Raw genomic sequence first — 72,089 nt, forward strand, 5'->3', positions numbered from 1 at the left:
ACCGGCAACATTGTGTCTACCAGGTCCTTATATAAGCGCTTTCGTGGTACCCTACTTAAGTATTCCATGGAAAACCGAACCTTTAGCAGCTGAAAAGCCAAGACTACGTCTTTTAGGAAACCACGCGCTCTGCCTTGACTGCACCGATGTGACGATACAATAAGCTCAGGTATAGCTTCGCTCAGCCTTGTTTGAAACATAGTTACTAAAAATGGGTCATTTTGGTCCCGCAAGAAAACAAACCTCGACACAATCTGCCTAATGAACAAATGTGCCAGACCTAATCCTCCATTTTTAACCGAACGAAAGAGATTAGTGCGACTGGTGCGCTCCCAGCTTGAACCCCACACAAACACTGCGAGCACTCGGTGTAAACGTTGTATGTTAGCCCTTGACATGCACAACGCTTGGAGCACGTAAGAAATTTTAGCGACGGCAAACAGGTTGCACACTGTCGCACGAGCAAACATAGAGAAATTGCGGCCTCCCCATTTAAGTGTACCTTCACGAACCCTTTCAGTTTCGGCATTCCAGTAATCAACGGCGTCACGGCAGTGCTCAAGCGGCACCCCTAGGTACTTTGCCGGCGTGACTTTCCAGTGGATATTTGCAAACGTACTCGGATGGTCTTCCCAGTTTCCGATCCATACCCCTAGGGATTTATCAAAGTTGATAGCACTGCCTGTCATTCTGCAGTATGATAAAGCCTCTGCGACCGCGATTTCGATGCTTTCTTTATCCCGACAAAACAACGCGATGTCATCCGCGTATGCCAGCACTTTCACTTCCGCGGACTGCACTCTGGAACCCGATATTCTATTGTCATTCTTGATTTTCCTACAAAGCGGCTCTAGGTAAATTGCGAATAAAAGAGGCGACAAACCACACCCCTGGCGCACAGATGACCGGATACTAAAGGTTTTGGTAACCTCCTTGTTTATAATGAGGCTGGCGGTACAGTCTTGGTAGCACATCTTTACCCCATCTAAGATCAAATCCCCCACCTTTATGTGTTCTAGTATACTGAAAAGAATTTTATGGGCCACACGGTCGAAAGCCTTCTGCATATCTAACTGTAACATGGCGCAGCGTTCACCTAGGTCGTTACAGTATTCTAAAATGCTTCTGGCAATATGAATGTTTGTGTAGATAGACCTTCCTTTAATGCCGCATGTTTGATGCGACCCTACTATTCTGGTCACCACTCCCTGTAATCGCTTTCCGAGCACTTTTGTAAATATCTTATAGTCTACATTCATTAGTGATATCGGCCGGTAAGCGTCGGCAGCTAACAATTTTTCTGGGTCCTCTGATTTCGGTATCAGAACTACGTGCGATGTCCGAAAAGAAGGAGGAACCTGTTTTTGCGCATAGGCCTCCTTAAACAACCGTAGCAGGATCTCACTGACATCACTTTTGAAGGCTTTATAAAAGGCAGCTCCGAGTCCATCAGGTCCCGGAGACTTGCCTACAACTAAATCATCTATGGCTCCTTCCACTTCGGTGATGCTCAGAGGCCACTCCAGACGTTTTTGAATATCTTCCTCTAATTGCGGCATGTTTGACAAAAAGTCCGCCTTGAATTCTTCTGTGACGTCGTTAACAGTCCCGAATAATTTGCTATAATGATCAAGAAACGCCTCTTCAATTTTTTGAGGTTGGCTCGTGATCTCGTTCTCGTATTGAATCACTCTGATTTCATTTCGCCTCGCGTATTCCTTTTCGTCAGATAAGGCTGGTTTAGTCGGTGTCTCACCTAGCCAAACCCTTTCAGCTCGTGCCCTTATAACTGCTCCTTTGAACTTCTCTTCTTCGATAAGCTCAAGCTGGCTTTTCATTTCTTTTATTTCTTTTGTTCGGCTCCCGGGTCTCTCGCTTTCCACGGTGTACAAAAAATCAAGCTGACGTTGCGGTTCATTTTCTTTTTTCTTTTAAGAAATTTCACTTTAGTGGCTTCTTCTTTAGCACTGATCTTGACTCCTTGTTTAAAGTTCTCCCATAATTCTAGTACGTTGCCATCTTCGGCTTCGATCAAATTATCTAACTTTTGCTTCACGCTTTCACAAAAGGATTCGTTCATTAACAGCCCATCGTTGAACTTCCACAACTTCCAGTTAAACTTCGATTTTCTTTCTTTGGAACCTAGGCTAAAAGTTACAAGGCTGTGATTGCTGAACGAGACGTGTTTCACACTATAGCTGCCACACATCGGAACAAGCTCTAGTGCGACATACCCTCTATCTAGCCTTGCGTGACTTTGTCCTTGAAAATGTGTGAATGCAGGCGTGCCGGTAGTACACAGGAAATTACCGACGTCATCCAGATTAGATTCTTGCACTAGTGTGTTTAAAAGTAAAGCACTTTTGTCACGCACTGGAAGGTTTTTCACTCGATCGGCCGCGTAACATGCACAATTAAAATCTCCTAGCAATACGACTTTCCTGTCACACTGTAAATGCTGATTTACTCTCTCAAAGAAAGGCACACGCTCACTTTCAGTGTTTGGGGCGTAGACACATATCACGCGCCAACCTACACCCAAAAAGGAAAAATCCACAAAAACCACTCTTCCACTTCCACAAGAAAGGACCCCTTCTTCTCTAATTCCCAGGTTGTTTCTAATGAAGATAGCGCACCCCGCGGAAGTGCCAACAGCATGTGATACACAAACATTGTATCTATTGCGAAACTGCAGCACCATGCGATCCGTTTGTTCCTCACTTTCTATCTTTGTCTCCTGCACCGCTGCTATATCAACATCTGTTTCTAAGAAAAGTTGTCGCGCCGAACGCTGCGTTGCTCGACGCTCACCGCGTCCGATGCGGGGCGCGTAGTCGCTGCGCCGTAGCCCATTGTCTTACACGCCTTGGCGGGTCGACGGGAAAGCTGTCGCGTTCCACTCTTGAAGGCGAAGCTTAAGCGTCCTCCAATTTTTTCTATATCGGTGGCCAGCTAATGCTGGCTTGTTTTTAGAGCGCAGCTCTTTGGCGTCCGTTCCTGGGTTTCGCGTCGTCGTCGGCCTCGTAACCAGCTCCGCCCCCTTTCATCCCCCCAGCGCTAGCAGCGACCGACTGATACCGCTGGATGCCGCTGACGCCGCTAGAGAGTCAAGATAACGTGACTGCATAGAACACCGTCGCCGCCATGCAGAAAGAGGAGGAAAGGGTCCCCCCCCCTGTATCGGCGTCAGCGGCATCAGTCAGTCGCTGCTATCTCTTCCCTCCTCCCTTTATCGTGTTGTCCGCTTGCTGCGCGCGCTTCTGCCCCCATCGTTTGCCGCTGGGTGTACACGCCGCCCCCCTCCCCCCTCTTCCTGCGAGTCTCCGGTTGTCAAAGCGCCGGCTCGAACTTAATTCCTTTCTTCGCTCCTCCTCCAATGCAACCCCTGTGCGGTGGCAATCAGAGAGCCAGATCGGTGGCGGCGGATCTGTATATGTGCACCGCCCGAGCCGAAATTGCCGCTGCCGTTCGCCCTGTGCGGTGGCAATCAGAGAGCCAGATCGGTGGCGGCGGATCTGTATATGTGCACCGCCCGAGCCGAAATTGCCGCTGCCGTTCGCCACTGCGAAATTATCTGCCAGTTCTTTCTGAGCCATGAGCGAGACGACCGATGGAAGTCCTCCGTCTGCTGCTGCTGCTGCTGCTGCTAAACGAGCTACCAGAGCAGAGGCCCAGCGCCGTCGCCGTCAGAATCCAGAGGTGCGTGCCGCCGAAGCAGAAGCTTACCGTCGCCGCCGTCGAGATGATCCAGGAGTACGGGAAATATAAAAAAAAAATTCTGTGATAGCGCATACATGTGTTGCTCGATTTCTTTGCCTCAATCTATCGAAAAGGTGAAACAGCTTATTTGCTGCGCTCAAATTTCGCATTAGGAAGTAATGTAATCGTCGGTAATTTTTTTCATCTTGTGAACGATAAAGTTGTTTTAATTCAATATTTGGTGATCATCTAAGGCTGGCCTGCTTGCTGATCTTGTGTATTATAAGATTCTTCCAATTCTTTTTGGGTGATAGTCAACTTCTGGCTTCGTTTCTCAGCTTCTGATGATAGGGTTCTAATTGTTTTGGGTAGCGAGTAAAAAGTGGTTTGTTTTCAACGCTTGTGAACGATGGGTTTGTCAAATTTTTTGGTTGTTGACATTCAATGGTGGCTTCGTTCCTCAGCTTGTGAATGACGGAGCTGTCGTAGTATATATCTTTTTTGGTGAGCAGCTCAAACTTATTTGTTCTCTCATCTTGTGAATGTCGAGGTTCTTCTATTTTTTATTTCGGTGAGCATCTAACGCTGGCTTGATTTGTCAGCTTGTGGGTAACGTAGTTCTTCTAGTTCTTTTGTGTGAGCATATAACGGTGGCTTGCTTTCCCAGCTTGTGAATGACGAGGTTCTTCTAATCTTTTTCGGTGGCCATCTAATGCACCTTCTTTTCTCAGCTTCTGAACGATGAGGTTGTCGAAAATGTTTGAGGGCAAGCAATTAAAGTTTGCTTGGTTTCAGAGCTCGTGAACGACGAGGTTGCTTTCTTGTAGTTCTTTGGTGTGAGCAAGTAATGCTGTCTTGCTTTCTCAGTTGGTGAATGACGGGGCTCAGTGGCTCATTTTTCGTTGAGAACCTGTTGGCGACTTGTTTGGTCTCCTTATGAAAGATTCGGTTCTATTCATTTTTGCGTGAGGATCTGGCACTGGCCTATTTTTTGAGATTATGAATGGTGAGGTTGTTCTAATTCTTTTCTGAAGAGTATCTAACAATCTTTTGTTTTAACAGCTTGTGAATGAATGGCTTGTTCTAATTCTGTGTGGGTGACTATCAATGCTATCTTTTGTTCAGCTTCTGACCGATGAGCTTCTATTTCTTTTTAGTTGACCATTTCATGCTGGCACGTTCTCTCAGCTTGTGAATAAGGCATTCTTTGAATTCTCCTTTTTAATTAATTAATTTAATAATGGGGTTTTACGTGCCAAAACAACTTTCTGATTATGATGCATGCCGTAGTGGAGGACTCCAGAAATTTTGACCACCTGGGGTTCTTTAACGTGCACCTAAATCTAAGTACACGGGTGTTTTCGCATTTCGCCCCCATCGAAATGCGGCCGCCGTGGCCGGGATTTGATCCCACGACCTCGTGCTCAGCAGCCTAACACCATAGCCACTGAGCAACCACGGCTGGTCGAATTCTTTTTTTTGTGACCTTCTATTGGTGGCTTGATTCCTGAGCTTGTGAATGATGGGGTTCTTCGAATACGTTTTGAGTGACCACTTAATGGTGGCTGCTTTTCTGTGATTGTGAATGATGAGGTTCCAATTTTTTGGGGTGGAGCAGGTAATGCTGGCTTGCTTTAGCTGCCTGTGAATGACGGGATCTCCTCATTCATTTTGTGGAACCATCTAACGGTGGGTTGTTTTCACTGATTCTGAATGACGGGGTTGTAATTATTCATGGGTTAACATTTAACGCTTTCTTGTTTCCCAGCTTGCAAATGACGGGGTTCTTATTCTTTTTCGGCGACCATGTAATGAAGACATTTTCTCTCAGCTTGTGAATATCGGGTTCATCGAATGCATTTGTGGTGCCCATTGAATGCTGGCTTGCTTTCTAAGCTTGTGAATGATGGGGTTCTTGAAACTGTCTTTAGGTGACCATCCAATCCTTGCTCCTTTTCTGCGATTGTGAACGATTAGGGTGCTAATTATTTTGGGTGCAGCATGAAACACTTGCTTGCTTACTCAGCTTGTGAATGATGGGGGTTTTCTGAATTTTCTGGGGGGTTATCTCATGGTAAATTTTTTTCTTCTGAATTATTGGAGGTGTTCAAATTAAAGTGGGAAAGACATATACCACTGGCTTGTTTTGAGATTCGAAATTACGGGGTTCTTCTATTTCTTGCGGGACCATACTTCTTTGGCTTGCTTTCTCAGTTTCTGAATTATAGGTTCTTCTAATTTGGGGGGGGGGGGCGACCACCTAATTCTCTCATGGTTCCTGATCGTGTGAGCGATGAGCTTGTAATTCTTTTAAGTTTAGCCCAGCGTTGCTCTTCTTTCTCAGCTTGTGAATGATGGCAATCTAAATTTTTTAGCTGACAATTTCTAAAGGCTTTTTTCTCAGGTTGTGAACGATGGGTGGGTTTTAATTTTTTGTTGTTAGCATCTAACGATCGCGTGATTTAACAGCTTGTGAATGAAGGGTTTCCTTTAATTCCTTATCGTAGATTGTGTAATGCTCGCTTTTTTCTCAGCCTCAGGATGACAGATTCTTTTAAATCCTTGTCGCGGACCATATAATAACGATGGCTTGTATTGTCAGCTTGCGAACGATAATGTTGTTCTAGTTCTTTTCCGGTGAGAATGTAAACCTGGCTAGCCTTCTCAGCTTGTTAACAAAGGGATTCTCATATTGGTGGGTTATTATCTAACGCTGCCTTCCTTTATCCACTCGTAAATGACGTGGATTTTGTGATTCTTCTTGTCTAACCTTCCAACGGTAGTTTGCTTCCCAGCTCTTTAAACAGGGGGGGGGTCTTCAAGGTCTTTTTGGCTGACTATCCAATGCTAGCTTCCTTTCTCAGCTTCTGAAAGAACGGGATAATCTAGTCCGCTGCAGTGAGCACCTAACGCGGGCTTGCTTTCGCAGGTTGTGAACAACGGCGGGGTTTGGCGAGAGTGTCAAGTCTACTCGTCTTTTCACCTTGTGAAGCACGGGGTGTTTCAATTTTTTGGCGACCATTGTGAGGCTTGGGCTGAACGCAGGAAGACTCACATATTAGGGTAACGGTTTAATGCGGGTTAAGGTTACATTTAACACACCGACTGATCACTCCAGCGGCAATGGTTTGACTGACTCGCCCGTCGCGGGCAAACAGCAAAAACAAGCGAGGCTCCAGGAAACGGAAGCTGGACAAGGTAGGTGACGATGTCGGTGCGGCTACTTGCTGCACAGGTCACGTTGCGCCAACTGTAGCCGCCCACACCAACTGGGCCAAGCACCATCACGTCACTCACATTCCACCCCTGTACGGATGACCAAGCCCCTTGGTATAGCTTGGCGTCCATATAGTCGCTCAAGCACGAAGTCTCGCAAGTGACAGGGAAGGTGGAGCACACGCTGTTCGCGCTGAGGCTGTGTTTGGTGGATGGCAGTTTTATCATCAGAGACTGCAGTGGCGGATGTTTCCCCTTCAAGGGTATACGAAAGGTGTGGCTCAGGAGATGACGGAGGCACATACAACTTAATTTGCGAAACATGCACAGTTATTGGCTGGTTAAGCAGGCGAGCTGTCACTCCTGACACACGCAAAGTCTTGAATGTGGATGCAGTCAACTGCTCAGTGAGACGGTAGAGCCCTCTGAAGCTCGGTGCCATTTTCTCGTGGGGCGCTGGCGCTTGATCCATACTAGGTCACCTACTGTGAAGCTATCAGAGTGATGGGTACTATCATAGTGGCGTTTGCGGGAGGCTTGAGTTGCTTTTGTATTGGCAGATGCCTCTGAACGTTGCGCTGTTACGTCAAGGACGCGCTCAACAAGGCGGGTTTGTTGGAGCGACCGTTGTTTGTGGAGAGGAACCTTAGGCACGTAGCTGAAGAGTAACTGGAATGGCGAAAAGCTGGTGCTCGAATTCACCGAAGTGTTGACCGCAAAGGCTGCCTCGTGGAGCTTTGCAGGCCATGATAAAGCATGCAAAGCACATATTTTCCGTAATATTATAAGTAATGTCTCATTGCTACGTTCAACGAGGCCATTCCCTTCAGGTCGGTAGGCTGTTGAAAAGTGCAGCTCAACGTTATGTAAATGCGTGAAACGCTTGAACTCTGTTGACTCAAAGGCCGACCCATGGTCTGAGAGGCAGTGGTCAGCTGCACCATAGCAATAAAATAGTTTATGCAAAGTCTGAAAAACTTCGCGTGCCGAGGTTGACGGAACGGCTCCTGGAGCAATAAAGCGAGTCGCAAAATCAATCACGCTCAGTGCGTGCCGTGATGAGTTGCTGGGATGCATAGTTATGTGGTCGATAGCAATGCTTGATAATGGAACATCTGAAGTGGGCATTTTGCCGAGAAAGCCAACACTTCTTGAGGTTGGACGATTATACTGCTGGCAGCACTGGCAGGATGACACGTTGCTCTTGACTGCCTTTTCCATATTTGGCCACCAGTAACGGTCTTGCACTTTGTGTAAAGTCCGCTTAACGTCGACGTGACCTGCACCATCATGTAGTGCCTGGAGAATGGCGGGACGCAATGACGATGGCGCTACAACAACATAGGTTCCTGAAGGTGTCCGATGATATAGAACGTTGACAATTAGGTTGAACTCGGCCGGGGCATCTCCATTAGCAAGGCTTTGAAGAATTGCACTGCATTCAGGCTCTTTTTCTTGAGTGGTAGCCAGCGCTTGGGCGGAGTGTGTGACTGCACACGAAAGTCAAGACAAATGGTCAGCTACAACATTCTGCCATCCAGGCAAATGTCTGACAGAGAAGTCAAATTCAACCAAGTCCATGAGCATGGAAGTGAGTCTGCGAGTTGGTCTCGCACACTTGGTCAAGGAAGCAACAGTCCAGTTATCTGTAACTAGGACGAACTTGATTCTGATTAGAAACTGACGAAATTTCACTGTTATTGCCCAATGTACTGCGATGCCTTCCCACACGTTACTGTGAAGCTTGCGTTCATCTAGTGTCAGGGATCGGCTAGCATAGGCAATAACACGTTCTTTGCCATCCTGAAATTGTGACAACACTGCTCCTATGGCTTCACCAGAAGCATCAGTGGTTACTGCTGTTGCTACACATTGATTGAGATGAGCATGTAGCGGTGGCTCTGTAAGGGCTGAGTGAATAGTCTGGAAGGCACTTTCGCATTCTGGGGACCACAGAAATGTGGACGACTTCACAAGGGTTTGAAGAGAGGTTACCACTTTAGCGAAGCCCTTGATGAATCGACAGTAAAAGCTGGCTGTCTGTATCCAGGAAAGGACTTCCTTTTGGTTGCGGGGAGTGGCGATACGGTACATGGCAGCTGCTCTCTCTGGATCCGGGCGATGGCCTTCGCTTGAAATGATGAACCCAAGCAATTTGATGCAAGTGAGACCGAAGGAACATTTTTTAAGTGAGGCCTTAAGTCCACTCGTATGCAGCAACTGGAGGGCCTCTCCCATCAAGTCTGCGAATGTGTCGAATGACTCTGCATAGATAAGGTTGTCATCGAGATATACTCGTATGCCGCATTTATCCGGGCGAGGCTGAAGGTCTTGGGATACCGGTTGCATGGATCGGTGAAATGTGGACGGCGCATTCTTTGATCTGAATGGCATTCGGGTCCACATGTAAGTTTCGTGGTGGGTGATGAATGCGGCGTTCTCATAGTGCTGGGGACTCCGGCTTATTTGCCAGTAGGCGCACTTAATGTCATCCACCAGTGGTAGGGGGTGCACAACCTTGATCGTACATTCATTAAGTGGAATGTACTTCATACACAAGCGTTTCTTCCACTGCGAGACACCACTACGACTGGGAAGGCCCACGGACCAGATGCAGGGGGGATGATATTTTGAGCAAGAAGCTTTTTAATTTCCCTTTCGAGGAATTGCCTGTCTTCTAGCGTATATTTGTAAGGGCTGCGGCTGTACGGCACAGTATTGGGCAGCAAATCAATGCGATGTTGAGTGTCGGTAAAATGACTAATGTCATCTTCTTGGCGAGAAAAGACTTGGCCCGTATGCCATCAAGGGCAGACTAACAGAATGACAGGGTAACGGTTTAATGCGGGTTAAGGTTGCATTTAACACACCCACTGATCACTCCAGCGGCAATGGCTTGACTGACTAGCCCATCGCGGGCTAATAGCAAAAACAAGCGACGCTCCCGGAAACAGAAGCAGGACAATGTAGATGATGTCGGTGCGGCTACTTGCTGCGCAGGTCACGTTGCGCCATCTGTAGCAGCCCACACCGACTGAGCCAAGCACCATCACGTCCCTCACACCATCTAATGCTGGCTTGTTTTCTGAGCGTGTGAATGACATGGCTCATCTCATTCTTTTTGGATCACCATTTGTTGCTGGCTTGGTGTGGTAATGCTGCCAGCGTTTCTCCGGTTGAGAGCTATGGGCCTGATCTAATTCTTCTTGTGTGAGCATCTTACCCTGGGCAGCTTTCTCAGCTTATGACTGACGGGATTGTACTAATCCTTCTTCGGTAAGCACATAACGCTGGATTATTTTCTCTGCTTGTATACAAGTCAACTAACCCAAGTAGTGCATGACCTTGCGCTCAACCTAAACAACCGAAGCCAGACACACATGATCCCCCTCGACTTCAGTAAAGCATTTGATTATGTAAGCCATGTAAAATTAGTTGCAAAACTAGAGGCTGCGATCGGGGACGGTCAGATTACTGCATGGATAAAGAACTTCTTATGGCATCGAACACAGCACGTTATTGTAGATAGCACCCCTTACAGGTCTGTAGCTGTCACCTCCGGTGTTCCCCAAGGGTGAGTACTGGGCCCATTGCTATTTTTTATCTCTATTAACGACATTGGTGCTTACAGTGAATGCGGCATTAAGCTCTTCGCGGATGATTGTATTATTTATAAAGAAATTATCAGTTACGCAGACCACTTATTATTAAACAGAGCACTCGATTTGGTGTCCAATCGGTGTAAAGAATGGCAAATGTCAATTAACACCAGTAAATCTGTATGCATGTCCTTGACAACAAAAAGGAAGCCTTCGGAATTTACTTACACCCTCGGTGGCATTTGCCTGAATAAAGTAAATAACCACAAATACCTAGGTTTGACATTCCCTTCTGACCTTTTATGGAACTTACATATTGATAATATTACCTCAGTCGCATTACGCAAGCTTTTTTTTTTTCTTAGGTGATGTTTACGCCTTGCGCCGAAGCACACCATACTACTAGCCTATACAACTTTTGTTAGCCCTATCTTAGAATACCCTAACATTGTCTGGGTCCCGTACACATCAACTAACATATCAAAACTAGAAAAGGTGCAAAGAAAAGCTGTGAGGTTCATTTTTAACAAATGCAGGCCCTATGACTTCCCAACTAACGCAGGTCTTAATACACTATCTGTTAGGGCCAGAGAAGCCCGCTTAAAGTTCATCTACCAACTAATGCACAGCAGTTATAAGATAGACCGAGCTAAGTACATTAATTTGTCTACATCACGTCTATCGCGAAAAAATAATCAATTTACACTAAACCAGTACAGTGTTCGCAATGACACGTTCAAGTTTTCACTTTTCCCACGTGCGATCAAAGAATGGAATCTCCTCCACTGAGACATAGTTTCCTCTCCGTCGCTTTCATCATTTATCAACCTACTAGACACATCCAACAGAGAAGACGCCGCTTAACGCATCCACATATATTAAACTGTAATATTTACTTCTGCGCGTGGAACGTCTGCATTTCAACCCCCAAATTGGCCACTTCTGCGCGGTTATCTATTAGCTTTATAGCTTCTCTAATCTTACATGGGTCATTTATTCGCTAATTTTTATATAAATCCTAGTAATACTATAATATTGTATTGGTATACCAACTATATTGTTATATTGTTACGATCGTATTTTTGTACCAACCAAAAGCATTGTACTTCACATCGTCATTGGTGATTTCTGCAGTTGTCAAGGAAGCTTTTTCTATTTTCTTTCTTTCTTTTACTGTACCATGTATAATGACCTGTCTGTCTCTTTTTGTAAAAGTGTGCCTCCCTGCTTTGGGCTCACTGAGACTAGCAGTATTGCAAATAAAATAAATAAAGTTCGTTGTTGTAATTCCTTGAGCTGAGCAACTAACGCAGATGTTTGTCTAAGTTTATAAATGAAAGGTCACTGGTAATGTTTATTTGTGACAATCTAATTCATCGTAATTGTTTGACTGCGTGAAGAAGACAGGACTTGAACAGAAACGCTGACGCATACATCTGTCTGTGCACGTCCTGTCTTCCTCGCGCAGTTTAGAAATTTTGCGGGACCTATGTATTCACAAGCCCAAAAACATGCTTTACTGATCACAATCTAACGCTGACTGCTTTTCTCAGCTTGTGCACGAAGGGGATGTCTTAATCTTGGGGCGGGGTGGCGGGACGAGCAGCTAATTCTGGCGGCTTTTCTCTGATTATGATAAATCAGGCGGTTTGAGTTATATTGAGGTGAACATATACCACTGCCTTGCTTTATGAGCTTGTGAATGACGGGGTTCTTCCATTTCCTTTTGGCAGACCATCTAATGCTGGCTTGTCTTCTTAGGTTGAAGGATGAGGTTATTCGAATTCTTTTCGGTTGAGCAGCTAACGCTGGCCTGCTTTAGCAGCCTGTGTGTGACAAGGTTCTTTTAATCCTTTTGGGTGATCATCAAAGGCTGGTTTGTTTTCTCAGCTTATCAAAAACGGGGTTTTTTATTGTTTTGGGCAACGATCAGGGCTTGGCTTGTTTTCTCCTTTTATGAACGATTAGGTTGTTCTAATTTTTATTTGTTGACATTCAACGGTGGATTGCTTCGTCAGCTTGTCAGTGACGGGGTTGGGGTAATTCTGTTTTGGTGAGCAGCTCAAGCTCACTTGTTTTCTCATCTTGTGAAAGACGACGTTCTTCCATTTATTATTGGGTGAGCGTATAACGTTGCCTTGGTTTCTCAGTTTGTGGTTTCCATGGTTCTTCTAATTTGTCCATGTGGGCTTTTAACGGTGGCTTGCTTTCTCAGCTTGTAGGCTGACGGAGATTTTCTCATTCCTTTTTTGTGACCACCTAATGGTGGTTTGTGTTGTCCGCTTGTGAACGATGGGTTTATTCTAATTTTTGGTGGCTTAGGATTTAACTCAGGCTCGTTTCGCAGCTTCTGACTGATAGAATCGTTCTATTTCTTTTTCGGTTACCATCTAAGGCTGGCTGTCTTTCTCAGCATGTGAATTACAGGGTTCTTGTAATGATTTTGTGTGACAATTAAATGGCGGCTTATTTTCCCAGCTTGAGTGCGATGGGGTTGTTCTAATTTTTGCTTGTTAACATCAACCTGTGGCTTGCTTTGCGAGCTTGTGAATGACGGCATATTTAATGTTTTTGGGTGAGCATCTTGAGCTGACGTATGTTCACACCAGAGGCTCTTCTATTTCTTTTTGGTTAACACCTAACGCTGGCTTGCTTTCTCACTTTGTGAATGATAGGGTTAATCCAGTTCTTTTTGATTGACCATCTCATCCTGGCATCCTCTCGCTGCTTGTGTATTACGTGGTTCTTATAATTCCTTGTTTTTAGCTGCTAACGATCTCTCCGTCTTTCAGCTCGGGAATGCCGGGATTCTTGTACTCCCTTCTTTTTTGAGCAAGCATCTGACGCTGGCCTGTTTTTCAGCTCATGAATATAAGGTTCATTTAATTATTTTCTGGTGAGCATCTAACATTGTCTTCCTTTAACAGCTTGTGAATGAAGGACTTGTTCTAATGTTTTGTGGGGGGCCATCTAATGCTGGTTTGTTTTCCCAGCTTCTAAAAGACGGCGTTCTTCTATTTCTTTTACGTTGACCATGTAATGCTGGCACGTTTCCTCATCTGCTGAACAAGTTGTTCTTCTATTCCTTCTTCTGTTGACCTTTTAATGCTGCCTTGCTTTCTGAACTTCAGGATGATGGAGTTCTTCGAATTCTTTATGGGTGCCCATCTAATATTGGTTCTTTTTCTGTGATTGTGAACGGTGTGGTTGTTGTATTTTTTTTGTTCAGCATTTAACAGCGACGTGCTTTAACACCCTGTAAATATAGGGAATCTTCTCTTTCCTTTTTGCGACTATCTAATGATAATTCACATAGAAAGTTGTGCTAGATGGTGCTGATGCACTTGCTCTGACATAATTGCTAGTGCTAACAAAACTAACGGGAAGAAAGGTGGGACAGGACAGTGCGCAGGAATTCAACTGACAAGCTTTATTCAGAGAAAAAAAAACACGCAAGAAACCAACGTATGCTCAAACAAACGCGCAGACAGATGCATAAACGAATGTGCAACGCAGGAGAAAACAAACTGCGCAACGAAGTCGATTAGGCGCCTACAGAAAGCCATTACAAGACATACTTCAGGTTCTTCTGAAGGAACAACATTTATTTATCAGTGAATGGCAGTGGATGGAGCGCTTGCACATTCATAGCAGCTTTTGGAATGCAATACGCGCCAAATATTTTCGTGTCTGGAAAGTGCATGGAAAGTGCGATATTGGACAAACAGCCAGGTGCCTGAATGACTGGATTAAAGATCACTGGAATGGAGTAAACGCTCTGACAGGCGCTAGCCACTTAGCTCACCACTGTCGTAGATGTACACGTAAATGCTCCCCATGTTTTCATAACGTGCAAGTTCTCAGACGCTTCGCCACAGCAAAGTTCGTATGGCCAGGTATCAGTCCGGACTTTCGTAGCTGGGCAAGAGGAAGCACGTCTTGTCAGCTCGCCAAAATCCATCGCCATACTGTGACACCTTTCACAAAGTTCGCACTTCCCGATGCGCGTGTCGACCATGCCCGCCTTGATATTGTCGGAGTGCTACCGCCTTGCCAAGGACATATGGGTTTGCTGACACGCATCCACAGATTCACGCGCTGGGTGGAGACCGTACCTATGGTGGACATCACTGCTGGCACCATCGCCCACGCCTATTTTGAACCACTAAATTCCTCGTTTATGGGCAACTTCAATAAAAAGGACGAGCCATGGAAGGCAGTTCTAACTTCCCCTTTTTCCAAGCATGATGCGTTTCATCAGTCCTTCATGCATTAGAACAATTGCCTACGACCCGATTAGCAAGGCATCGTAGAGCGTTTTCATTGCCAGCTGAAGACTGCGTTCACTGCAGCAGACGGGCGCCGCTGATTGTAAGCGCTGCCACTGATTCTCGCTTAAGTCTGGACAGCCGTCAAGACAGACATCGGCTACAGTACGGCTGAATTCGTCTACGGACGACACTCCGCCTTCCAGGAGAATTCTTCATGACCACTGCAAAAGGCCTTACAGGGAAGGTTCGGACTACGCACTTAGGACGCGAGAAATAATGATGAATCTTTGTGGTACACCTCAATGACAGCCAGGGCAACGTGCAGTGCACGTACCATCAGAGCTCGCTTCGTGCACAGAGTTGTTCGTACGCCAGGACGCAATTCAGCAGCATCTGGAGCCATGTACGGCGCTAAATTCCATGAGCTACGACGACGAAGTGGGTAGTATTGCACGATGGACGTGCGCGGTTGTCACGAAGTAGTATTCGATCGGCTAAGGCCAGTGCATGTCGAGGGCGTAGGCGCACATTCAACCGCTCCAAGATCTATGCACCATTCACCAAGACCAAAGTACTGCAAACACGTGAAATTAGCAGGACACGCAGTGGAGGGCTTTCCCGTCCACCCCACCGTGTGAACGTTTGATGCCTCGGCTTAAAGGCCTTTGAACGTTATGAATTCTGTAAATGTTAGCTAAGTCACTATGTCGGTCTCATGGCAGCCTGATGGCTCCACCGCAGCAGCCGAGACACCGTCTCCTATCTTTCACCATCGATCGAATGCTAACTTGTTAACTGCGGGGAAAGGAGGATGGTGCCAGGGTGCGATATCGAGCTCTCGAAGTTGGACGATGCCAAAAGTAGTCGGTTGTTGCGTTGTTCTCCGGGGACGCATTACTCGCCTCTCTCTGCCTTATCCAGCCGCACTCGCGTCCTTCGCGACACTGGCTTGTTATCCCAGTTTGTGGATCTTGAGGCTGTGAAAATTCTTTTCGTACAATCATACAACATTTGACCGCTTTACCAACTTGTCAATGAACGGCTTCTCAATTTTTATGGGTGTTCATCTTATGCTGGCTTGTTTTTTCAACTTGCAAACTACGCGGTTGTTCTAATTCTTTTGGTGTGATAATCTAATGCTAGTTTGCTTCCTCAGCCTACGTATGACAAGAATATTTTCATTCTTTTTGTGTGATCATCTAATCCTCGCTTATATTCTCATATTGCGAACGACGACCTTGTTTTAATTCTTTGGCTGTTAGCATCTAAGGTTGACATGTTTTCTGAGCTTCTGAATGACGGGGTTCCTATAATTTTTAGTGACCGTTTAACGCTCTCTCTCTCTGCTTTAGAATAAGTGGTTCTAATTTTTTGTGTGACCATGTATGCCTGATTGTGTTCTCATCTTGCCAACAATTAGGTTGTATGGAATCTTCGGGGGTGAATACCAAACGCTAACTTTCTTTCTCAGCGTGTGAATAACGTGATTCTTCTAGTCCTTTATGGTGGCCATATACTATTGGCTTGCAATAATAATAATATTTGGGGTTTTACGTGCCAAAACCACTTTCTGATTATGAGGCACGCCGTAGTGGAGGACTCCGGAAATTTCGACCACCTGGGGTTCCTTAACGTGCACCTAAATCTAAGCACACGGGTGTTTTCGCATTTCACCCCCATCGAAATGCGGCCGCCGTGGCCGGGATTCGATCCCGCGACCTCGTGCCCAGCAGCCCAACACCATAGCCACTGAGCAACCACGGCGGGTACTATTGGCTTGCAGTCTGAGATTGTGAGTCAAGGCGCTCTTCTAATTCTTTGTTGGTGGCCATTTAATGGCGGCTTGTTTGTCCAACTTGTGAACGATGAAGTTGTTCTACTCTTCGGGGGTGAGCATATAGCGATGGCTTGCTTTCTCATTTTGTGAATGACGCTCTTCTTGCATATATTCTTGCCTGACCATCTAAGGCTGGCTTGCTTTCTTATCATGTGAAAGACGGGCTTCTAATTATGCTTTGCTGACCATCGGATGCTGCCTTGTTTTTACAGGTTTTGAATGGCGGTATACTTCAAATTTTTATCAGGCGGGCATCAAAATTCGCCTTCCTTTCTCAGCTTGTTACTGAAGGGGTCCTTTTCGATTTTTTTAGCAGACTATATAATGCTGGCTTTAACGATGATGTAGTTCGATTATCTTTGGGGTGATGAGGTGCTTCAGCAGCGTAGCTTTTTGGGTTTGTTGGTGCATGATTTGAGGAGCGAGCATATAAGCAGGCTTACTTTCTTAGCTTTTGAATGTCGGGGTTGTCGTAATTCTTTTTCGGTGAGCATATAACGCTCACTTCTATTCTCACCTTGTGAATGTGAGGCGAGCACTTAATGATGGCTTGCTTTCTCAGTTTGCTGATGACGAGGCTCTTCCACTTCTTTTGGGGTGACTATTTATTGCTAGATAGCTTTCTGATGCTATCAAAGACGGGGTTCTTCAAATTTTTTTTTGCTATTTTGTCTTGCATTCTCAACTTATGCACGAAGAAGTTCTTCTAATTAAATTGGCGTCTGTATGTAACGCTATGTTTTTTGCTAGGCTTGTGTATGATGGGATTCTTGTAATTCTTTTTCCGTGGTCATCTATTGCTGGCTTGGTTTTTCAGCTTCTGAACGGCGTTCTTCTATATTTCTTTTGGTTGAGCATTAACGCTAGCCCGTTTTCTCAGCTTGTGAACGACCAGGTTGTTCTAATTCTTTTGGCACGAGCATCTAACGCTGGCTTCCTTTCTCAGCCTTTGAATCAGGGGATTCTTTTATTCTTTTCGCCTGACCATCTGACGCTGGCCTGTTTTCTCAGCTTTTGAATGATGAGGTTGGCCTAATGCTTTCCGCGCTAGTATCTAAGTTTGGCCTGCTTTAGCAAATTATGAATGAAGGCCTTCTTATTAATATTTATGAGTAACCATCTTACGCTGCATTCTTTTTTCATCGTGTTAATGACGGGCTTCTAATTCCTGACGGTGTCCTCCTAATGCTGGCCTGATTTCTCAGCTTGCGAACGATGAGATTGTCCTATTTTGGGGGGTGAGCATCTAACGCTGGCTTGCTTTCTCATTTATTTATTTATTTATTTATTTATTTATTATTACCCTCAGGGCTTACAAAAAGCATCATAGAGGGGAGGGGCTTTAGTATATCAGTACATATAACATAAATTCAAGGAGAAGTGAAGAACACTTATACCGCAAATAAAATACAGCAACAACAGGTAAATGATCGCAAAAGTAACAAAACAAAAATAAACACTTAGAAATCAATAAAAAGAATACAAAAACGAAAACACGGAATAGTAGCAATGAAAGAAAACGATAGCAATAGGTGACAACGCGGTAGTGACGCAGTTTTGAAGTAGGCTTATAATTCGTTTGATTGTGCTCCGCGAAAGCGGTCTGTATCTGTGATAGCGACTAGTGACGCAGGCAGGTGGTTCCACTCAAGACATGCTCTCGGCAAGAGTGAGTATGAGTAGGTGACTGTGCGCTGCGCAGGTACATGAACTTTGACGCGAGGAGCGACACGTGCGGAGACATAAGATGCTGGTGTAATGGACCGGGACTTGAGCTCGTGGTTATGATAGTAGATTTTGTGTAAGAGGCAGAGACGAGATAATTTTCTTCGGAAAGAGAGAAGGGGAATGCCAAGAGCAAGTTTCATGTTAATAACGCTAGAAGTACGGTGATAATTGTTAAGAATGAAACGGACCGATCGATTTTGCACACTTTCAAGGATATTTATTGGAGTAGCATGCCCAGGGTCCCATATCGAGCATGCGTATTCGAGGTTAGGTCTGACATAAGTGACGTAGAGTTGTTGTTTTAGTTTCGGCGGAGCTAAAGAACAGTTACGTCTGAGATAGCCAAGCATGCGGTTAGCTTTCCAGGTGATGTATTCGATGTGTCTTTTCCATTAAAGATTGTTAGCAATATGCACACCGAGATATTTGTAAAAAAGTACTGGGTCAAGGGGAGTATCATTAAGTATGTAGGGGGGCAAGCTGACTGGTTACGGGAAATTCTCATTGTTTTGCATTTAGAAGTGTTTAGTTCCATTAGCCAAAGCTTGCACCATGCTGCAGTGTTATTGAGATCATCCTGGAGTGTTAAAGTATCGTTAGTGCTTTCAATCTTGCGGTATATAACACAGTCGTCAGCAAATAGACAAATGGAACTTGCAATTTGGTTAGAAAGATCATTGATATAAATTAAGAAAATCTTGTGAAATCTTGTGAATGCCAGGGATATACTTCCTTTCGGGAAGCATTTAAAGCTGAGTTGTTTACTCAGCTTCTGAACGACGGAGTTCTACTTATTTTTGGGCTTTCATCCAATGCTTGCTTGCTTCTTCTGCTTGTGAATGATGTCGTTTTACTCATTCGTTTTCGCTCACGCTCTAACGGTGGCTTGCATCATATACTTGTGAAAGACGGGGTTCTTCAAATCCTTTCTACTGACCATCTAATGCTGGCTTTCTTTTTGAGCTTATAAATTACGACATTCTGTTAATTCGTTTTGTGTGACCATGTTATGCTGATTTGCTTTATCAGCTTATGAGCCAAAGCGTTCCTGTCTTCATTGGCGTAGCAACGGGGGGGGGGGGGGGGGAGGGGGCATGGGCCCCGGGTGCAAGGAGTCAGTGGGGGGGGGGGGGGCTTGTCCAATACATCTGAAGACAGCCGGAAATTGTCGATATGCTCGTCTTCCTCGACTACACCCGGAGTGGGGGGGTGGTGACAGAACACCTATGGGCCCCGGGTGCCAGACGATCTAGCTACGCCACTGCTTGTCTTTTCTTTCGTTTTGGGTGACCGTCCAGCGCTGCCGTGCTTCTTCTTCTTATTGGGTTCTTCTTATTGTTGGTGAGTGGCGTTCTAATCTTATGCCGGATTGCTTTCCCTACTTGTGAACGAAGGGGTTCTTCTCATTCTGTTTGGGTGACAATCTAACGCTCTATTGTTATCTGAGTTTGCGACTGACACGGCTCTAAATCTTTTTGGGCGAGCATCATACGCTGGCCTGCTTTCTCAGCTTGAGAATGGTGGGATCCTTGTAAGCCTTTTGGGTGACTATCTAGCGTTAGCTTGCTTTCTCAGCTTTTGAAAGAAGCTGTTCTAAATTTTTGCGAGTGACGATATAATGCTTGAAAAGAATGAGTCTCCAACTAAAAGGATCAGTTCTAATTGGCGGAACTGTCGAAACTGATCAACAAGGAGAATATAAGGCATATACGAAATTTTAAGGTCAGAAAGGCTCAGGAAGGAGTAAAAAATGGACGCAGCATGAAATCATTGAAAACAAAATTTCGCATTGGACAAATCAAGATGCATGCACTGAATGATAAGCAGGGTATTGCAGCAGGGTCAGATATAGTAAAACCAGGCACAGAAGTCTATAGTGACCTGTAGAATACCCAGAGCAGCCGTGATACCTTCTTCCGAAGTATTAAAAACAGGTTACAGATGCTCCTTCTTAACTTGCGATGAAGTTACAAGCCCCTTGCAAAACAAAAAACGGAGAAAAGCGCCTGGAGAAGTTGGAATAACAGTCCATTTAATCAAAGATTGAGGAGACTTAACGCTTAAAAAACTGGCAGCCCTTTATACGAACTGTCTATCGACTTGCAGGGTCCCACAGAACTGGTAGAATGCCAACATACTAACCCACAGAAGGGCAGACGCTAAAGAATGGAAAAATTATAGGCCATTTAACTTGTTTCAAGTATTACGTAACATATTCACCGAGATCATTTCCAATAGCATAAGGGGAACACTGGACATGAGTCAACAAAGGGAACAAGCTGGCTTGAGGAAGGGATACTCTACAATAGATCACATCCATGTCATCAGTGAGGCAATCGAGGAATCCGCAGAGTACGATCAGCCTGTCTATATGGATTTCATGGACTACGAAAAGGTTTTTGATTCCGTAGAGGTACCAGCAGTTATACAGGCATTGGGTAGTCAAGGAGTACAGAACGCTTGCAAAATTTCTTGGAAAATATCTACAGAAATTTTCCAGCTACCTTAAATCTCTACAATAAAAGCAGGCCTACAAATACAGGGGTCAGAAATGGAGACAACGTCTATAATAATGTTCACTGTTTGCTTGGAAGGCGTATTCAAGCTATTAATCTGGGAAGGCTTAGGAGTGAGGATCAACGCTGAATATCTCAGTAACCTTCGGTGTGCAGATGATATTGTTGCGGTACAACGCGGACACATGACAGAGAGACGTTCTTGAAGAACAACAGGACAACCTGTTAGAAAACAAACAGAACAAAAGGCACGTCTTCTTCGTCCTCACCCAATCTCACTGACCCACTAGACGGGGTCCGTTAATGCTCCCATCGTCGTTATCGTTCGCATAAAATACACACATGGTTTGCCCCTCCCTAAGAGAGCATCGCCCCGATGCTAAACCAGAAATGTCGCACGCGGAAGTAAAGGCCTCTGGCATAGTTATTCGCTCACATATGGCTTCATGCGGACAACGTGCACAAGTTCAAGACGGTGTGTATGGCGCCACGTAGAATTGGGACTATCGAGAATGACCTCGTACATGACATCACTGAGTCGCCGCAATACTCGATATGATCCGAATTATCGCCTTAACAGTTTTTCGGAGAGGCCTTGTTTTCGTGTGGGCGTCGAAACCCACACTTAGTCGCCGACTTCAAAGGTTGCTATTCTACGGTGAAGATCATAGAGACCCGCGTCGTAGTCTTGCTGCTGGAAGATCCGCAAACGGGCGAACTGCCGAGCCTCTTTTGCGCAATGCGTAAGCACATTGGCGTCAGTGTCAGTGTCGTCAAAGTCGTGTGGACGCATCGCATCCAACACCGTTCGTACATCCCGTCCGTGAACAAGGGTGAACGGAGTCATGCGCGTCGTCCCTTGTTTCGTCGTGTTATACGCAATGGTGATTTAAGGTAGTATGTAATCCAAATTTTTATGTTCAACACCCACGTACATTGAGAGCATGTCTTCAATTTCTTTTGTTTAGGAACTCTGTTAATCGATTGGTTTGTGGATGGTAGGCTGTTGACTTCCGATAGGCCATTCCACTTAGCAACAAGACTTGATGTAAAAGTGCAGCCGTGAAAAGGGTTCCTCGGTCTATTACTACAGCGGTTCCTGCGCCATTTCGCGACAGAACATGCTCAATGAAAAAGCGCGCCACTTCAGCTGCTGTCCTTCTCTGGATTGCCTCTGTTTCAGCGTAACGTGTGGGATTCCCTGCAGTAGAAGTAGGAAGTGGGCCCAAAATATCCATTCCTGTTTGATCAAATGGTCTTCGAGGATCCTGGACTGGTTGTAGGAAGGCGGCTGGTTTCGTCGGAGGCGACTTGCGCCACTGGCAATCGAGACAAATGCGAACGTGAAGGTAAATCACGGAGGTGGTAAGCCTCGGCCAGTAGTACCTTTGCTGCACTCTGGCCAATGTTCGCGTGTAGCCTGAGTTACCCCAAGTCACTTCGTTGGGACAGGCTCGAAGTACTTCCGTACGAAGAACTTCAGGAATGACGAGCAGATAGCGGGACCCAGTCAAAGAACAGTTTCTTTTGTAAAGGACTTTTGCCCGTAAACAAAACGGTAACAGTCGTCTTGCTAAACTCTAAGCGGTTTCGCAGATCTTCCGTCTGTAAGTAATTCATGAGTTCAAGCAAATCAAGGTCGTCCCGTTGTTGTTGCGCGATGGCAGATCTATACAGAACACAATGAAATGCTGAGTTCCAAGTACCAAGAAATTGGAGTTCCGCAATGCCAAACTGGCACTTGTACGGAGCAGGTGAATCTATCGGTGATTGAGACGGGCAGTCGCCATCCGTATGTTATTTCCCCGACTTGTGCATGACAGTCGTGCCAAACTCTTGGAGCCTTAGGCTCCAACATGCCCGTCGTGCAGAAGGAACTTCAAAGTTTGTCAACTAGCAAAGTGAATGGTGGTCGCTGATAACCGTGAAGTGGTGGACACACAAATATGGACTAAATTCCATAACCACGCATACCACGGCGAGGCATTCTTTCTCAGTTGTAGACTATTTAGCCTCTGTGCATGATAGAGTTTTACTTGCATTTACAGCTCCCAAGCCAACATTGCTGGCATCAGTGTAGAGCAATGTAGGAGCGGTCTCACCAAAGCAAGCAAGCTCTGGAGGAGTCTGAAGACGTTGCCTCAAGTCGTTGAATGCAGCTTGCTCTTCGTCTCCCCATAAAAAGCAATGTCGTCTCTCTTGAGGCGAGTTAACGGCGACGCAATGAGAGAAAAGTCTGCAATAAACCGCCAGTAATAGGCACAGGGGCCCAGGAGGCACCTGAGAGCCTTTTTATCGGATGTTACGAGAAGCTGTGCGACGGCGGAATCTTTTTCCTGGATCCGTGTGGACACCAGCGTGGCTGACGACATGACCAAGCAATTGGAGTTCCGCAAAGCCAAAGTGGCACTTGTACGGTTTCAAGGTGAGGCCAGCGGACCGGATGGATTGCAGAACCGCTTCAAGGCGTTCTAGGTGTTCTTCAAACGTTGCGCAGAAAACGGTGACGTCGTCGAGGCACACTAAGATGGTTTTCCACTTTAAGCCTGACAGCACAGTGTCCATGCGGCGTTGTAACATAGCAGGGGCAGAGCAGAAGGCGAAAGGCAAGACCTTCAATCCGTGTAGGCCGTCTGGCGTCACAAAAGCAGTTTTTTTAAGGGGACCTCTTGTCTACCTAGATTCACCAGTATGCGCTTTTATGTATGCCTCTACCATCCAAGGAAATTTAGTGTCGTTGGCGTGGTAAGGAAAGACTTCACATACGTGGACCAATCCCGGAGATAGTGCAATGTCGGGCCAACCAGCGGCGGAGGTGAAGCAGGCGCTAGGCACTCCCTATATGTGGGCCGATCCCGAATATAGCGCAATACCGGCCCGTCTGGCGGCGGCGGTAAGTACTCCACATACGTGGGCCGATCCCGAATATAATGCAATATCGGCTCGACTCGCGGTGGAGGTGAAGCAGGCATAAAGCACTCCCCATACGTGGACCGATCGCGAAGATAGTGTCACGCCGGGCCGACCCGCAGCGGAGGTGCAGTTGGCCATTAAGGGGCCCACAAACACAGCTTCACCGGTCATTCTTCTTCACAGAGTGGAAGGGTAGTGAGGTTTTTTTTAAGTTCATTGAAGAGAAGTAACGTGCGTGTCGAAGCCTGTGCAGTGAATCGTCTGTACAGGGAAGCGAGTACACATCTGTCCTTGTCACCTGTGTGGTGAAGAGGAAGACGAAGAAGGCGCTTTTGTGTCGGCTGTGCGCGCGATCAGCGTTCGCCTACTGACAGTGTGACTAGACTGTGTCTAGTGCCTTATAATAAATCATCTTATCACATTTGGTGGAAGGTGCTGCACTCCCCGACCTCGCCCTGGAGCTTCGCAGCCGACCTTTAACATCTGCTCCAGCCGCTACTATGAACGCCGCTCCCAACAATCCGCTTGGCGCATCTGCCGCTCCTGTCATGTGCGGCACCGTGCAACGGCAGCGGGACCCTCCTATTTTTTGCGGATCAGGTGAGACTGACGTAGAAGATTGGCTCTCTACTTACCAGTGCGTCAGTGAACACAACAAGTGGGATGACCCGACGAAGCTCTGTAGCGTCATCTTCTATCTTGCTGATTTTGCAAACATCTGGTTCCACAATCACGAACGGGAACTGCAAACCTGGTCCGCTTTCAAAACTGCATTCGCGGAAGTCTTCGGTCGCCCAGCCTTGCGAAAACTCCGTGCTGAACAGCGCCTCCGCCAGCGCGCTCAACAGCCGGGCGAGACTTATACTAGTTACATAGAGGATGTCGTTGATATTTGCGCCCGTGTCGATTCCACCATGACTGAAGAGGACAAGGTGAAGCACATCTTCAAGGGCATCGAGGACGACGCATTTCAAATGCTCCTGGCGCGGAACCCTACTTCTGTCGCAGCTGTCGTCTGTTTGCCAGAGCTTCGATGAGCTGCGTCGACAAAGGGTCCTTGCGCGCAGCGCTCTGGCACCTGGCGACTCTCTCGCGGGCCTCACACTTCGCTCAAACACCACGCCAGCAGCATCGCTCTCTGTTGAGATTAAGGATTTCATTCGTGAGGAGGTGGCGCGCCAATTGTCTGTGCTGCCTCTCAACGATGGACCTCCCCAGCCTGACACATCTCTGGCTGCTCCCATTAGGCGGGCCATTCGCGAGGAACTTGCTTCCCGACCACGAGTTTTCGCCGCCTCCTCGACGCCCTGTCGGCACCCATCGTTCGCCATCACCACGTCGTCGCTCACTTTCCCCCTTACGTCGCCGCCAGTCACCTAGCGAGGGAAACTAGTTGCGGCAGTTCCGCAGGCACGAACTGCAAGCTTCGCGACTTCCACAAGGCCTGCACAGTCGCCACGCAATTTATTGTACGTTTTGGTCGAAGGAACCGCCGCAATTGCGCTTATTGATACTGGGGCTGCAGTTTCTGTTATCGACGAAAAGCTTTGTCGCAGCCTCCATAAGGTAACAACGCCGTTAGCTGGTATGCTTCTAAGCACCGCGACTGCGCAGCATATAGCCCCGCTTGCGCAATGTACTGCAAAGGTGGTCATCGACGGCATTGTCTATGTTGTTGAATTCCTCGTGTTGTCATCATGTTCACATGACATTATTCTCGGCTGGGACTTCTTGTCTCACCATCGTGCCATCATCGACTGTGCCCGGGCCGAAGTGGCGCTTTTCCCGCTTGCCGATGCCCCGCTGCCTGACCCCTCTGAACAAAAAGCCTCCAAGCTCACTATTGTGTCCGATACGGACATACCACCCGACATATGTGTGCTTGTGCCCGTCTCTTGCTCTACCGTGCCAGATGCTACAGTACTTTTTACACCGTCGCCAATTTTTCTACGTCGCAAGGCCCTACCTCTCCCATTTGCCGTCCTCACCACTGTGTCTGGATTATCCTCAATGCTTGTGTGTAACCCGTCTCACTACCATGTGACGTTACTGCGCGGCGAATCACTCGGTCGTGTTCAGCCCCTTGACCCGCTTCACATTCTCGATGTTTCCGATGCATCGTTCACCGCAAGTCTACAGCCTACCGCCCGCAAGCGAACGGCTTGACAGAGAGGTTCAACCGCACACTCGGTGACATGTTGACCATGTACGTCGCCTCGGATCACAGTAACTGGGACACTGTTTTGCCGTTCGTCACGTATGCCTATAATACGGCCACACAAGCTACCACTGGCTTTTCGCCCTTTTTTCTGCTGTATGGACGCGAGCCCTCGTGTACTATGGACACAATGCTCCCATACCGACCCGACGCTTCCGAATGCACGCCTGTGTCTGAAGCTGCCAAATACGCCGAGGACTGTAGGCAGCTCGCGCGAACCCTTACGACCGCTGCTCAAGGTCGTCAAAAGCTGCGGCGTGACAGCGGCGCGCTTACACTAGTTTTCCCGACTGGTTCCCTTGTTTGGTTGTGGGTCCCGCCTGACAGCCCTGGCCTTTCGACCAAACTCCTTGCACGCTATGATGGCCCCTACCGCGTCATAGACCGTACTTCCACTGTCACCTATGTTGTAGAACCTGTGACACCTTCACCCGACCATAGGCATCGCGGGCGTGACACGGTTCATGTCAACCGACTTAAGCCGTACTATGACCCCCTCATCCTACCTACACCGTAAGTCGCCAGGATGGCTCCTCTTCTCTCCCGGGGACCACTGTGGTGAAGAGGAAGACGAAGAAGGCGCTCTTGTGTCGGCTGTGGGCGCGATCAGCGTTCGCCTACTGACAGTGCGACTAGACTGTGCCTAGTGCCTTATAATAAATCATCCTATTACACCTGATTTAGTTTTTGGTAGTCCATCCAGAAACGCAAGCTGCCGTCTTTTTTCTTGACTTGAACTAGAGGAGATGGCCAGGGACTCATTGATGGTCGCATCACGTCGTATTGAAGCATTTTTGTCACTTGTTATTGTATGGGTTCATGTTGTCAGGGAGCAACACATTAAGGTTTTTAGTGAATTGGTCGACGTCCAGCGTCCGACCGACACTGGACGTCAATGCAAAGCATTTGTTGAGCTTGTCCAGTAGCGTAAGAAGCCGTTCTTGTTCGTGCGGCGACGCAGCAGTGCTGACGTCAAGTCACAGCAGAGCTGGGTCTTGCGTAAGCGCTTCTTCAAGTAGTGAACAGCTGCCCCGAACATAAGCAACCCGTCAAAATAAGCCATAGCCATGTCCTTTGGAAGGTGCCGTCAATCTGTACCAAATTTGTTCGAAACAGGTTCGTGGGCCATCCGTGACATTTGCGATTCCACGTGCTACCGAGATGTCATGAGTAAAATACGACCTGGTTATTTGGTTGGCAACTCCTTCGCAATGGAACCATCCGCCACATGTTACCGAAAGAAGGGTACATGATCGAGGTGGGATAACAAAGTCGTCTTCTGTTATACGAAAGGAGTGGTTTTGCGGCGATAAGCAATGGCCTAAACCAGGGCTTTTATGAAACGCCACCATGCGGTCTGGGATGTTAATTAGGGCACCATAGTCTTTCAGGAAATCTATTCCAGTAAACGAATATTTACTGCACACAGGAAGGACAATCAAAGCGGCCACGAAAGAAGTACCCCCGATGTTAATTCTAGAAGTACATCTTCAAGTAGGCATCAGTAGTTGGCCGCCTACCGTCGATGTAAGATACCGTCAATGACGTCTTTCTTCAGGCGGAGGACGAGTTCCTGATTCATTATAGAGAAGTAGGCACAAGTGCTGGCTAATGCTGTCACCAGCTGCCCATGTACGAAAACATAAATTCGGCGCTCACAATCTCTTGGGTGTTTATCAGCTTGTCAGCGTTGTGCAACGGGAGTGTTGGCGGCTTTTTATTGTCTTGCGGCGGGCCTGCAGCCTTACCCCCAGAGGTCGCCGCTTTTCGTTTCCCCGGCGTCGGCTGGGCAACCTTCGTCCTCGGAGGTCAGCAAAAGTACGTCCAGTAGATGAAACCATCTTACGTGTAGGGGCTGGAGGTGCGCGACCGACGGCCCAAATCGGACCGATCATTTGGCACGGATTCGTCATTCGCGTGCGCTATTGGATGTTCCCGAAAAGCAGCGTCGTCGTGGCGTAGCATGTAATCCTCATTTGCACGTTGGCCATAGGACCATGCACGAAGGGGTCGAAATCATGAGTCACGATGAAATGGCGCGAAATATGGCCGGTGCCTCCACAGTGAAAACAGATTGGCCAGCTATCGATGGTGCGCCATACGTCGGTTCTCCGAAATTTCGGCCGTCCCGTAGCGTCATTTTCTGGCGTTGACGAAGGCGCGGTGAATGACGGCTGGTGGTATGACTGCAGCGACATAATGAATGGGCGCCTCGAAGCGTCCTCTTGCGGTGGCGACAAAGGAGCGGCTGTCGGACGCTGGAGGAACGGTGGTGCGGTTGTAACGCGTGGTGGACATCTGACAGCGGCCGCGAAACACATGGGATGCTGGTAGCCTTGAAGATCGGCTGCCCGGAACGCCTGCCAGATTTCCAATCCAATGTCGGCGGCAATGTCGGTTTCTATCCAATGTCCGTGTCAGAATCTTTCGTACTTCCTCTCTGACGAACTTTCTGATCAATTCACGCAAGGGGTTCTGATACTCGGCAGTCCCTGCGGCAGCATTGAATGTGGTGCTGGTAGACAGTCGATCGTTCTGCCTGCACCCTTCATGAAGGGCCCGCTCAATAACCGTAGCCTCTTTGATAAAGTCAGCGACGGTGACTGGTGGATTCCTCACAAGCCCCGTGAACAACTGCTCCTTAACAGCTCGCATGAGGTAGCACGATGTAGCGCAACTTCCTATCTTCGGTCATGTTCGGGTCGGCTGTACGAAAGGGGCGGACCATGTCCTCGGGGAACATTGTGACCGATTTATTAGGTTGTTGCACCCGTAGCTACATCTTCTGCTCGGCGCGGTCGCGTTGGTCGGCACTCGCGAAAGTATCTGTGATTTTCTGCCGAAGTCAGTCCATGTCATTAGGCTAGCTTAAAGGTTCTCGTATTACGGACGGTTACTGTCGTCAAGGGTGAAATAGACGTGGGAAAGCTTTTGCTGCTTAGTCCACTGGTTAATCAGTGCCCCGCGTTCATACATGTCAAGCCAGTCTTCAGTGTCTTCAAATACTGTACCGCGATAGAGATTGGGGGAACCAGCGGCAGCAGAAGGGTTACCTGTTGTACATTGGGAAACCAGCTGCTGTGGGGCGCTTGCGGTGGGAAAACTACGCGCGAAGTCCTACCAGTCGACGACTAAAGCGATGAACGGGTGTCGTAACTGGTTACAATGCTTTCGGGCTAGATGAACGACTCTCAGAAGGACTCCAGAACATAAGGCGAGGTCAGTACCCAGCATCTCCACCAGTGTCGTGCTACAACGCGGACAGAAGACAGGGAAAACTCCTTCAAGAAAACGGGACAACCTGTTCATAAACAAGCAGAACAGAAACGCGCCTTCTTCGTCCTCGCCCAATCTCACTGACCCACTAGACGGAGTCCGTTAATGTCCCATCGTCGTTGTCTTCTGCATACAATACGCGCGTCAATATTTCCTGTTCAGCAACACTGGGGACGAGTTACAAGAAATTATTGAGAACCTTAGCAAAGGTTCTTAACCCTTAACCCTTTAACCTTAGTTAAAGCACCTTAACCCTTTAATAGTGGGCTTGAAGATTATTACGCAGAAGACAAAGATAACGATCCGGCAAGGGAACATGATTTCAAGATCGCCAGTCAGCCTCAAGAGTCTGTGAAGGAGTAGGTTTACCTAGGTCAATTGCGCACAGCCGACCGTGATCATGGGAAGGAAATTTACAGAATAGAAATGGGTGGCAGCCCACACGGCAGACATTGTCAGATCCTGACTAGAAGCCTACCACTATCATTGAAAAGAAAGGCGTACAATAAGTGCATTTCACCGGTGCTCGCATATGGGACAGAAACTTCGAGACTGACAAAGAAGCTAGAGAACAAGTTACGGACCCTGCAAGCAGCGATGGAACGAAGAATGTTAAGCGTAACCTTAGGAGACAGCAAGAGACCGGTGTGGATAAAGATCAAACGGGAATAGCCCCTACTCTAATTGATATTAAGAGAAGAAGCTGCAGCTGGACATGTCATATAATGTGTAGGTTGGATCACCTGTTGGCCATTATCGTTAAAGAATAGTTGCCGAGGGAAGGGAAGTGCAGTCGAGGACGGCAGAAGACTAGGTGGGGCGAAGAAATTAGAAAATTCTCAGGAGCTAGTTAGAATTGGTTGGCACAGGATTGTCGTAATTGGAGATCCCAGGTAGGTGCTATAGTGCTGCACTGCACATAAAACAGGCCAATGATGATGGTGATGATCTATAGCTGGCTTGTTGTCCAACCTTGTGAACGAAGAGATTTCCTATAACTTTTGGGGGGTGAGGATTTAACGCTGGCATGCTTTCTTAGAGTGTGAATGGCGGTAATATCTGTTTTCTTCTGTGTTTGGAATGACGGGTTTCTTTCAGCACATTCAGATGACAATCCAATGCTGGCATGCTTTCTCAGATTGTGAAAGATGAGGTTCTAATTCTTTTCGTGGAGCACTTTCCTTTGCCTTGATTTAACAGCTTGGGAATGAAGGGCCAACCAAGCCTGATTCTTTATTGGTCATCACGCTGGCTTGTTTCAGGTCCGGATCATGAGACTGAAATAATCAGAAGAATAAGAATGGGCTGGGGTGCGTTTGGCAGGCATTCTCAGATCATGAACAGCAGGTTGCCATTATCCCTCAAGAGAAAAGTGTATAACAGCTGTGTCTTACCAGTACTCACGTACGGGGTAGAAACCTGGAGGCTTACGAAAAGGGTTCTACTTACATTGAGGACGACGCAACGAGCTGTGGAAAGAAGAATGATAGGTGTAACGTTTCTTTTTAAATTATGGGGTTTAACGTGCCAAAACCACTTTCTGATTATGAGGCACGCCGTAGTGGAGGACTCCGGAAATTTCGACCACCTGGGGTTCTTTAACGTGCACCTAAATCTAAGTACACGGGTGTTTTCGCATTTCGTCCCCATCGAAATGCGGCCGCCGTGGCCGGGATTCGAACCCGCGACCTCGTGCTCAGCAGCCCAACACCATAGCCACTGAGCAACTACGGCGGGTAGGTGTAACGTTAAGGGATAAGAAAAGAGCAGATTGGGGTGAGGGAACAAGCGCGAGTTAATGACATCTTAGTTTATATCAAGAAAAAGAAATGGGCAGGACATATAATGAGGAGGGAAGATCACCGATGGTCATTAAGGGTTAGGGACTGGATTCCAAGGGAAGTGAAGCGTAGCAGGGGGCGGCAGAAAGTTAGGTGGGTGGATGAGATTAAGAAGTTTGCAGGGACAACATGGCCACAAATAGTACATGACCGGGGTAGTTGGAGAAGTATGAGAGAGGCATTTGCCATGCAGTGGGCCTAACCAGGCTGCTGCTGCTGGTGGTGATGACGCTGGCTTGTTTATTCAGTTTGCGAACGATGTGGTTGTTCCATTCCTTCTGCGATGAGAATCTAGCCCTAGCTTGCTTTTCGACCTACGTATGACTAGGTTCTTTATTCGTTTTAGCTGACCATTAATTGCTGGCTTTTCTTCGCAGCTTGTGAACGCTGATGTTCCAATTTTTTTTTGTTAGCATCTAACGCTAGCTTGCTTTCTGGCATTCTGAATGACGGCATTCTTTATTTTTGACTGATCGTATAATTCTGTCTTATTTTTTCAACCTATGGGTAATGAGGTTGTTCTACTCATTTTTGCACGAGCATCTAATGTTGGCTTGATTTAACAGATTGTGAATGAAAGGCGTGTGGTTCTTTATGTGTGACCATGTAATACAGGCTTTTTTTTCTAATTTTCTGAACGATGAAGTTGTAGCAATTCATTTTGGGTGACCATTTAATGCTGGCTTCCTTTCTCTTCCTGTAAATTACGGGCTTCCTTAATTTTGTTACGAGTAACTATCTTATGCTGGCTTATTTTCTCAGCATGTGAACGATGACGTTGTAATTTTGGATGATGAGCATGAATCGCTGAATTGACTTGTGAGCTTGTGAAGCGCGGCGTTGTTGTAATAATAGTTTGGCGAGCATATAATGGTGGCTTGCTTTCCAAGCTTGTGAATGAAAAGGTTTTTCAAATTTATTTTGATGACCAACTAATGGTCGCTTACTTTTCGGGACGACTATATAATACTGCATGCTTTTCTCCGAGTATTAAAGATCTGGTTGTTGTAATTTATTTGGAGTGAGCATCTAGCCCTAGGCTGTTTTCTCAGTTTTTCAGGGGTATGTTGTAAACTCCACCTTTCGTACAGTCTGTATACTTTTTTTCTGTGATTGATACTGCAAGACCTGTCTTCATGGGATCTCTTGACAAACTTAAGAAAATAGGACAAACAGCAGGTATCGATGTTGTTTTCCCTGCACCCAAATGACTTGCACATCTTCGAGTTAGAACTAATCATAGCAGAGTTTGAACTAATCAGAGTAGTATCAATCACAGAAGAATATACAGATTGCTTGAAAGGTGCAGTTTACAAGACGCCTCTGAAATGCGGTCAGCTTTATGTAGAACAGACAGGTAGATGTCTAAATGATAGAATGCAAGAACATAGCAATAGCCTCTGCAAAGCGCGGTAAGTGTTTCTACGTGTGCATTGCTCACAATGCGGCTGTATTCTGCTCTTTAAAAAGACCAGTATCTTAGCTAGGCATCCTAACGACAACACTAGACGTATCATTGAATCAGCAGTGATCGCTGAAGGTGGCTCGGTTAGCAAGCCAAAAATTGCGTTACCAGATAATGTGTTGCTTTTCTGAAGTCGCACATGCGCGCTCGTTTATCTTAAGGAGGCGGTCATGGTTCTTTTAATTTTGAAAGCACACTCAATCCGGTTTTGTTCTTCAGAGAGGGCGGTTTTGTTTTGGTGTCTTGGTATATGTGTTTCTTACTCAAAATAATAATCACGTGGAAGTCAGCGCTTGTCTTCGTCGTTCTTTCGGTCGCTTTGTCAATGTACACGCTGTAAGCATTTACACGATGCTTGCAAAGGAATAAGGGACTGCCTATCGGTTGGGGAAAGAAACGAGAGCCAATGACATCTTAGTTGAAATCAAGAAAAAGAAATGGGCATGGGCAGGTCATGTAATGAGGAGGGAAGATAGCCGATGTTCATTAAGGATTACAAACTGGATTCTAAGAGAAGGGAAGCGTAGCATGGGGCGGCAGAAAGTTTGGTGGGCGTATGAGATCAAGAATTTTGCAGGGACAACATTGCCACAGTTAGCACGCGACCGGGGTAGTTGCTGAAGTATGGGAGAGGCCTTTGGCCTGCAGTGGGCGTAGCCAGGCTGATTATGATGATGATGATGGGTTGGGGTGCTTTACAGTCTTCGTTGCACCACCAGGTTGCGGCCTGGGGAGGTAAAACGGGAAGGTCGTCGCGATATCCCCTCAATTGTTGCCAGCAAATTGGCGACATCTCGTGTTTTTGTCATATTTTAGTTGTGAAGTGAAATTAACCAATTTCGCATTCTCGCGCGCATTCATATACGCATGCACTAAGAAAATCCCCCACGCACAGCACTTTGTTCTTCTGTGTTTGTGCGTTTCTTGAGTGTATGTGTGTGCGGATTTATGCGTAAATGCGGGAGTGCAAAATTTCACCTAATTGCTTCAATATGACGAGTGACCAACTAGCCCAAAAGCAAGTTCTGCTAATAAATTCTCTTGCCGCGGGCGCGGGGCTTGCAGGCTGAATCCTCGCAGTTCCATCTAGGGATACTGGTGACACAGATGTGGTCGACTTTGCAGTGATAAGAAAGTGGGTGGCCATTGTGGGCTCACCAAACGTCCATCTTACGTGGGAAGCTGCATGTAGAGAAAGCTAGGGTTGTTGGCGGCGGCGACGGTGGTTGGCGATGGAATTGCGGCGATACGGGGCCCTGGCACAAGCGCGGAGGGAGAACCTGGCGACTATCAACGGCGACGTAGGTCATTGCTTCCGGCTAGAGTTGTGGTAATATGAGCTGCACTTTGAGAAACCCCAACGACCGCTTCATCTCTTGCCGGATAATGTCAGCTATTGAAGCCACCTAAGGATGCGACGAACGAAAGACCTGAAGAAAATCTTTGATAGTCTCGCCAAGGTCGTCGGTGCCTAGTGCTTGAACTTCGGCATAGCTTGGGCTCAGCGTACGGTGGGCGTATGACCTATTCCGCATCTCGAGTGTCTTCTCAAATTGGCGCTTTTGACGCCGACGTAATGAGCGAAGATATTATATAAAAAGGACGCGTATTTTTGCTATTTATGCGCATTTGCTGTAGATATTTTTACGTAGTAGTGATGGTGAAGACAGCAACAATACTGGTAATGACGAAACTAGCGTTTTATCGGCCTACCCTGTGCCCTCAAAAACAGGCAGCCCTCAAAGAAAAGCGATAGTTGCGAACACAGTCGGCGATTGTCGAAATTCTGATCTGCTGTTCAACCAAGTCAGCTTTTACGCACGAGTCATCGAAGATTTCAGAGTAATCGGTGGTGCCCCGTGCCTTCCAGAAAGATCTGCACAATTCGCGTCACACATGGAATCACATTACATAAGCTTCAGTGACCGCAAAACCATCGAGAGCATTTGAAAAAATTTCGGTATATGCGGGTGCGTCCCGCGCTGAGCGATAACATTTGTTAGGCGGTGAAAACGCTCAGCCGTAAAAGATAAACAAGTCCACGTGTCGATGCCCCTTCTAAAAAAGCATCGTCCCGATGCTATAAACAGGAGAGCGAAGCACAAAATTACACTTATTAAACAAAAGTAACAAAACAACAAAGAAACAGCCTAATGTAAAGCAGTCCAAAAGAAGGTCAAAATTTAAACTGTGAAAAGTCCCAAAGTCCGTTAGCGCTGGCAGAACGGCTTAGGTCGCACAGCATTGGACTATTACAGGTCGTGAGCGACGCCGCTGTGATAGCAAAACTACCTCTGGCACAACCTCATAGTCGAGCGCCAATCCATTGGAAGATCTTGTAGGGTCCGAAAAAGCGGCGTAAAAAATTGTCGCTGTGTTCGTCGGGGTATTGGGATCCAAAACCTAAACACGGTCGCCGGGCTTGTACTCGACGTAGAGTTGTCGAAGGACGTAGTTGACGGCTGGCGTTCCTGTGCGAGCGGGCGAGCTATCGGGCCTCTCCAACGCTCTTGAGATAGGTGGTGACGCAAGATTCTCTTCCTTTGTGACGTGCATCAGCATGGCGTCGAGACTTGTTGCCGGGTTCATGCCGTAAACCAGCTTGAACGGCGTGATCAGACGTTGTTTCTTGCACCGCCACGTTGTAAGCGAAGGTTACGTATGGCAGCATGGCCTCCCAGGTCTTGCGTTTGATGTCAACCTACATTGTAAAGATGTCGGCGAGGGTCCTATTTAGGCGCTGCGTAAGACCATTCGTCTGCGGGTGGTAAGCAGTTCAAGCAGTTCTTCTGTGGCTTGTCTGGCTGTATTGCAGAGTGGATTGGGTGGACTTCGCTGTAAAATCCGTTTCTCCGTCGGTGATGAGAACTTCTGCGACGCCATATCCAGCAGGATGATGTTCTCGACGAAGAATTTCGCCACTTCGGCTGCATTATCTTTGGGCAGAGCTTTTGCTTCAGTGAAGCGGGTGAGGTAGTCCGGCACGACAATCTTCTACGTATTTCCGGATGCTAACGTCCGAAACGGTCCCAACAAATACATCCCGATCTGCTGAAATGATCGGCAAGGAGGCAAGGTCGGCTGTAGTAATCCCGCTGGCCTTGTCGGTAGTGTTTCGCGTCGCCGACCGTCTCGGTATGTGTTGACGTAACGGGCGACACCGGCTGTCAGGCGCGGCTAGTAATACCTTTCCTGTATCGTCAATAGAGTCTGGGAGAGTGCCAGGTCCCCAGCGGCCAGATCGTCATGTAGGGCATTTAGTATATTTGGACGGAGTACTGAGGGAACAAGAAGGTAGTTGGCGCGGACGCGTGAGAAGTTCTTCTTTGTGAGTAAGTTCTTTTCAAGCGACAACGAAGGCGATCGTCGCCCTAATTTCCCTAAGGACAATACGGAAAATATGCCACGTTGTCAAGGTCGACTCCCGGTTCTCATACCAGGTTGTGGCGGCATCTTATAAGGCGAAGTATACATGCCGCCGCTTGTCGTCGGAATCCTATTTGTTGAAAGTCGAGATTCGTTCATAGGTTTTCAGCCAGTTTTCTGAGTCTTCAGACGATGATCCATGGAAGGCTGGTGAATCCTGAGGTTGTTGCAGAAGAATGGGGGACGATGGGGCATCTGGACGATGGGTTGCTGACTTGGGCTTCATCCGTCTGATCTTATCGGGAAGAAGTACGTATTCTGGTAGCAGCCCTTCCTGCCGATGGCTTGCTCGCTGGTCCTTGGCGACATTCATGTTGTACTCGGGGTTCGAGCTTGAATCGTGGTTTTGCGGGGGAGTTCGGCACATGAACGTGCCCCGCTCTTGTACCAGATATCACGTACTAGTGACGTTGAAGAAAGCAGCAAAACTGCGAATGACGAAACTAGCGTTCTATTGGGCGAGCCTGCGTCCTCAAAAATATGCTCCACTCAAAAGAACAGTGATGGCGCCGAGTGGTATCGGCGATCGTCGAAATTGTAATTTGCCGGTGAAGCGCACAGACTTTTACACAAGAGTCATCCAAAGTTCCAGAGTAGTCGGTGGTGCCCGCGTGTCTTCAAGAAAGTTCTACAGAATTCGCATCACACATGGAGTCACATTACACAGGAACTGTGCATCAATCGACGCAGTTTGTTCCAAGGAACAAGCGGCTACCGAAATCTTACCGGTGGGTGGATTTTTCGGATTTTTCCGAGACTTTTCCACTGCACGCCACGTTGGCGCGCAGCTATACGCCTAACAAGCCAAACCATACGGGGTGGTCGGGCAGGCGTCGAGCCTAGGCCCAACGCGTCGTCGAGCTAGAAAATGGCCTCCAACCCCAATACCTCGGTTGCAGAAGGCATGGAAATCAATCCGGAGGGAGCGGAGTGCTCAGGCTGGATCGAAGTCATGAGCAAGAAGAAACTTGCCGAGCGGTGTGATCCTAACGCGCCCACGTCAGCGAAAGGAAGCGGTAATGGCGGCGGCCGCACTGCCGCACCACAGAAGGTATTGAGACGAGCCTTGGAAGGTTCCAGAATCGCGAACCTTCCTAGGAATCACTTTAAAACCATTATAAGGCTTCGTGGCGGACTGGATGTTAAGAAGAGGGACCTTATTATTTTCAAGCGTGCGCTCGCCAAGGCGGCTTCCCTAACAGCGGAGCAGGTGTTCGACGACACGTTGCGCACGAACCCCTTCCAGAACATTCTCGCTGTTGCCACGCCGTTCGAGGCGAGCGCGCGCGTCTACGCCAAGGTTAAGCAGATTTGTATGGCAAGTGTCGTCATAGAAGCGGCGGCCTACGTGGCTGCGTCGGACGACACATGTAAAGGAGTTATCCGCGGAATCAACGTGGACATCAGTGACGTTGAACTGACGGAGATGGTCGTCAACCGGAGAAACCCCGGCGCTCTGGGAGTTCGAAGAATCAAGAAGACAACAGTGATCGTGTTGTTCGACGGACACAAGCTCCCCCTAAACGTCGTATGTGATGGTGTTCGCTACGCTTGTTCCTTGTATCGCAGGCAAGTTGACGTTTGTTATGCGTGTGGAGAATTGGGCCACAGGACCGACGTTTGTCCGAAGGGCGAAGACCAGAAAAAAATGCCGCGAATGTGGCATGCTCACACCATCAGAGGATCATCAATGAGATCCCAAGTGTGCCATCTGTGGTAGGGCACGCCAAACGGCAGACCGCAAGTGCAAACAGCGCTTCCAGGTGACATACATCGTGCGCCAAAGACGGTGGCGCCGCAGGCGCGCACAGCACGCGCAGCTGGCGGCAGGACCGCATGGCTTCGACACAGCTAGCGGCGGAGAAGCAATGGCGGGAGACAAACCCTTTTACTCCCCCCGCCGCAACATATCGGCATCGAGAGGACGTTCCCGCTCCCGTTCCAGAGGGCGCCGCGGCAGCAGATCGCGCTCTCGCTCCAGAGGGCGCGACAATAGCAGCAGACGCTCCCGTTCGAGAGGACGATCGGGTTCCAGGGTCCGAATCCAGGAACCAATGTCCTGGGCGGACAAGGCCAGGATGAACATCCCAAGCGGCAAAAAGGTAACACAGGGCATCTCGTCGAAGCATAAAAGAGAGCAATCTGAGGTTTTAATTCTTAAGAAGGAAAATGCAGAGCTAAAAGAGGCACTGCGAACGCTGAGGTCTGAGTTCGAGCTCTTCCGTAACTCGCGTGAACCCCGCAAAGTAGCCTTACCCATTCCAGTTCAAGCAGAAGGATCGAATAAGCGCAAAGCTATTCCACCCCCTCCTCGACCACGGAAAGAAAGCCCATGCAAACTGACGAGTCCCCCGCTCAGGACCCTAAGCCAGAGCCAAACCTACTCGCGTCTTTGAAGGTAATTGAGGAATCACTCACGCAAATGAGAGAGGCCTTAGCCATTCAATCTTGCACTGTCGAGCATATGGACAGTAACATCTGCCACCTAACACGTAGAGTTAGCATCCTCGAGTCTAAAATGGAAATGATAGACTCTAGAAAAATCTAAAGCATCACCACTGGCACCATTGCAAAAGCTAAGAAAGTACAGCAGGATCCCGATAACACGAGCTCCCTGCAGGTTCTGCTAGTTCAATAGAATTCAAGATGGCGGGACATACCCGAAACCTAATTATCTGGCACTGGATTTGCGCCAGCTTTTTAAGGCGCAAGGCTACTCTATTTCAGCTATTCAAAGCACAAGCGATAATGCCGCACGTCCTGCTCTTGCAAGAAACGCTTAGTGAGAAGGTAAGTTTATCGGGCTACCGTTCGGTTAGCCAAAAAGGAGAAAATGGCAGAGGTATCGCCACATTCGTCAGGAAAGAAACCTCTTTTCAGGAGCACGAAGTCAAAATTTGTAACTCGGATAAGAAATCCGGTCTCGAGGCACAGGTAATTGAAATAATCACCCACGGAAAAATCCGACTTAACATTTTCATTCTCAACTTGTACAGCTCTCCTACCGCTTATAAGCATAATGTCCGCTCACTGCTAGATAGGGTCGCAACCGCTGTGAAATCGCAGCCCTTAATAGTCGCAGGACATTTCAACGCTCCCCACCCGGCTTGGAGTTATGTAACACGAACAAAGAAAGGGGCCAACCTAGTTGCAGCGAGTAGAGACCTAAACTTAACGCTGGTGTCAGACCCATGTTTCCCCACGAGGCTGGGAAACTCGGTCGCCAGAGACACGACGCCTGATCTCAGCTTCACTAGAAATGCGGTGGCCACGTGGTCCAACTTAGAGGAAAACTTGGAGAGCGACCACTACATAATAGAACTCAGGACGTAAATAATAACAGCTCCTCCCAAAACCTATAAATACCCAGATTAGGACCTCTTTGGGAAAATAAGACGTGAAGATGAGGCAGTATACGACACGTTCAGTGAACTGCTTGTACAGATTCAGTTGGATGTCGAGAAGGCCACCAAGGAAATAGTTACAGATTTTGATGCCCTAGGGATGGAAGCAAGGTTAGCGCACCTCGTGGAAGCCAAACGCTTTCTCCTCGAGAGATGGAAGACACAAAGGTTCAATCGCAGGCTACGGAAAAAGATCGCGGAGCTCAATAAACTCATTGAGGAGCATTGCTGCGAACTTAAAGGGAAGCTGAAAGCTCTTCCATAAAAAAATGAGTGAAGAGCAGTACGGCGTGGTTTTCAACCCTCTGAATTGGAATATCGCATCGAAATTGAGCGAAAGAAAGCGCAAACATATTTTATTTCGACGAAAAGTGCAGCAGCAGACACGCCCAGCTCGCGCGCTTCGTTTCCGCCTGTCATTGGTCGGGCGCCTAGTGACGTCAACAGTGGTGTTCGTCCGGACCGACTGCTGCCGCTACACACGAAGCACGGTGCAAAGTAGTTCGGTGGTGTTTTGCAGAGACGGTCATGGAAATTTTCGAGAGCTTGCGTTTATCTGAAGAGTTCGGGGTTAAGTCCAAACTCTACGAGAGCGATATTGCGCGCGACAATGACGGGCGACGGCTTCGAGCGACAGAAAGGGCCGTCGCTTGAACAAATCGCTCGGTGTTGTCGCTCGATCGCTCGTTTCTAGAAATCTGGAACACGTCGCTCGTCGCACGGAAATGCTATGAGCGACTAGCCCATTGTGCGAAGCCGAAACTGGATGTACATAATTCAAATACTACTGTTTGTCGCACGGAACGAGCAAACTATTGAATATTACACGTGCAAGAATAAGAACCTAGTGCAAGACCTTCAGATATATTTTATGCTCCCTCTTCAGTAAAATACATCAACTTAAATTGATAAAGCATGCGTCACGCTAGTTTCGGCACGTATATTGCTGCCCTCATACCGGGAAGTCGTCGCCCAAAGCCGTCGCTCGCGTGTAGTTCGGCTTGCAGACGACGAGTGAACGCGACAGCCATCGCCTCGCTTGTAGCGCTGTCGCCGTCGCGTGCAAGGTCACTTGTAAGGGGTTCATACTTGTACATACTGCACGTACGTGCATACTTGTACATACTACATGTACGAGCCGATTGCGAAGAGCCGGCATCTCCAAGTATAAAAAGAATGCTGGTGCAAGCACTGCTTTCCACGCGAACGAAGGCGAAGTGTTAGCATCTCCTTGTGTAGGAAATGTTCTTTGGCGAGTATGTTTTTTGCTAAGCTGGATTCAGCATTCCAGTGAGTACGTTTCCGGGCAAGCAACTGTAGTGTTATGTTCCTGCATGCCTCCTCGTAGAACGTAAGAGGTGATGCGACCTTCAGCATTTGTGCGCTGCCACAAAGCTGTCGGCAATCTACACAGACGGTTTAAACGCGGGAAAAGCTTACCGGCTTTTGTAGCACGTGTAATAAGAACCTTCATCAGCGCGCCATCCGCACGCTACTCGTAACCGGCGAATTCCGCCGGCTACGTGAGATGGCCGGTTTCTTATGTGTCCGAGAGAAGGGGAGCGCAGCGTCTTGGCGTGAGCAGGCTTTCCAACACATGAAAACTTTACGCTTGCACTGCGTTATGGTAGCTGCATGCAGGCTGTTTCACAACACACGTGCGAATAAAAAATTCGCGGCGCTTGGCTGCGAAACCTGCGTCAAGGGTGGGAGATAACATGCATATTCCGTTCAGCGTGCTATTTTTTTTTAGGAGAACCCAAAGCACGCATTATTGATAAACTCCGGTAGTAATCGTCACGGAAGTGGTTAGAGCACAACAGTTGTTCTTGAGCGCTTGAAGTTGTTTCGCTTCACAGCAGCCTCCCACTTAGCTGAAAGCTTCTTGTCTTGCAGGAACTAATGGAACATCGGGACATCGTCGCGGCCGCTGGTGTTCGTGCAAGCGTAGGCTGCACAGAACGCCGGCATGGTCGGCCTACAAGTTCAATTGATGCTGCGCACGTCAACTAACACTCCTATATACACACAAATAAAGGGATGTAGGGTCGAACGAAGCAGATTAGGACGGCACGCACGCAGAAATAAGCCCGGTCAGGCACGGTCGCGGAGACTGCGAAGGAGCGGAACACCAGTGTTGACGTCACTAAGCAGCGGTTTCCGGTCTCCGCTCGCATCGTCAGCGTCAGCAGCAGCACGCGGCGCTCGACGGGGGGCGGAGCTACAGCGCAATTTGAACCGACGATTGCGTCACTCCTAAGTGAAAAATCCCCCCCAAAATTTTACCTTCATGGTTTATGAGGTTCCCGCATCCCTATATGAGCGTCTTATTGAATTCGACTGACTCTTCAGCTTCCCTTTAATAAAGAGCAATGGAGAGACGCCTGTTTGGCAGCGGATGGAAAACTGCGCAAAGGAGGCAAATGGGCCCTCTTCAAACATCTCTTAGACGATGGACAATCCAAATGTAATCAGAGACTAGTCATAGACCGATTAATTAATAAGGAAAAAATGGAAGGCATCTCATAGGCCTCCATATTTCGGAAACTAGCGAACAAATACCTTCCCATTGGCCAAAGCCCAGGTTCTCCCCTCCCTCAGTATGAGGGCGCGCCTGCCCCAGATCTGAACGTCCCCTTCTCGGAAGCTGAGATCAGGGAAGTGCTGCACAATTTAAACGGAAGGTCTGCCCCAGGCCCCGACGGAGTTACAAACCGGCTCTTAAGAGATTTGGACGACAAAGCAATTCAAGGTTTAGTGAAGGAGATAAATGAGGTATGGGAGGAGGGCGTTGTACTGGAGAGTTGGGAAGAAGGCCACAGTGGTCCTAAACCACAAGCCTGGTAAATCACCCGGCTTGGAGAACCTCCGTCTTATCTACCTTACTTCTTGCATTAGCAAAGTAGCGGAACATGCAGTGCATAACAGGATATCGAGACATATTGAGCGCACCAAATATTTCCGTATAATATGGTTGGTTCAGGCCCTTGCTTTCAATGCAAGATGTCATGCTCATGCCCAAAACACAGATATTTGACTCTCAAAGCAAAGATGTAAAAGGGGTTCTCGCACTGGATCTATCCAAGGCATTCGATACAATAGCACATGACTATATCCTTCATGAGATATCGGCCTTGAACTTAGGAGTTAAATTCTTCTCCTTTGTTGCATCCTTCCTCGAGAGCAGGACGGCGGCCATAAAGTTGAGGCAATCAGTCTCGGAATATTTCACACTCGGAAAAAGGGCTACTCCCCAAGGGGCAGTTATCTCACCCCTTCTGTTTAATATAGCAATGCGCATGTTGTCGGAAAGCCTTGCAGCAATTCCTTACGTAGGTCATGCATTATATGCTGACGATATTACAATCTGGTGTCCTGGAGGATCGGAGGCTACGGTCGAACAAGCTCTACAGGAGGCTCTGGATGTTACAGAGTCTTTCTTGGAATGTACGGCACTGGCACTCTCGCCTGGAAAGTCGGAACTCCTGCTGTACAGACAAGCTAGACGAGGTGCTAGGGGACTCACCCCACTCAATCAGGTGCCTATTAGCGTTCGTACCAGAGATGGGCACACTCTTCCGAGAGTAGACTCTATCAAAATACTAGGGCTTTTAAAAACTCAAAGGCATGCAAGGCTAAGACTATAGCCCAACTCACCATGAAAACTGAGAACCTTATTAGATTAATTATGAGAGTGTACAACAAGAAAGGCTATGTTATTTACATAGCCACGGCCCTCAATTGGACGAAAACGGAAATGGATAAATTAGACACGCTTATGCGCAAAAGTATTAAAAGGGTGATCGGCGTGCCAATCACGGCTAGCACAGAGAAACTCATGACATTGGGGGTACACAACACAACTTCGGAATTAATAGAAGCACAAAGATCAGCACAAATTATTAGATTATCAAACCCCAAAGCAGGCAGAAGACTTCTGGATGCGGCAGGCCTCTGTCCTAGCTTCAATCAGGGAAATACCACGCAACTTGATATTCAAACAAGGAACTATTTATTGTAGACCCTTTTCCAAGAAACGTCCACCCTCAACACAATAAAAGTCGAAGGTTGGCGAGGGCTAGAACTTTCTTAAAGAACATATCCGGAACAGAGACCTTTGTTGACGCGGCGCGACGCGCCAGTGCCAACAAGTTCTCCGTAGCTATAGTCAATGACAGGGGAGCACTCCTCTCGGCAGCTTCGCTGAAGACCTCCTCGGTTGATGTGGCGGAACAGGCTGCTATAGCTCTCGCATTACTGGACTCACAACGCACTATGGTGTACACGGACTCCCGTGCAGCCGTTAGAGCGTTCGCAATGAGATTGATAGCCAAAGAAGCAGCCAGGATCCTAAACGGCAAACGCCCCTCTGACATTGTTCACCACATAGTCTGGTTCCCAGCTCACATGGGACCAGACGTTTTACCAGGTCACCTGAACGCCAATGAGATAGCCCACGACCGTGCGCGAGGTTTCGTATGCCGCGGCGGGGTGGTGTCTCGGGTGAGTGCAGGAGAGCTCGTCCACAGTGATCCACTAGTTACTTTTCATGAAGTCACCTCTCATTACAGAGGGAATACCACGCACGCAACTTTCCTTTCCTTTTCAAGTTTTCTTTTCCCCCATTATAAGCTCAACAGGCCACAAGCTAGCACGCTCCGCATGCTCCAGACGGGGTCTTACCCCTCTAGTGGCTTTCTGAACATGCTCCACCCGGACATTGACCCACTCTGCCCAGATTGTGGTACTGAATTTAGCTCATTAAATCACATGCTCTGACAGTGCCCTGTGTTACAGGATTTTAACAGTGAAGAAGACTGGACGAAGGCCATCACAGACCCGGTACAAGGCGTCCAGCTCCTGGCTGTCCAGAGGGCCCGTGAACGAGCGGAGAGCCATGGCCTCTCTGTTCCGACATGGGACTAGCCAACGGCTGGGTAGGGACCTGCAGGCCCCCGTTTAGCTCCTCAGGTCCCCAATGAAGTATTTTACTACTACTACTACTGCTGCCTACGTGTCAACAATAATAATGATATCGGGGTCTTCGCGTCATGTATGTCTTATTTCTTTGTTCTTTAGGTCCATATCCACAGAATTTCTTTGAAGTCCATTTTTCCATCAATACACAACATGAACTGGTGTTTTACAACAGATTATTTTGTAAATCTCCTCCATCACATCTCACGTTGTAGTGACAAAAATATCGGACCATAGCAAAGTGGCGATTTGAAAAGTCAGCTGGTAATTAGGCGAAATGGTACCTAGAAAAACCAGACACACGACGCGAACCGATAGCAGCGAGCGCAATAGTTGGTGATATAAATTTTACCCTCGGGTCAAGCGCTTTGGCTATTTATTGTGATAGCAATTTTATGGACGCTACAGGCGGATTTCTGCCGTCAGCGTCACCGTAGCAGTTGCCGTGAGGTTTTGGATAAATTTCAAGGACCATTAAAGTTTCGCCGCACGTCGAAAGCTGTATGTGTTATTGTAACAGTGAAGGCTGTTTCACAAAGCGCGATTGGGGCGAAAAAAATTGTTTTGTCGCGCATGTCGCAGAGCAATTTTCGCTGACAGCTTTCACGTGCGTTTGCGGCAGCGCGATTTCCGTCGCAGCGAAAGTGCGTGCCCGCGCTGGCCTCATCAAAGCGATCTGTCACGTTTGCAGTCTGCGGGTAGAGCCAGAAGTTCCGGACGCGCTGTGGTTGCGACGTTCCGTTCGGGTTGAAGCGAGATATGCAAGAAGGTCAATTCCATCGCTACTGCTACCGCGATTCCTCACTGCAGCGCTTTGACAGCAAGTTCCGCGCCCACTGAGCGAGAAGTGTTCATGTTTACTGGTACCTGCGTTACACCATGCTTGTTAACTCAGATAAAACATGTAGGCGGTCTAGTTGGTTTGAATCCGTCATATAATGTCAGCGTGACTGAACGAGGACTTAGAACGAAACAGACACACAGCGGCAGTTTTTGTTTCTATTTCATTCTACGTTCTTGTTAAGTCGCGCTTACACATTATTTATTGTTAATTTATTTAGCGAATGTTTAAAAGTTTATACTACCAATAAAACTACTACGCTTACTTCATGTAACTATGTCCTAATATTCTTTCACCATCGATGTTTCGCTTCCTGGCGAAACTGAGACTATTCATGACACATCGCTGGTCCCAAGGTAACTGCTGCTGAGTTCGCTAACTTCAAGAGTGCGCAACAATATTCGCCACGTGCATGCGGCCTGATTTGCGAGGGTGCTTGTACGGGGCTTGTGTGCACACCTTTGGTCAGCAGCGCTGCTATTTGCATAGTAATGTATCGGTAAGTGACTGGAGACAATTTTTATTTTGCACATAAACCGGCCTCAAATTAGAGGATATCGCAAAGCAGTGAGTACAGATAAGCGACACATGTTTCGAACTAGGCTTGAACGCAATGACATACAAAAAGTGTGCTATATATTGCGCTTCTTTATCGCACATAGTCAATGAAGGAGCACTTACCACTCACCAGACTTGTAAACTGCACGCGCTTCAATATTCTTTCTAGTTTGTTTTTTCTTTTCGGAGAGTAATTATCTGTGTGCCTTTGAATATAGCCTTTCAACAATAGTCTGTGCACTGGATGACAAGAAGAGCACGAAAAAAGTTAAAAGCATGAGTCTTCAGGCCCTTTTAATATTCATTGACACAGCGCCCCGTGTCAGCAATGTATTCGCAGGCTCAAAAGAGGGGGAAGTTCTAAGCAACACCTACTGCACACACTGCAATGCGGTTCCTGTGATTACTTCTGCAGTTGTTGCCTTTTCCTTTGAATCGCATTTAACTTACCTGCAAAAGAGCGACAGCTTATCTGGTGCCGAAAATACGACGTTGACGCCAATACGCCACCCAGCTTTCTTGTTATTATAGGACAATGTGTGGTTCTGAGATGCCAGTGGCTCTCTTCAGGGTATGGTAGACTTGGACTTTTTTTACTTCTTTAATAGATCTCCGTGCCGCTAGACAAAGACGCAGTCTGATTGGAGAAGGTCCCTTCACTATAAGATTGCCGATAACATTCGAGAGACTTCTCATACATGAACAAATGTTTAGCGTAGAGTGATAACATTGGAACGATGGGTGCTAAAAATGACCATACAAAAACGTAGACAATGCACACGCGTATATATTTATGGGGTTCTGTTACGAGCCGCCCGGGTTTGTGAACGAGGGAGGGCTCGAGGCACCCTCCGTTAGACAGACGCTGCTCAGCGTGGTGGTGATGAACGATGACTGACCACCAAGCAACTGTGCTCGTCGGTGTTTATTCGGTGCAGTGACTAATGTTGCCTACCGAGCCTGCCAGGTCACCGAGCCTGGCGGGTCAAAGAAGAATATGCCCGAGGGGGCGTAACATGCGTGCTACCCCCAGTTTGTTTGCTACCCATGCGAGTAACGGTCGGGTGGCCTCCGCCGTCGAGTACTCTGCCTGGGCACCGGTGTTGACAGGCCAGGTGTGGCAACGCCGGGTGCTGCCTGAGCCAGCCTCGCTCCGTCCGGAGAGTCCGCAATGGTCGGCCTTGTGAGTGGTGCCAGTCTTTACACCAGCCCAATGGGCGCCGCACCACTGGCAACGCTTGCCGCCTCCGAGGTCGGCGGTGCTCCGCTTGAAGCGACTGGTGTTGCCGCTAGTCCTCCTGCGGGCTGGAACTCTTAACTGGCATTCGACGGCGCTGCCCAGGTCCCGAGGTCAGGCCTAACATGGTCGGCGTCTCTGTGCCATGTGGCCCCGTCTGGCATGCGGACGAGCATCGATGAGGTGCTGGCAGGAGCCACCAGCTGTGCGTCGGACCAGGGTGGGCCAGGTCCGAAGCTCCTTACCACGGTAAAGGCCCGGGACGGCACCCTCGGTCAGCAGCCAGCTTCTGCTTCAGCTGATTATGGAACACTGTGGATTGGAGGCCTGGGTGCAAGACGTCCAAGGGTGTATTGACCATCCGCCCCAGCAGTAGCTCACAGGGAGCACGCCAGTGACATCGTGGGGCGTGGCCCGGTACTGGAACAGTATCCGGGCAATCTGCGTCTGGAAATCCCCCGTCTGGCTCTTCTTGAGCTTGCGCTTAATGGTTTGCACCACCCGTTCGGCTGCACCGTTTGAAGCAGGGTGGTACGGCGGAACCATGATCCGGCGGATTCCATTCTTCGTCAGCCAGGCCAGGTACCCTGTGCTGGTGAAAGCAGGACACTTGTCGGACACGATGACGTCTGCCCACTCCTGGGCGGCAAACACCTGTCGTAGCGCTGCAATGCTTGCGCTTGCTGATGGAGTGGTGACAAGTAGAACCTTCACCTACTTTGAAGAGGCGGCCACCACCACCAGGAAGTAATGGCCCTTGAAGGGCACCCCAAAATCCACATGTAGGCGGGACCAGGGTGTCTGTGGGAACCGCCAGAGGGTGATTTCCACACGATGCGAGGCCCGCTGATGCTCCTGGCAGATTTGGCAGCTCTGCACCATGTGAGCGATGTTCGTTCTGGTCCAGGCAAGGCCACCGAACATGGGACTGGGCCACCATCTCGGCCTTTTTCACGCCAGTATGACCCACGTGCAGGAACTGTAGGGCCTGGACCGGAGACTTTGTGGGATCACCACCCTGGTACCCTAAAGTAGGCAGCCCTGCTGCAAGCTCAGCTCAGCGGCCCTGTGGCTATAGGCCTCCTGAACCGATTCCTCCCCTGAGAATACGCCAAACGGTAAGCGCGTGTACTAGAAGAGCCCCAAAGTTGTCTGTATTGTGACAAACTTCCGGAAGGCTTCCTGGAGCACCAGCTGCTGATAAGCATCTCTGATGTCAAGCTTGGTAAACTTCTGTCCACCGGGCAACGCTGATCAGAGATCTTCAATCTGGGGCAACGGGTACTTCTCGACGGTAGCGACGGGGTTGATAGTAACCTTGAAATCCCCGCAAATCCTGACATTGCCATCTCGCTTGAGGACTGCTACGATGGGAGCGGCCCATTCAGACGTCTTGATGGGCACCAGGATGCCCTCTCGCTGTAACCGTTGTGACTTCTTGGTGACCCCGTCCTTCAGGGCGAATGGCAGTGGGCGAGGCTTGAAAAAACGTGGCCGGGCTATCTCAGGTATATAGATGCCAGCTGTCGTGCCAGCGAATGTGCCCACCCTGGCTGGAATAGCGACTTCAATTCGGTAACCAGGCTGGGGATGTCTTTCACCGCATGCAGGCTGGCTTCCTGGTACTTTGGCAGACGAACGCCCAGTGCATGAATCCAGTTTCAGCCCAGCAGGTTCAGCGACGACCCCTTGGTTAAGTAAAGGGGAAAGCTTGCCTTCCTGTCGCCAAAGCGAACACTGACTTGTGCCTGACCCTGTAGTTCGGAGAGATGCCCGGCGTAGCTGCGCAGCATCACGCCCGAAGCCTCGACGGACACGCCGGGGAAAGTACGCTTGAAGAGTTTCCCGGCCATTACTGACACGCTGGCCCCTGTGGCCAGCTCCATGCAAATGGGGCGCTGGCAGATTTCGACCATCAGCGTGTACGGCGGCACAGACATCGGAACAAAGCCTGTGTGCCACGTGCCGAAAATCGGCGGGTCCTCGGCCACGACGTGGAGCCTCGCCGTCGAAGAATTTGAGACTGCTGCACACCTGGCCGCATACCCTTGCGACGGCTACCCTTACCGCGGGTTTGTGTGGTACCTGGGTTTGAACCAGGCTGCTGCTGTTGGCTGTTCGTCCTTTCCCTTCGGCATACCCGAGCAAAGTGTCCAGTTTTCCCGCACGTGAAGCATTGTGCTTGAGACAAATGGCACTGTGAGGGGACGTGGGCGCCACCGCAGCGACCGCAGGTACTGCCCTTTGCACCAACTTCTTGACCACCGCTTCCGCCGACGGTGAGCCAGCCACACGGGCATTCTCGCCGGAGTCCTTGGCAGCAGCTTCCATTGCTAGCGCTGCCTTAACGACGTCGTTCAGCGAGGGGTAGGGAAGCCTTAGGAGCCGCGTGTGCAAGGCGGTGTCGTTGATGCCGCAGACGGAACGGTCCCGGAGCAGCGAGTCCAGTTGGTCCCCGAAAACGCAGGCACTCGCTAACCCTCGTAGAGCAGCGACTAACAGCCCAAGGGTGTCGCCTTCCCGGCGGCTGTGGTTGTTGAAGCGGAAACGCTCCATTAGTATGCCGAGTGTTGGGTTGGAATGCGAGCGCAGTATGGCGAACAGCTCGCCCAGCGTCTTAACATGCGGCGTGGCTGGCTTGAGAAGGTTGAGCAGGAGACTGAGCTGGCCAGGAAAATGTACCGCTGTTTGGCCTCGGGTATGTCGTTTGCCCGGAAGAACACGTGGACTTGTTCCTCGTACACTTGCCAGGCAGACCCATCTCCCTCGAACGGATCGAGCCTTCCGTACAGCAGCACCAACGGGGGCACCAACGGGGGGCGGTGTTTCGCCGCTCGCGGCGGCGTGCGGCCATTCGTAGGTACTCGCCGCCAGTGTCACGACCCGCCCGGGTTCGTGAACGAAGGAGGGCTCGAGGCACCCACCGTTAGACGGACGCTCCGCAGCGTGGTGATGAACGATGACTGACTACCGAGCAGCTGTGCTCTCCGGTGTTTATTGGGGCGGTGACCAATCTTGCCTACCGAGCCTGACGAGCCAATGTAGATTTTGCCCTAGGGGGCGTGAAATGCTTGTTACAGATGCTTCCTTAATTACCGTCCTAAGTGTTGGTATAATTTATGAGGAAATAACACTGTGTTTTGATAACACCTTTTATACAGCAGCTTCTTTGCGGTCTCGCTATCTTGCAGCTCCGGAGAAAGCGGCAAAGCTTCTGCTTCACCTGGTTTCAAGGATGTATCTGATGTCTCCAAGGCGCCGGCCCCACCTGTATTCAAGAAGGCAGCAGATGAATCCAAGTCCAGGTGATAAGTCTCGTTCATGATGCATACGTCTTCATGTTCCTTAGAGAGATAGATATCTGGCTACTTCAGCTTCTGTTTATTTGGGTTATTGGATGATGAACATTCCTAGAGAAATGTTCAGGAGGAGATCCCAGAGCTTCAACTTATATGGGGAACTCCTGCCGGCCAAAGGAAGGTGCAGTACATATAAAAACCAGAAAAGAAAGAAATGGAAATTTAGAGGGTACAGCAGCGTTGGGAGTGCCTGTAGTTAGAATAGCTACAGAATATTCAAAATTGGGCTCTATTATTTTCTGTAAATTAGGCAATGGAAGCACGCGAAAACCAGCTGCGCAGATAAGTTATATGGCCAAGGGATACAAAGTGAGATCATAATTATTGCTGTCAGCAGACCAATTCACTAATATTGAATAACTAACATTTTCTTGGCTGCAGTAGGTGGGTATGTTTGTACTGAAAGGTTAGAGACACTCGTCTTTTTATGCAGTATCAGTTGGAAGAATTCGTCTAGCGTGTCTGTGCTCCAAGATATCCGACTCCGCATGTAATTTTCGTTCGCGTGATTACGCATGCAAGAGAGTTAGGATCGGCGCAAAGCTCCTCCCTGAGGTGACGCGGCTGTTGAGTGCAGCGTTTAGCGTGAAATCGGGGCGGCGGCATCGGCAAAGGCAACTGTTTCCCTTCCGCTCTCGGCTGGCGAAATAAGAAGTCGAAGAACTGAGAACTGCTGTCGTAACAGGAGACCACGCAGCCTGTAACAATGGCGGCAGCTGACATGCCGAGATAATGGCGTGAACCGAGAAGCCGGAGGGCAGTGCGCGTGCGTAATGTTGACCAGACGAGTTGGTATGGCCCTTGCCTGGGCTGCGGAAATAAAGTGACTGCTTATTTTCAAGTACCATAGCTTTTATTAAAATCAAGAGCAAGAACTGCACGGCCCACCGGGCTGTCATATCTTGATTTCGCCAGCCGAGAGTGGAAGGCGAATAGTTATATTTGCCGATGTCTCCGCCCTATTGCCAGACTAAACACAGCAGGCAACAGCCGCGTCACCGCAGAGGGGAGCTTTGCGCCGACCCTAACTCTCTTGCTTGCGTAATCCTGCGAACAATAATTAACATGTGGACTAAGACATCTTGCACGACACACATCTAGAGGAATTCTTCGAATTGAAACTGCGTAGATACATGACTGCCTCTAACTTTTGAATGTAAGCATACAGAAAGGTAATTTTCTATTTTAGTTAATTCGGCTGCTGACAGCGATAATTATCATATTTATTATCATGTCTCACTGGCATCATAATTTATCTGCACAGGTGGTTTTCGCGTGCCTCCAAGTGCCTAATTTTAAGAAAGCAATAAAGCTTAGTTTTGAACACCCGGCATATTATCAAAAAATACGCAAACTAAATAATAAATACGTCAGTGATTAGGCAAATCGTAAAAATACATCAAATATTAGCTGCACTCATGTGCATAAATGTGACAAAAACAAGTAGAATAATATTTAACGCATATGACAAGTTAGCTCTCTAGACCACAAGAAAAATTCCCGTTTTAAAGCAAGTAACCATAGAGACAGATAAATATCGAACGCGCGGTTATTCCAAAATGCTAGTGCTGAAAAGTATGATGTGCTTATTCCGTAATTAGTTGATCTCACCGGTAAAACAAAATTGTTAGCAGCTGAGGTGATTTTTGTTAAACAGAAAAGACGAAGGTTATCAAAAGATTACATTAGCATTCAACTTACGCTCCCTTGCTTTCTCAGATTGGGGATTACGTTGTTCTTCTATCCTTTTTTTGGTGAGCATTTCATGTTTGCTTGTTTACTCAGGTTGTGAGTGATGAGCTTGTTCTAATTCTTTTCTGGCGAGCATATAACGTTGTCTTGCTTGAAAAGGTTGTGATGGAAGTGTTTGCTCTAATTCTTTATAGGTGACATGATCTTGGCTTGTAGCGCGAAGCGAACACGGACACAGAAAGGAGCAGTTCGTGTTCGCTTCGCGCTACAAGCCAAGATCATGGTACCGTACCAACTCGCCCAACTGTCTATCCTTTATAGGTGTCCAGCTAACGCTGGGTGTTTTCTCATCTTCTGAACGATGAGGTTTTTCTATTTTTTTCTGGCAAGCATCTAACGATGTCTTGCTTGATCAGCCTGTATATGACAAGGTCTGTTCAATTATTTTTGGGATGATCATGAAATGCTGGTTTGTTTTCGCAGCCTCGGCTAGACGGGATTTGCATATTTCTTGGGGGGAGGGGGGCGTTGACGGTTTAATGCTGACATGTTTTTTTTTACCTTGTATAAAGAATTCGTCTAAGACTTTTTTGGTGACCTTCTAATGTTGGCTTGCTTTCTGAGCTTGTGTAAGATGGCATTATTGGAATTTCTTTTGCGTGACGATCTAATGTTGTCCACTTTTCTGTGATTGTGAACGATGGCCTTTGGCAAATTATTGTTTTGAGCATATAACGCTGGCGTGCTTTCGCAGCCTGGGAATGACGGGGATGATGTTTCTTTTGTGAGCACATCTAATGGCAGTTTGTGTTCTCAGCTTCTGAACGATGGGATTATTGTAATTTTTGCCAGGCTAAGATTTAACGCTAGCTTGTTTCTCAGCTTCTGAACGACGTGGTTCTTCTCATCTTTATTTGGTTTACCGTCTAATGCTGGCATGTTTTCTCAGCTCGTGAATAAGGTGTTACTCTAATTGCTTTTTGCTAAAGTTATAGTGCTGGCTTGCTTTCTGAGCTTCTTAATGATGGGGTTCTTCGAATTCTTTTTTTGTGACCATATGATGTTGGCTTATTTCCTGTGATTGTGAAGGATGAGGTTGTTTTACTCCTTTTGGTTGAGCATTCAACAAAGATGTGCTTTACTAGCCTCTGAATGAAGGGGATCTTCTCATTCCTTATGAGTGACCATATAATGGTGGTTTGTGTTCTGTGCTTGTTAAAGATGCGATTATTTGAATTTTTGGTAGGCTGACATTTTATACTTGCTTGTTTCTCAGCTTCTGAATGACAAAGTTCTTCTAAATCTTTGTCGGTGACCACCTAACGCTGGCTTGCTTTCCCAGCTTGTGTATTACGTAGTTCTACAGGTTGTTTTGGGGGACCAATAAATGGTCGCTTGTTTTCTATAACGACATGTGTGCACAGCGCAATGACGAGGAATGAAGGAAGAACACAACACAGGCGATGTTCTTCCTTGAGGCTGTGTTCTTCCTTAAGCCCTCGCTTTTGCGCTGTGCACACATGTCGATATTAAATCACCAACTTAACCAAGCTTCCACCATATCGCTTGTTTTCTTAGCTTGTGAATGATGGTGTTGTTCTAATTTCTTGATTGTTAACATACACCCATGGCTTGCTTTCTGAGATGTTGTACGATGAGGTTGTTCTAATTCCTTTTGTTGAGTATCTAACGCTGGCTTGCTTGATCAGCCTGTGTATGTTCTAATTATTTTTCGGGTGATCATCAACGGCTGGCTTACTTTCTCAGTTTCTGAATGACGGGGTCAAATTGCTTTGGGTTACGATAAAATGGTGGCTTGTTTTCGCCGCTTGTGAACGATAACGCTGCTACAATTTTTAGCTGTTGATGTCTAACGGTGGCTTGCTTCCTCAGCTTGTGAGTGACGAGGTTGCAGTAGTTCATTTTTTTTTTTTGGTGAGCTGCTCAAGTTGACTTGTTTTCTCATCTTGTGAAAGGCGAGGTTCGTTTGTTTCTTTTCGGGTGAGCATCTAGCGCTGGTTTGCTTTCTGAGATTGTGAATTACGGCGTTCGTTTATTTTTTGGGGGGTGACCATCTAATGCGGCCTTGTTTTCTTAGCTTGTAAATTACGTGTTTCTTCACATTTTTCGGCTGGCTTGCTTTCTCTCCTTGTTAAAAACAAGGTTCTATTTCTTTTTATTTGACCATCGAATGCTGGGTTGCTTTCTCAGCTTGTGGATTACATGGTTCTTCCAATACTTTTATGGGGGCATATGACGGTGGCTTGCATTCTCTGCTTGTGAATGACAAGGTTCCATTTCTATGGGGGCGACCATTTAATGCTGCCTTGTTTTGTAAGCTTCTGAACGATGAGGCAGTCTGAAATCTTTATTGCAAGAAAGTAACGCTCGCTTGTTCTTTTATCTCGTGAATTACGAGGTTCTTCTAATGATTTTGGGGTAAACAGCTTGTTTTATCAGCTTGTGAATGTTGTTGTTATAATTTTCTTTGTTACCAGCTGATGGTGGCTTACTTTCTCAGCTTGTGAATGATGAGGTTGTTCTCATTATTTCTGTTAAGCATCTAACGCTGGCCTATTTGCCCAGCCTGAGTATGACAAGGTTCCTCACATTCATTTTAGCGGATCATCAAATGTTTGCTTCATTGCTCAGCTTCTGAACAAATCTGTTCTTGTATTTCTTTTGTTCACCATCTAATTCTAGCATGCTTTCTCAGCTTATCGATCAGGAGTTCGTGTAATTCTTTTTTGTTAACTATCCATTGCTGGCTTGCTTTCTGAGTTTCTAAAATATGGGGTTCGTCGAATTGTTTTTGGTAACCATCTAATGTTGACAGTGTTGAAGCTTGGGCATGTTGGTGCATCATATTTTTCAAACACACAAATTACAAGGACGAGACGAGTGCACATACACAGCGCTGATGTGCACTCGTCTTGTCCTTTGAGCTGTTGAAAAAGAACGTCTAATGGTGGCTGCTTTTCTGTGATTGGGAATGATGAGGTTGCTGTAATTCTTTTGCGCCAGGATTTCAAGCTGGCATGCTTTAGCAATCTATGAATGAAGGCGATATTGTCATTTTTTTGTGTGTGACCATTTCATGGTGGTTTGTTTTCCGCGTTTGTCAACGACGGTGTTGAATTTCATGGTTGTTAGCATCCACCCATGGCTTGCTTTCTGAGCTGGCGAACGATGAGGTTGTTCTAATATTTTTATTGAGCATCTAACACTGGCTTGCTTGATCCGCCTGCGTATGTTCTAATTCTTTTTTGGGCTGTCATCAAAGGCTGGCTTATTTTTCAGTTTCTAAATGACGGGGTTCTAATTGCTTTGGGTGAAGATTAAATAGTGGCTTGTTTTCTACGCTTGCAAACAACGGGGTTGTTCTTATTGTTACTGAAGGATGAACGAACAGAGGAAGAAGAAGATCGCGGTACGCTGGCTACTGCGTGCTGTTAGTGGTGAGCCATGTTTACTCAGACTCATTTTGTATATATATTGTAAATACAACATTTTATACTGCTAACATCCCCGTAACATATTGGTGAGAGATGCGGGGTACCACAGCTGGAAACGGAGCTCCGCAGTGGCCGTCGCGTCTTCGTCCGCACCATGAATGACGTTGAGCAATCGGGACAAACATCGTTGCCAACTCCTAAGTCACCGTCGCATGCTACGTCGCTGTCACCTTCGCTTGTCGTTGTGCAACCCTAGGATCCTGGAACTTTCTGCGTGACCGATGACGCCAACGTTGAAGAGTGGGTGGCCTTGTACGAACGCGTGAGTGCATTCGACAGATGGGACCCTATGCTTATGCTAGCTAACCTGTTGTTCTACCTTACAGCACCTGCGAAAGTGCTGTACGAAAACCACAAAGAGCAGCTAACCAGCTGGGACCAACGCAAAGAGAAATCGACAGTGTTGTTTATCAAACCCGCCTGCCGTAAAATTGCCGCAAAGCAGGAACTCGCCTCCCGTGCCAATCCCCACGGAGTCCTATGTATCGTACATCCAGGACGTGCTGGTACTTTGTTGTAAAGCCGATCATGACATTACAGAAGCTGAAAAGGTCGGGCATGTACTTAAGGGCATTGCTGACGACGCGTTTTCTCTGCTCATGTGCGAAAGCTGCTCTACAGTTGATGCAATCATTAAAGAGTGCCGACAATTCGAGCAGGCCGAAAGCCGAACCGTCTTGCAACCATTCATCACACTTCCCAATACTGCCGCAACGTCGACGTGTGAAGATCAACCCACACAGCAGCATGCGTCGCCATCAGAGGACGTGGTGCAAATCGTTAGACGTGAAGTGGATGCGATTGCGCCTGCAGCTTTTGTTTGCGTAGGCGTGATGCTACCACATTTTCAGTTCCCCTCATACAAGATATAGTTCGCCATGAACTTGAAAACATTGGTTTAAATTCTGTGTGTGCAGTCACCCATCCCAGAGCTAACGAACGCGCTTCTACTATTCTCGCTCCACCCCGATGCTTTCCGCGTTATCGGAACTCGACTGAATGGAGAACTGCGGACAACCAGCCGATATGTTTCACTTGTCACCGCATTGGTTTTGTCACCCGATACTGTCGCCACTCGTGGTCCTAACCCCTCGCACACCGACCAACGTGAGCCGTTTTGATGAAAATGCCCGCAATGTATCGCCCACCGCCGAGTCTAACAGCGCCGACAACTCTGCTAGGAACACGTGGTACTGCTGCTCACCATGGCCGCGTGGACACCAGTCTCGTTTACCGCAAACACATCGCCCATCTTTCCGTTCGCCGTAGCCACGTCGCCTTTCGTCCCATGTGACTTTTGGCCGCACCCTTTCGGAAAACTAGGAAATGTAGCCCTCGGAGGTAGTGCCGCATTGCCGACTACTGCAGCAAATCCTCTATGTCCCCAAGGAAAAGTGTAACTGGCGTTAAAATAGACGGCATAGCTGTCCAAGCACTCGTCGATACTGGAGCTCACGTGTCTGGGATGAGTGCTAGCCTACGTAGACGTTTAAAAAAAAGGTCCCCACCCCAGCAGGTGCCCGAGTGCTTCGTATGGCCGACGGCGGCGTGCAGGTTGTTCTTGGAATGTGTACTGCGCCGGATGCCCTACTATCGCCGGATGCCCTACTTCCGTTCTCTTTGTTGTGATCGACAACTGCCCTCACGACACTATCCTTCGATAGGCCTTTTTATCCATTCATTCTGCTCTGATCGACTGCGCGGCCGGCGTTCTTACGCTAAAGCTGCCTCAACTCGCCAATGCTCCGAGCACCGCCCCACCGCACTTGTGCTCGCTTCACGATGTGCGTCTGTCACCCGAGGCAGTTATGTCACTTTGACCACCCAGCCACAGGTTCCTGACGGTGAACATGTGCTTCGCCCCATGTTCGACGTGATTTGAACCAAAACGTTGCTGTACCGCATACGCTGGTCAAGGTTACTAATAACGACGTCGTTCTACCGCTTGTGAATTCCAGCCTGTGGCTTCAAGTGATTCCGCCCGGCATGTTCTTGGCCAATGTTTCTAGTGGTTCCGAAGTAGAGATAGAGAGTCTGAATGCCGAGAGTGGTTCATTAGCGCCGCTTGCTGCTCACAGCTCTGGATCTTTAATGGATGACTTCGCGAAAATGATTACACATGACCTCACCTCTGCACACGCCAAAGACATACGTCTCCTGTTTGAATCGTGCAGCGACATCTTTGATTTCGGCGACAGGCCTTTAGGCCAAACACCTGTTGTTCAGCTCCGTATAAACACTGGACACACGAATCATATTTGTCGGCATGCCTATCGTGTGTCGCGTGCTGAATGTACAGTCATCCAATCAGATGTGGACAAAATGCTCCGCAAAGGGGTCATCGAGCCATCAGCCAGTCCTTGGGCTTCTCCTATCGTCCTTGTGAACAAAGAAAGATTGCACCCGGCGTTTTTGCGTTGATTATCGCCACTTAAACAAAATCACGCGAAAAGACGTCTACCCACTACCATGTATCGACGACGCCTTGGACAGCTTGCACGGACGGTGCTAAATACTTCTCGTCCCTCGATCTTTGATCCGGCTACTGGCAAATTTCAGTTGATGAAATGGACTGCGAGAAGATGGCCTTCATCACGCCGGATGGCTTATATCAGTTCAAAATCATGCTCTTTGGGGTATGCAATGCTCCTGCGATATTTGTAGGTATAATGGACTCTCTTCTGCGGGGCTACAAATGGACCCCCTGTCTCTGTTACCTTGACGACGTTATTGGTTTTTCTCGCACGTTCGGCAGACACCTTGCCCGACTCGCCGCCATTCTTGTGGTCTTCCGAAATGCCTGCCTGCAAGTGAACTCCACGAAGTGTCAGTTTGGGCGCCATCAGATTACCGTGTTGGGACACCTCGTTGAGGCATCCGGTGTCCAACCAGATTCGGAAAATGTTGGCGCCATACGCAGTTTCCCTGTGCCACGTTCTGCTTCTGGCGTGCGCCGCTTCGTCGGCCTGTGTTCTTACTTTCGCCGTTTCGTCAAAAACTTCGCCCACGTTGCTCAGCCCCTGACATATCTTGTAAAGAAGAACACCCCATTCTCATGGGGCACAGAGTAGGCTCACGCATACGGCGCTCTTGTCGGATTTCTGACCACCCCTCCCACACTTGCCCACTTTGATCCATCTGCACCGACCGAAGTCCACACTGACGCAAGTGGCCATGACATCGGCGCTGTTTTCGCCCAGCAGCAGAGTGGTACTGAGTGCGTGATAGCTTGCGCCAGCCGCCTGCTGTCACTTGCCGAGAGAAATTACTTTGTCGCCGAGCGGGAGTGTTTGGCTTTAGTTTGGGCTGTTGCCAAGTTCCGGCCACATTTGTACGGCCGCACATTTTCGTTCGTTACAGACCACCACCGCACTCTGCTGGCTGTGCTCCCTCCGGGACCAGACAGCTTGGTCGCTAGGCATTGCGGCTCCAGGAATCTTCGTTTGTTGTAACTTTAAGTCTGGACGTCCGCACAAGGACGCTGACTGCCTCTCTCGTAACCCCGTGGATCCCCCTGATCCTGCTGCGCATGATCCGGTGCCCTCCGTGACGGCTTTTACTGACATGACCGACATGCGCGCTGAACAACAATGCGACGAACCCTTACAATCCATCATCGCGGGAGTGCAATCTGGCAGCACTGACGCCACGTGCCGCATGTTCGTTCTGCAAGACGGCGTCCTCTACCACCGTAATAAAAACTCTGACGTCCCTTAGTTACCCCTTGTCCTTCCTCGTCATCTGCGATCCGTCGCTCTCGAACAACTTCACGATGCACCGACGGCGGGACACCTTAGCGTTTTGTGAACATACGACTATGTACGACGCCGGTTCTTCTGGCTGGGAATCAACCGCTCCGTGCGTCGTTATGTCGCAACTTGCGAACTGTGTCAGCGCCGGAAGAATCCTCCCCTGCCACCTGTCGGACGACTCCATCCAGTCGAAATTCTTTCTGAAACGTTCTTTCGCGTAGACCTTGACCTGCTTGGCCCTTTTTCGACGACGACTAGAGGGAATAAGCGGAGCACCGTCACTACTGATTACGCGACACACTATGCAATAGCAAAGGCGTTGCCGACTAGTTGCGCATCAGACGTCGCTGATTTTCTCCTCCACGACGTCATTCTCCACCACGGTGTACCTTGACAGTTACAGAACGCGGCCGCTCATTCTTGTCTCGTGTTGTCGATGACCTCCTCCGCTCTTGTGCCCCTGAGAACAAGCTTTCTACCGCCTACCACCCTCACACGAAAGGTCTTACGGAACGTCTAAACCGAACAATCACAGAGGTGCTGTCGATGTACGTCTCCAACGATCACCGCGACTGGGACGCCACGCTAGCCGGCGTGACGTTCGCCTTTAACTCGTCCCCACATGACACAAATGACACAACAGGATATTTATCTTTTTACCTTTTGTATGGTCGCGACCCCACATTGCCCTTTGACACCACCCTCCCTTCTGTGCCACGTGTCGCAACTGAGTACGCCCGTGAAGTCATCGATCGCGCTCACATGGCACATCAAGTCGCGCGATCTCGTTTATTAGCCTCGCAGAATACACATAAAGAGCGTTATGAGTGGTGCATCGCGATGCTAAGTTCGCGCCAGGTGTTTGGGTGCTCCTTTGGTCACCATGTCGTCGGGGTGGCCTCTCCCAGAAGCTCCTCTCTGGCTACACAGGGCCTTATGAAGTCCTACGTCAAGTTAACAACGCAAATAACGAGATTGCGCCGCTACAGCTTTATGCATCGTCAAGTCCAACGTCTGTTGACGTGGTCAACGTTTCGCGACTGAAGCCATACTTCGCAGGTAATTCTTCGCCTACCACTGGCGGAGACGGCTTCACCACCGGGGGTCCTGTTACGGAAGGATGAACGAAGAGAGGAAGAAGTTCGCGGTACGCTGGCTGCTGCGTGCTGTTGGTAGTCAGCCATCTTAACTACTCAGACTCAATTTCTATATATGTTGTAAATACAACCCTCTATACTGACAACATCTCCGTAACATTATTTATTGGTTGTTAACAATCAACGGTGGCTTGTTCCCCACCTTTTAAATGACGCGGTTGTTATAGTTCTTTTGTGGAGAGCATATCAAGCTGACTTGTTCTGTCATCTTCTGAAAGACGACGTCTTCAAATTCCTTTTGAGTCAGCATCTAAAACTGGCTGGCTTTCTTAGTTTTTGACTGCTAGGGTTGTTTAATTCCTTTTCGGTAACAATATAATGCTGGCTGCTTTCTCATATTGTGGATCACGTGGTTCTAATTTTTGGTCTGAGCAACTGACGCTAGCTTTCTTGCTCAGCTGGTGAATGACGGGGTCTTTCTATTCCATAGCATATCAAGCTTACTTGTTCTGTCATCTTCTGAAAGACGACGTCTTCAAATTCTTTTTGAGTCAGCATCTAAAACTGGCTGGCTTTCTTAGTTTTTGAGTGCTATGGTTGTTTAATTCCTTTTCGGTAACAATATAATGCTGGCTGCTTTCTCATACTGTGGATCACGTGGTTCTTCTAATTTTTGGTCTGAGCAACTGACGCTGGCTTTCTTTCTCAGCTGGTGAATCACGGGGTCTTTCTATACCATTTGGGTGACCATCTAACGCTGACTGCTCCTGTCGCCTGTGAAAGATGGGACTTCTTTTTTATTTTTTGGCGAGCATGTCACGCTGAATTGTTTTCTCGGATTGTGAATGAAGAGGTCGTTCTAATTCTTTTCTGGTGAGCATCTAACATTGTACAACAGCTTTTGAATGAAGGGCGTGTTCTAATTGTTTACGGGTTCTTTTACGGAATTCTTTGTTTTCGCAGTTTTCAAATGACGGACCACTGCTAATTAGTTATTTGTGACAATCTGTTTGTATTGACATGACGTCAACAGAAACACTGATGCATACCCGTGTACGTTCATGTGGTGTCTTCCTCACGCAGTTTAGAAAATTTGCTGGATCTACGAATCGACAAGCCCAAAAACTTGGCTTGCTGACGACAACCTTATGCAGACTGTTTTTCTCAGATTGTGAATGACGGGGATGTTTTAAATATGAGGTGGGGGGTGGGAGGGAGATGAGTAGTTCACTCTGGCGGCTTTTCTCTGATTATTATAAATTAGGCTGTTCTAGTTATTTTGGAGTGAGCACCTAGCACCGGCTTGCTTTGTCAGCTTGTGAATGATGGGGTTCTTCCATTTCTTTTTGGCAGACCATCTAATGCTGACTCGTTTTCTCAGCTGTTGAACGATGAGGTTGCTATAAATCGTTTTACGAGCGAGTATCTAACGTAGGCTTGCTTTCCCAGCTTGTGAATAATGAAGTTCTTAAATTATTTTTGGCGATCATGTAGTGCTGCTTGCATTTCTCTGTTTGTGAACGATACGTTTGTTCTAACTCTTTTTTTGTGTGTGACCATGTTATACTGGCTTGTTTTCTGATCTTGTGAAGGATTAGGTTGTTATTATTGTAGGGTTATTAGCATTTAACGCTGGCATGTTTTCTCAGCTTCTGATTGACAGGATTCTAATAATTATTTCTGGGTGACTGCCTAAGGCTGCCTTGTTTGCTCAGGTCGTGAATGATGGGTTCCTAATTCTCTTTGCGGCATTATCTAATGCTTGCTTGTTTTATCTTGTTGTCAGTGATGGTGCTCTTTAAATCTTTTTGGATGACCATCTGATGCTGCTGCTCTTCTATTATTGTAAACATTGAGGTTCCTTTTCTTTTGGGGTGGGCATCTAACCATGGCCTGCTTTCTAAGCATGTGATTGACGGGTAGTTATAATTTGGGCGGGGGGGGGGGCATATAACGCTGACTTGTTTCCCAACCTTGAGATGGAAAGGGTTGTTCTATCTTTTTTTTGTTTCGCATCTAACTGTGGCTTACTTTCTCAATTTGTGAAAAGCGGAGTTGTCTTAATTCTTTTTGGGTGACCATGTAATGCTGATGTGCCGGTTCCATGTCCACACTGCAGCACCCGAGACATTTTCTCACATCTTTCACCACAGCTAGAATGTTATCGCGATACGTGCGGGGAAAGGAAGATGGTGCGAGTATGCGATACCGAGATACCGAGGTGCCACGGTGCCGAAAATAATGTCAGCTGTGTTGTTCGTCAAAGATGTATTACTCGCTTCTGTCAGCATTATCCAGCCACGCAGGCATACCTCATGACATTGGCTACTCGGACAAGTAGCAAGTGCGATGGCAACAGCTCAAGGCACCGACTTTCCGACACTCTCTGTCGTCGACGTTAAACTGCCTCCCTTGAGGACGGCGGATCGCGAATTGTTTTATCTGTGTTGAATCATAATTCTCAGCAATGCGCATCACGACTGACCTCACGAATTACCATTATGTGGCGAGCAGTCTGGCCCCATCAAGGGCTAGCGAAATTCGAGACCTGCTGTTTTCCCCACAAGCAGACAACGAATATGCCACTCTGAAGGCAGCGCTCATTCCCAGTGTCACGCCCCCTGAGAACCAAACGGCTGAAGCCACTGTCTCAGGAATCCCACCTCGGTGACCACATGCCCAGCCAGCTGTTGCGTCATATTCAGCAACTGCTACGCAACACAGTGGAGGGTCTCGATAGTACATTGCTCGTGAAATATTTTTACATAGAATCCCCCCGAACATTAGAATGGTTATTTCTCCCTGTAATGAAAAAGACCTATCCAAACCGACCGAGAGCCGGCCGACAAAATCATGGTCGCAGCTCCCACATCTATCGCAGCCCTCATAAGCGAACCGTCTCAATCCAAGCAGCTTCAAGAATTGAAGCACGAAATCTCGCGCCTATCGGAGTGCGTGACCACCATTCAGACTGCGTCACGCTCTATGTTTCAGAATACTCCGCAGCCGCCTAACAAGCACCAAAAGCTATGCTCATGCTCCGCAAGTTCGGGAATGCTGCATGCAAATGTTTACAACCTTGCGACTTCTTGGGAAACGCCCCTGGCAAGTGCTGAGAGCGACCAGTGCCCCTGCCACACCACAACGTCGCTCATCCGTTTTCTTCCTAACCGACCACTGCAAGAAGCTCCTCGTCGACACAGCTGCCGAAATAAGCGTTGTTCCAGCCTCGCCCTCGGACTGAAAGCGCCCCAACACGTCGCCTCTGGTTCGACGTCGAACACGTCGAACCATTGATTCGTACCGAAACCGCTTCCTAAGTGCTTATTTAGTCGTGCAAAGAACACTTCGCTGGGGTTTCATAGTGGCCGACATGAAATTCGCTATCCTCGAGGTATCAGGCCTGGCAACCAGGGTCCTAAAGATTGGTAACCATGCTGTGTAAGCATGTCAGCCGGGAGGCTGATATAAAGGCGCAAACGTCCGATAAAGCTTATTGTTACTCAACTCAAGCTCGGCAGTTGCCTGCGTCGGCATGCTATCTTGATCGACACATGGTGTCAGAAGGTTTTCACCACGCCCATTCCCGCTTAGACTAAGCCAGTGCCATGGAAGGACTTCCGCCTCCTGATCCCTTAGTGCTTTCCAAGGCGGCGGTCAAAAACTGGAAGAAATTCAGCCAGAGAATGGGCCTGTACTTCAAGGCAACTTCATCTACGAGTGAACACTCGAGCACTCAGAAGGCTGCAGTCGTCCTCCATGTAGCAGGTCAGAAAGCAATTGATATATTTAACACGCTCAAATTGTCACCCAAGGAGCGTGAGGACTATAGCGATATTGTGAAGAAGCTTGAAGAATATTGCACGTCAAACCGAAACAAGATCTATGAGCGCTCCATCTCCAGAACTCGGCATCAGCGAGACGGGGAGTCGTTCGAACAGGTCCTACGCGATCTCCAGCTGCAAGCTCATAGCTGTAACTTCGGAGACGAAGGAATCAACGGTTCGAGACCAGCTGGTGTGCGGAACGGCAGACAAGAAGCTCCGGACGCGGCTTCTACAGGAGAACGATCTCACCCTGAATAAGGCAATAGAACACTGCAAAGCGACAGAGTTAGCTGCTAGCAAAAACCAAGCGTGGGAAAGGACGAGGTCAAGCTAAATGCCGTACGAAAAAAGCAAGCCCAGCAGGAAGGCGCCACGAAAAAATATTCGCCAGCACCTCTACTGCAACGAAAGTAACGAGCCAAGAAAATGCCCAGCGTGCGCGAGAACGTGCGCCATATGCAAGAAAAAAAAAGCACTTCGCAGTATGTTGCAGAACAAAGAAAAGCATTCAAGAAGTTCACTGTCCACTGCAGACTGAAGCGGAATCAGACGACGAAACTTACCGCCGTCTTTCGTGCGGACCATGAATGAGCGAGGGGCGACGGCTTTTTCTACGACGGCCTTCGTGTTCCCCCCGGTCTTGTCCAGCAGCCTAACGTTCTCAAGTTTGGAATAAGACGCCTTCCTTCGCTCACCTTGAGAAAAATGGCGTGAGGAAGCAATTTGTCTTGTGCCTCCGTGTCAACTTTCATGCGTATGGAGCGATTAGGCAGTGTTGTCGTGATTGTCCAGTCTTGGTCTCTCGTAAAATCGTTTATGCTCACGGACAAAATCTGGAATTCGTCGTCTGCGTGGGTAAGCACCCTTCTCATTGTCCGAAAGAAAGACGGCCGTTTGCGTGTTTCCATGGACCCCAGGCACGTGAACCGGTGCGCGAAGCGCGATCATGATTAGCTGCCGTCCTGTGAAGAAATCGAGTCCGAGCTTGCAAATGCAAAGGTGTTAAGCGAGCTAGATGCTAACTGTGGTTTTCATCAAATCCCCTTGTATCAAAAAACTTTAAAAATATGCACTTTTGCCGCACCATTCGGAAAGTACCGCTTTTTAAGGCTGCCCTTGGGGATATGCACCGGGAGTGAAGCGTTCCAGAAAGCGATGGACAACATTTTTGACGGCCTAGACGTTACCCGCGTCTACATTGACGACATTCTCGTGTGGGGCGCAATGCAATAGGGACATGATAAGCGACTACGAGCGGCACTGCTGGCAACAAAATCGGAAGGATTAATGCTCCACCGTGAAAAGTGTGTCTTCGGCACGGTCGAAGTAAAGTTCTTAGGAGACGTCATCTCGGCAGACGTACTTAAGCCAGACGGAAAGTTATTTAAGTGTGTAGTGGAATCGCCACCCCCAGCGTCAAAACAAGGCGTTCAGAAACTACTGCGCTCAGTAAAATACTTTGGAAAGTTCATTCCAAACATGTCTGAGAAGACCAAGAATCTGCGAGCCCTATTAAAACACAATTGCATGCTCGAATTGTCGGGCGGCCATGACAACGAATGGAAAAAACTGCTAAACGTTGTCAAGTGCACCTGTGCTTGCCATTTTTGATCCGTCAAAGCAATCCAAGATAACAGCGGATTGGATCCAGCTTTGCGCTAGGGGCGGCGCTTTTACAGTTGCATGGCGAACACTGGGCGCCAGTTGCTTATGCTTCATGTGTGCTAGCAGACGCGGAAACCAGGTATGCGCAGATTGAGAAAGAGGCTTTGGCAGTCACGTTCGCATGTGAGCGTTTTCGTAATTTTGTCACTGGGTTCGACGTAATTGTTGAAACGGACCATGGACCACTTATAGCCATTGCTCAGAAGAACCTGTCAGACATTCCCCCTCGCCTACAGCGCTTCTTCCTGCGCCTCATGCCGTTCAACATTTCTTTGGAGTACGTCTCCGGAAAAAACCTTGCTCTGACCGATGCTCTTACAAGAATCAGATGCGAAAGCAATGAGCGGCCTGAGAGTGAGCTAGAAAATGTGGCAATCCATGCAGTGGCTGTCCTCTCTACGCTCGTCAGGGCCCCAACAGCCAAGCGGATAGGGAAAGAAAGTAATGAAGACGAGGAGCTAAGGCAAGTCATCGAAGCGTTTCGAGGTGGCCGCAGCGTAATAGGACAACTAGCTCCCTTTGAAGCAGAGCTATCGTTTGTAGAAGGCATACTGTTTCGTGTTTCTAGATTTATTATTCCAAAGTCCCTGCGAAATGAAATGCTGCAGCGCCTGCATGAGGGGCACTTAGGTGTGGGAAAATGCAAGGCAATGACGAGGGTACTGCTGTATGGGTCTGGTTTGGCGGCAGAAATAACCGAGCAGGCTTCAGGTGCACAACCTGCCGCCGTTTTGCTTACAGGCAGCCAAGTGAACCGTTGATGCAAAGAAATTGCCCCGCATTACCATGGAATATGGTCGGCGTGGACTTGTTGGAGCATACTGGAAAGAACTACTTTGCAGTCTACGATGCCTATTCTAGCTAACCCGAAGTAGCGCCGCTTCCTCAGACTCCGAGCCACTGTGTAACAGCAAAATTGGTCATGATATTTGCACGCCACCGCATTCCGCTTTAAGTATGTAGGGAGGGCGGACCACAGTTTTCATCGCAGGAATTTCGCGCTTTTGCAAGACAGTGCGAATTTACCCACGTTGTTGCTACCCCGGTTTCCCACGCTCAAATGGATTGTGTAAAGACACGTGGTAAAACGTGTCCTTAAGAAGGCAGCATATGCGAATGAAGACGTTCAGATCGGGCTTCTCAATTACAGGACAGCACCACTCGAAGGCGGAAAAGCCCCGTGCCAGCCTCTCATGGGCTGAAGGTTGAGAGGATGGCTACCTGACTTCGCAGACCATAGGGCATCAGAGGTGAAAAAGCACACGCAAGCCCGCCCTCAGAGGCCTCCACTTCAAGAGTTGGGCGAACGTGATAGCGCTAGGCTTCTGGACAAGACCGGGTGGAACCCGACGGCCGTCGTAGAAAAAGCCGTCGCCCCTCGTTCATACATGGTGCGGACAGAAGAAGGGGGCAAGCTTCGTCGCAATCGGCAACATCTGCTCCAAACAAACGAAGAGTTCCAACCGTCACTGCAAACCATTCCTGACTGTACGGAAGACAGTGCTGACGTCCGTGCTTCTCTTCCAGGCCTCGTGGCACCCCAAGAGTCGCAAGGCAACTGTAGCCCCAGGTGTGAAGATCTAATCCCTACTGTCCACACACCTCAAGGGATCCATGCGGCAGGGCAGCAATGTCCTCTGGCAAGCACGAATGTCGAACTGGGCTACGCTGGGCTTCGCCGGAGCACCCGGTTAAGAAAACAGCCCTCTCGCCTCGCATATGAAAATGACTTTCAGCAAATTGCCTAATTAAATCAGAACTGTTTTATGTTGCTTGTTCGGTTTCTGTTGTTAGAGGGCGAAAGATGTATCGGGCCTGGCAACCAGGGCCCTAAAGATTGGCAACCATGCTGTATAAGCCTGTCAGCCGGGAGCTTGATATAAAGGCGCAAACATCCTATAAAGCGCATTGTTACTCTTCGACTCAAGCTTGACAGTTGTCTGCGTCGGCATGCTATCTTGATCGACACACCCGAAGCGCATTTTCTGTGCCATTTCAGTTTCTTAGTCAACGTGTGTAACCAAAGACTACAAGGCTGCGTCTCACGAAGTCAGGTAAGAGACAAGCCTTCAGTACATTCACCGCTCAGCCTTACGATGGCACTCTTCGCATCACTTTCATATTGAACGAATATTCAGAGCATATGCGCCAACGCCAAATCGGACTCCCAGAGAAACATGACATGGCCCACCACATCAACACCATGGGACCCCGTCGCAGCACGCTCGACCCCGTCGACTATCGCCTGAAAAAGTACTTCTGACACGGCAGGAATTTGACCATACGTTGGAGTTGCGTATCATCCAAAATTCTTCGACTCCTTGGGCATCTACCCTCCACATGGCTGTTAAGCCGTCATCGGGGGACTAGTGCCTGGGCGGGCAATATGAAGCACTCAACATGGTTACGAAGCCCGGCAGGTATTCCATACCACATATCCACGACCTACTGGCAGGTCTTAATGGCGCCAGAATTTTTTCGAATACTGATCTCGTGCGGGCTTACCACCAAATACCTGCTTCACCAGAAGACGTCCCAAAGATGGTCATGACTAAGCCTTTTGGGCTGTTCGAATACCTGCGCATGCCTATCAGCTTTGGCAATCCAGGTCAGACGTTCCAAAGCTTCGTCGACGGTATTCAACGAGCCCTCGTTTTTTGCTACAGCTGCGTGGACAACTTGCTGATCGCGAGCACCACTCCGGAAGAGTACGAAGAGCACTTACGTATTGTTTTTCGGCAAATATCTAAGCACAGCGTTATTCGTTAACGCGGCCAAGGGTGAATTAGGAGTGCCCGAGGTATAATTACATTGTATTGTCATCTCCTAGTCCAGAGTACGGCCACACCCATCTAAAGTGAAACTGAGACAAGACTTCCCACAATCAACGACGAAGCGTTAGCTATGTGAATTTATAGGATTCAGAAACTTCTATCCCCGCTTTAGCCTTAGTTTGCCCAAATCATAAAGCCGCTTCATATAATGCTGAAGACAGCGACATATTTAATTGACCTGCTTTGCGCCATGGACGCGAAGAATGGTTCCGACAAGAGCAAGCAGGCCTTGGAAAATGCGGCTCTCGGCGCACTCACAACCAGGTACTCCGGAGTGTTTGATGGTGGACGCTTCGTTCACAGGTATCGATGCCGTGTTGCAGCAATTCCGTGACGGTAAATGGCACCTAAATCGATTTTTCTCAAGAAAGCTCACGCCGACTGAGCGCCCGTACAGCGCATTGAGGCGCGAGCTGCTAGCCGTCTACTCCAGCCCACGCAACTTACGTCGTTTCCTGGAAGGCGTCCAGTATTTCATTTTAACCGATCGCAAGCATCTGACGTGTGCTTTTCGCTCTGACGTTGGCACACACACGATGCGTGAACTTCGACAACTGGCATACTTTTCCGAGTTCGCGACAGACATCCGCCACGTAAAGAAAGGCGTCAATATCGTGGTGGATGCCCTTTTGGAGAGTGTCATAAATGCTGTCAACACTCCTGAGGGAATCACCTTCGAAATCCTGGCGGTAGCTCAGAGTGAAGACAAAGAGCTGAAAAGACTCCTAAGGACCAATTATGTTCTCAAGCTGCAATGGCTGCAGATTCCGGGATCAGACGACCAGGTTTGCTGCGACACCTCCACAGACAACTCACGCCCCTTTGTGCCTGCCGATCTACGCTGCTGGGTCTTCCTCCCGATTCCCAAGCTATGCCATTCAGGAATAAAATCTACGCAAAAGTTGCTACTCTGGTCAGGTATCAATCGGGACGTTCGTAGCTGGGCAAGGGGCTGCTTGCGGTGTCAGTGCGCCAAATGCCACCGCCACAGTGTGACACCTGTGGCAAAGTTCGCAACTCCTGACTCACGCTTCCACGATGTGCACCTCTATATTGTCGGAACACTACCGCCTTGACAAGGACGTATGGATTGGCTGACATGCATCCACAGATTCAAAAGCTGGGTGGAGGCCGTACCTATGGTGGACATCACTGCTTACACCGTTGTCCACGCCTTTACTGCACCGCTAGGTTGCTCGCTTCGGTGCACCTTCAATAAAAAGGACTAACCGTGGAAGGCAGTTCAAACTTCCACTTTTGCCCAGCATCATGCGTTCTATCGGTCTTTCACGCATTAGAATAATCGCCTACCACCATATTAGCAACGGCATCGTGGAGCATTTCCATTGCTTGCTGAAGACTGCGTTCGCTGCGACAGACGAGCGCAGCTGCATGTAAACACTACCACATATTCTCGTGGATGTCCGGACAGCCGTCAAACCAGACATCGGCTCAGCTTCTGAATGACGGGGTTGTCATTACTTTTGGGTTTGCATCTAATGCTGGCTTGCTTTTTCTACTTGTGAGTGACGTGTTTTTACTCATTTGTTTTGGCTGACAATCTAACGGTTGCTTGCTTTATATTCTTGTAAAAGTCGGGGTCCTTCAAATTCCTGTTCGCTTACCATCCTATGCTGGCTTGCTTTCTCAGCTTGAGAATAATTGATTGTGTGACCATCTTATGCTGACTTGCTTTTACAGCTTTTGGCAAAAACCTTCTTGTTCTTTTTTGTTTTCTTTTTGGATGACCATCTAGCGCTGCCATACTTCCTCACTCTGTAGATGACCTGATTATTCTTATTGCTTGCGACTGACGTTCTAGCGCTGGCTTCCTTTTTCATCTCTTGAGTGATGGGATTATACTCATTCCTTTTGAGTGAACATCTCATGCTGGATTGCCTTTTCAGCTTGTGAAGGAAGGAGTTCTTCCATTCTGTTTGAGTGACAATCTAACGCTATCTTTTTTCTCATTTTGCGACTGAGGCGGCTCTAAATCTTTTTGGTTGAACATCTCACGCTGGCCAGCTTTCCCAGCTAGAGAATGGTGAGATTCTTCTAATTGTTTTGGGTGACTCTTATGTTAGCTTGTCTTCTCAGCTTGTGAGTGAAGTGGTTCTTCTGATATTTGGAGGCTCACGATATTTACACGTCAACTTATTTATTTCTTGAGGGTCAGCACTCCTCACAGTCTAAAAAAATAATTTTGCTCCAGAGCAGGACGCGCCTGCACGTATCTGAAATTTGTTGAATGTTATCGATGGTTCTATCCGCTGTCTGTTGCCATCGAGCCTTGTGTAATCTGACTGCATGTAAGCGCGACGCGAACCGTGTGGAACTTTCTGGCAGACACGCGTACACGAGCGATTAGTCTGGAACGTTCGACGGCTCATGTATGAAAGCTCATGCGGTTGACCTGCAGATCAGATTTCGACAATCGCCGGCTGTGTTCGCCGCTAACGTTGGGCTTTAGGTGTTGCCTGTTTTTGTGGACACAGCTACGCCCACTAAAAGTAAGTTTAATCGTTCACAGTATTGCTACTGTGTTCTTTGTCAATACTACTGCGTGACAATATAATGCTCGATAAAGAATGAAGGTGTCGTTGAAGATCAAGTGAGCATCCCGCCTCCCTCCAGCATAGTTTTTTCCGTCGACATCGAAACACCGGCACACGTATAAGGCGTCATAGAGGGCGACCAACGTCTACTGCTCAACCGTGAAATTTGCGTCGCAAACGGGATCGCTCAAATGCACGGAGGGAAAGCTAAAATGATACTGACAAACTTCCGCCAGGAGTTCAAGCACATCAAAAGGGCAGACGAATGCGTACATCGAAGAAATTGTGGAAACCAGCAATGCGTTTGCCCTGTCGGGCTCTGCCGCATCTACCCTGACGACTATCGATTTTGAACAAGACTTCGACATAAATCCAGGTCTACCCATGATTAGGCAACAGCAGCAGCTTAGAAGTCTGCTCCGATGATGCAAAGGCTGCTTTCGGGCATAATCGAGGATTCGACAAAGACCAGACGCAAAGCATCGCATATTAACCGAACAGTGCGCTGGACCACTAAGCCAGAGCCCTTACCGAGTTTCGACTCGAGAACGTGAAGCTATAAGACAAGTCGACGAAAAGCTACGTAACGACATGATCCAGCCGTCTAAAAACCCGTGGGCATCTTCAGTTGTCTTATCGAAGAAAAAGGACGGAACCCTACGCTTCTGCGTCAATGATTGTCCACTGAACAAGATCGCTAAAAAGGGCGCATACCCCCTACCACAGATAGACGACGCACTGGATCGGCTCTCTAACACTAAATACTTGTCG

This window comes from Dermacentor variabilis, chromosome 3, assembly GCF_050947875.1.
Source record: "Dermacentor variabilis isolate Ectoservices chromosome 3, ASM5094787v1, whole genome shotgun sequence".
Lineage (NCBI taxonomy): Eukaryota > Metazoa > Arthropoda > Arachnida > Ixodida > Ixodidae > Dermacentor > Dermacentor variabilis.